The sequence below is a fragment of the Chamaea fasciata genome, unplaced genomic scaffold, assembly GCF_029207755.1.
Source record: "Chamaea fasciata isolate MVZ Bird 193981 ecotype frontalis unplaced genomic scaffold, bChaFas1.0.hap1 SCAF_1, whole genome shotgun sequence".
Lineage (NCBI taxonomy): Eukaryota > Metazoa > Chordata > Aves > Passeriformes > Sylviidae > Chamaea > Chamaea fasciata.
The window spans coordinates 10,592,251-10,664,339 of record NW_027094086.1 but is presented as its reverse complement, the minus strand read 5'-3'; the positions used below and the strand labels follow the sequence as shown (position 1 = coordinate 10,664,339).

Sequence of the window (72,089 nt, the reverse complement as noted above, 5' to 3'; positions counted from 1 at the left end):
TCCAAACAAAATTTGTTGGTAAGAATGCACTGTCTGTCAGTAAGATATTGCCCAATCAGTCGTGCAAACATCATATTGCCTCTACATGAAGCAGAGTGTCCCAGCCTTGGCCAGGGGTGCAGGAAAACACAGCAAGCTGAAATTTGCTGCCTGTCTTTGCCATGTCCCTGCTGCAAGCTCCCAGCCTGTCATGCAGGTTTCCCACACACCTTCCATTGCAGTCATCTGACTCTGCTGTCAGCTTCCTGCAGAGCACAGCGTGGGCGCATGCTCATGGGTGGGTCAGGAAGCTGCATGGAGAAGCACAGAGGCAAACCAGAGTGCAATTCAGCACTTCTGGCCTCTCCAAGAAAAGCAGCATCTTCCTACTGTGTCCTTATTTCCTGCATACATGTCCTGATTCTTCTGCATTCCTAAGGGGAAGGTTCTACACCTCAAATCATAGCACATCTTTCTGCGGCCTCCTAGTCTTCCACTGCAGCTACACCAGCCTGTCCCAGTAAAACCAAGGAATGCACCTCACAACACCTGCAGATGCACCAAGGGCAGTTTGAAGTGTCTTGCTGATCCTTGCATGGAACATCTTCCTTGTACTTCACCATGATGGATGATTCTGGCTATTAAATTAACAGGTGTGAATGAAAGAGCAAGACCTGGAAAAGGAAAAGCAGATCTATTGCTAGACTCAATTGCAAGTTAATATCATTGCAAAACATCTAATTGCTTCTCACTCTAATTTATCAGAAAAAAATTAAAGGAAAACTGAAAAAGATTCTAGCAACAGCAGAAAAGAAGGCATACAGGGAAGCAGGTTATATCTGAATTGTATAAATGTACTTGATCTTCAATAACTCATTAACAACAGGGTCATAGTGTTTATTTTTTACTGCAGCTGTGATTTTTAGGATTAGGCCTATCAATATTTATTCTTGTTTAACAGAAGGCAAACATCCGGTCAGCCCTGGCAAATGCTATCCAGTGAATGGCAATTTCATTACGCTTTAGTCACAGAACAAACGTTTGGTTTCTAACAGGAAGGTGAAAGTACAAAATGGGGAGAGTCAGTGACCACTGTGCCTAATGCCACAATAATTAATCTGTTACAAACCTATGAAGTTCTTAGAGATCCCAGCTATCTCCTGTCGATGTAAGGAACAATATTTCAGTTCCTTTCATGGAGGTAGACTGAGCTTTTACTGGAAAGAATGGCTGTATATGGGACTGTTTCATAGATCAGCAAAAGTATCTGTAGAAAGAGATTTTTCTGCAAACTGCAGTTTCCAGATGAGGTTCCTCTTTCAGGTGACTCATCTTGGTGTTGCTCAATGGGGTTGAAATGCTGAGAAGCAATTTTGATTTTTTCAGTGTTTCTCTGAAAGTCTCTGCAAGGAAAGACCCTGACAGTCTCATTCCTTTTTCTGTCATATTGCTACTCAGAACTGCCTGTAACTCTGTAGATTTTTATATCAAAAGCTAATATAAATTAGTTCTATATATCTAAAAACTATAAATTATAACAAAGCTAACCAACATATATATCAGATGGAGCCTAATGAATATGAGACACATTTGCCAGAGTAAACCGAAGAAGGGTTTAAGGGGTTCTCTGTGGACTTGGCTGTAGGCACAGCTCTTTGTTGTTGTGTATCTTCATAGCATTTGAGACACTCACAGTGGCTTTATCCTCAGGGTCTCTTGGGATTTAGCAAAGATCTACCAGTGCTGTGGGGGCTGGGAAAAGAGGAGATGCCAGACTACCTGGCCAGAGGACCTGTGGAGTTGCACACTCAGCATTGCTCGCTGCTCACGCCTCGCTGTGCTCCCCTCAGTGCTCCACCCACCTCGCCACTGGACTCACCAGTTTTTTAACTCATCCCCATCAAAACACAGTGTAAGTTCTCTTTCCGTGAAATATTTAGGGATGAGTAAATCATGTAGAATCTGAGAAGCAAGCAGTCATTAAGGGTGGAAAATATGCCCGAGATCCTTGAGTCCAACAATTAACCCAGCACTGCCACATCCACCGTTAAACCATGTCCCCAAGTGCTACACCTTTATGGTTTTTTGAACACTTCCAAGGATAGTGACTCAATCACTTCTGGGCAGCCTGCTGCAGTGCTCGATAACCCTTTCAGTAAAAATAAATTTTCCTAATATCCAACCCAAACCTCCCCAGAGGCAACTTGAGGCTATTTCCTCCTGTCCTATCATTTGTTGCGTAGGAGAAGAGGCTGATCCCCACCTGGCTACACCTTCCTTTCAGTTGTAGAGAGAAATGAGGTCCCCCCCTAAGCCTCCTTTTCTCCAGGCCGAACACCTCCAGCTCCCTCAGCCACTTCAGACTTGTGCTCTAGATCCTTCACAAACTTCATCATCCTTCTTTGGACACGCTCCATCATGTAAATGATGGCAAAAATAATAAGGAGCTTTCTAGGAAAGCCTTTCCAGACAGGAGACATAAGCATATGTTGAAGTGGGGCTAGTCTAACTTCAGGGATTTAGAGTGGCTTAATATAGTGGAATCATATAAAGAATGGTATCCAAGGTACAAATCATTAATAACATTTTTTAAAAGTCATTAATTTACTTTTGGGATTTGCCAATAGAATTTCTCTGTCTTATATAAACTTTATGCTACTCAGGGCACGGAATACTTATAGTCTCTAACATGGATTGTATTTAGTTGAAGAGCTAACCAAAAAGAATATTCAGGTCTTTGCTTCCTATTTTGAATATTTAAAAAATACTTAGATAGACACAATAATGTGAAAAATTATATTAAAGTGAGGAAAAGAAATCAGCATGTATATTCATCTCAGAATGATTTTGGCCACAGGAAAGTATTTGATTTTGATAGATGAACTGTATTGCCATTCATGTTAATATAGTAGCACCTAATGATTTTTTTTTTTTAAGTATTCATTTTAACACTGCCGATGTTTACTTAGCAGGACATTAATAACGCCAGGATATTTATCATATAGGAAATGGCTAATGAAATCTGCTTCAGCTGTCAGTGGATGTTTATGTTTCAAGGCTGCACTGGATTGTTTATGTAGGATTTAGGGGAGAATAGTAGGGTTTTGTTGGTGACTAATAATAAGAGGAAAGTTAAATGGCAATCGTTATTGCTTTTATTATTATTTATATTACATTAGAACTAATTTGGGCTTCAGATCAATGCTAGAAGAAGCTCAACTCTTTGTTGAAAGATTCAAGGATGAGACAAAATACATTTGGTAGTGATGGGAAAAGGACTGGGAGCAAAAGTTGTCCAGCTCTGCAAATAAACTGACTCACTGCCTACTTGCTCTTCCTGCAAGTAGTCCTTAGGATCTGACACACCTCTTTTTCATGCATGGAACTTATACAATTTCTGCATATTCTTAAATTCAACAGTTAAATCAGGGCCAAACAGGATCCCCTAGTTGATGGTTTTAGAAATATTCTACTCATTCTTAATGAGTTTTCTCCCAATGGCTACTTCAAATTGGATGCAAATGTCACAATTTTTAAGCATAACTTAGGCAGCTTCTGGGACCTTTTCCCCATAACAACTGGACCCCATGGTTTGAACAACAGGGATTTAAAGGATTTCCTTTTGAAAAGCACAAAAGCCTTTGCAATTTAGAAAACAGATCAGGCATTTGAAAATTATATTTTCCATCTTCCTTTGCAAGTCTGAGATCATCATTTGAGGTTTTCCTTCCTTTCTTGAAAAAAGATTAAAGTGGTACATCCTTGTAACAAGGACATGTGAGAGCTGCCAGATTGCATCACAACAGGGACAGGCATGAGTGCGGAAACAAGATGAGCTGGGGAGCCTCACCAATTTTTGGTTGTCCTTCACCTACCCTAGGCTTGCTCTTCACAAACAAGGGCAAATATTAATGCCTCCCACTGATAAAGTGCATAGTTTTTGGTCAGGATGCATGTATGCATGTGTGGAATTTGATCCAGCATGCCACTGACCAGTGTCCAGTGATCTACCCTTTCTTCTTTTTATATGGTAAAAAAATTTTGTAGATCAAAATCAATGGAAAGTCATGTCACTCTGGTTATCTTAACTTCATGAAAAGGAGGGTGTATCACCATAGCAAAATATTTCCCTTTGTTAGTTACTCCTACAGAATGAAATTAAAATTCCAAAGGCACATCTCTTCCTCATTTTTCCCTTGTCTGGAAATCCCTGGCAGTACAGAATACAATTCAGAAATGCTAAAACCAACTTCTGCTGTATCCCTGCAACTACCTCCAAAGTCAATAGGAGTCATGGGTGCACAAGGAACTGACTTCCCCATCAACATACTACAATTTTTAACCATTATTAAATTTAAATCTCTCTAGCATCAATATTTATTCCTGCTAAATATGAAGGATGTTTAGGCTTATGAGTCACCAATTCTTTTCCAGTTAGCACTTGCTCTACAACTTCCACCCTTGAATGGAACTAGAGATTTATACACGATATCAGCACACAAAGTCAACTGCTGGGAACAGGCAACAACAGAATAACAACTGCAGACATAAAAACGTGCATCAGTCAGAGCCTGCGCGCTCCACTGTTGTTTCTCGGCTGTTGGTTTTGTAGCAGGCGTGAGTGGTAAATCACACAGAGCATGAATGAGTACAGCAGGATTTGCTCACAATTTGTTCCATGCAAGCTCGAGGTTGCCATGGGAGACAGGAAGCATTTTTTGGGCACTCCCACAGCAATAAACTGTTGCCACTGTATTAATGAGAGGCAGCACGTTGTGTCTCCTTCAGCAGAAGCCTACAAGCTGACCGGCAGAACTGCCCAGGGTGGATGATGCTTTTCCCCCACTTTCACTTCTTACTTTGGATGCAGCTCAGGGTCCTGGTAAAGAGGACAGTCTGCCCTTTGCTGTAAGGCTGTAGGTTCAGCCTAGTTTCCAGTGAAAGCAAGGTCTGCATAATAAAAACCCACTTTACAAAGTGCCATGGTAGTCCAAAGGTTGGAAAGGAGTTACAGAGGCAGCTGAGAGACAGCTGGAATCCAACAGCCAGGTTGTATTCTTTGCGTATGTTATTTGGTGAGAGATGGCACACAGGGAAAAGACAGCTCTCAGTGTGACTGTAGCACAGACCACTGGCTGCCAGCCCAAAATGAGGGCCTTTGTCACTTCAGGAAGGGTGAAGTGACGCTGTGGAGAAGCTATGATAGCTTTCCTGTTTCTCAGGATGAATAATCCATCACAGCACTTCTGTAACTCTGGGTGGTGACTGCACCAATGTACTGAGAGCCTCTCTTTGATCAGTCAGATACCTCATTCCAAAAGGTACCTCCGTAATCCTGTTCTGGGACAGCAGAGTGAGAAGTGACTAATAGTTGCCTGAAAAGGTAGCAGGTGAAACAGGAGCAGGCAGCAGCAGATGTTGCCCATCTGCTGAAGGACTGAGAAACAGAGTTAAAGAATTGCACATAGGAAATAGAGAGGCACACTTGTAGATTGCTTAAGAAACCTTGCTTCTTATTTCAAACATCAAACCTTGTAAAGGCACTGTAAAATCTGTGTGGAAATGTATGGCTCCCCAAGCCAGACGGACAGAAATAGAAGCCCTACAAGCTGCCATAAATCTCTTGCTTCCTAAAGTGATCCCCAAAGGTAAAGATAAATGTTCACAAGCAGGAAATTTCATGTTGCAATTGTCTTTATATAGACAAAGGCATCACTTTCCCAGGTCAAGATAATATGCCTTGAAGAAATAAAACATTTTCTCCTACTTTATCTTTTCTACAGTCCTCTTCCTTTTCTATGCTCCTCCCTGAATTTCCATATATTTTTCTTGCCTGATAGTTTGGCTTGAGAGACAATGTATTCTCACATGTCTGCTACTGATAAAACAGGGTATACCCCTCCCCTAGGAATAGTCTTACCTGAGTATGGCAGTACATGGAAAATGTTGCTGCAGACAACTGACATCATTAATTGTTAACCTGACTAGGTTGTTTTATAACAAGTGCAGAATCCTGCTTTTAAGAGTGTATAGGTTTTCTGCAGAGTTGTAGATTAATATCGGAAAGGAGAGGAATACAAGGTATATATTATTTAGTATCTATCAATCCTAGAAATTAAGCAGAACAGACGTTGGTTTTCACCTGGGTACTTTAAATCAATTAAGTTTCTCATGGTAAAAAGACTTAATGAATGAAAACATCCTCAGTACTAATTAGCATGTCAAATACAAATCAGAACAACAGCAGAAACAGTCCCCTGGAGATAACACATCTACTCGGAGCACACAGATACAAAATTCAACGTTTTGTTTTCTCCATCCTATTCCTTATTTACACCTACAGGCCAACAGGCACTGCATTCTTTTCTTGTAGCTGATTCACTCTCAGAAGGTAATAGCACCAATATACCAGGTTCTCATTCTACTTATAATCTCAGTCACATTAGCCCTAGATGTCAGAGAGAACCCTGCTGATCAGCCACTGTGAACCACAGCTGATTTCTTTTTAGTAAATCCTTCATTATAAGTCAAAAAAAGATTTCAGGAAAGAAATATCAGGGAAGAAACTTACTTCTAGGTAGAATATTCTTTCTCTGATAAAAGTCTTATTTTTCTGAGTTATCCTTTATTTAGGCCATGGACACTGTCTAAAAAGCCCTTTCTCACTTTAAGGTGGAAAAATCATTCTGAAGTTGCACAAAAAGCCACACAAAGCGAAGAAAAAAAGCTGATGCTGGATCCCTTGCACTTAACAACCCACCTCATCCAGCAGCCACTGCACTTCCCTTGCTTTATCTGTGCACCTACTTCCCACTGAGATGTGTGAGTTCGTGTGAGTTCGAGATGCATCTGGGAAAAAACCAATCCTTCTTCTTTGTGCAACAGATTAGAAGCTTTTTGCTCATCAGCAAAGAGAGGATGTTTCTTCCACTTTACTAACAATAGACCTGGTGGGCTGAAGAGTGCAGTTAATCTGCTCTGACTGCTGCAGCTGCGTGGGAGCACACAGGGGCACAATGCCCTCCTGTAAGGAGATTTTGACTCAGTGAGGCCAGGACTAAATGTTTAGACAATGCTGACTTAGAAATTTTTTGGGGGGTTACTTTTTGGTTTGGGAAATAATCTAAACTGGCACTGTTAGTCAGTTAAAGGCATGGGGAGGAGAGTTTGCTTTTCCAGAATCCATTAGAAATCTTGTGCAGATGATAGTACAAGAAATGAAGAATCTTCAGAAAACATTTATTTAAATAATCGGTATGGTATGACTGAATTGAATGGAAGGACAGAGTGAACCCAGCTGAGCTCTAGTGCATTATTACCCATGAGGCTGCACAAGAACTACTGGCCAGGCACCTGGGTCACTCCAGAGAAACTCTTTCTTGTGTTCAGACAGGCGGTGAGAAGAAAGGGACAAACTGCCCTCTCAAGGTGCCCCTCTCTCTGTTTACTGGACAGGGACCCTGCAGAACCAGCTTAGATTAGTCCCTTTGGTTTAGCTTAAGTTTACATTTTTAGAGTTTATTATAAATAAGGTCTAACTGATATTTTCATCTCATTTTTTTCCCTTCTCTGTATCAGAGCCAAAATATTATTTTCTCTGTCAACAGGACATGCAGAAATTTCAGTGAATCCATTGCTGAGCTAATATATTTTTCAATCAAGAAATCTTTTAACCAACAGTGACTAGTCCTACTTCACAGTTTTCCACCAATTCCATAAATTGCATCAAAGTTTCATCATATCCTAATTCAGGTTTTCTCAGAAATATGACTCATCACTGAAGAATGTTTTGGTCATTAAAAAGATTAAGACATAATATTTTCTTACATTTTTGTGGCTGTTTTCTCTTTTGAAGAGAAAATATTATAGGAAAGGAAGCTTCCCTGCTGATTGCAGTTGCTCAGCTTTCCTGTATTTCTCCTTTTTTGCTTCTAAATTTACTCCAATTCAAAATTTAAACCAAGCTTCTTTACAGAAAACCTTGATGCTGCAAAAATATTTTGCTAAGAAACACCATTAGAAAACTGAAAGGATAAACTTCCTTTGTCCTTCTTCTACTCAAAGTCAAACAGAGGCAAGAGGATAATAGAAAGTTGTGAGTAATGCTCCCTGTTAGTTTTGAAACAAGAACATGCTCTCATCTGAGCCACTGCTGACCACAAAAAGAAGGAGAAGTGACAGCAGGGACTGTTCACACTCGCCTGCAGCAGCTGGGTGGCAGGCTCAAGCACTGTTACACAGCTTATTTTTCTGAGCACACTGTGGAGCTCACCATCAGACATTTCTGTCTTCTACAACTTGCGCTGCTAGTCTTTTCCTCAATAATTCTTTGCCTTTTTTTAAAAGGAATCTGATTTATTATCAGAGGATCCCTAACAGCACAAAAATCTCCCCTCAAGCTTTCCCTCCCTTCATGCCAAGTTCTTAACCTAGCTCCTTTTTCTCCCGCTTCTTTCACTGGCTCTCCTCCCATGCCTTGCAGCCACCACCTTTGAAGGAATACTCAGCCTCCTCCACCTCACTTCTTCCCTGGCTGTTCCTCCTGCCTCATAATGGTGCCCATGCACTGAGAGCTGCTCTCCTTCCGTGAACTCTGCTTGTCCCCACATATCCTCAGTGCCCTGGGCTGCCATTCAGTCATCTTTTTCCAGTTGCAACATTTTCTCTATGCAAGGAACATGGGTTCAGTTGGTGTATGCAGGTTCCACCAAATCTGGATGCAAGGCAGGGTGTGATGGAGTATGGACACTGACTGTGCAGCTTCCATGGACCTGAAGGAGCTTGTAACCCTTTCATCAGAATCACTGGTGTTCCATGTGTGACACTGTGGTTCTACAATGCTGTTGTCCAGGCTCACCACACTGCCTCCTGGGGCTCCTGCAAGCCCTTTCTTGCTTTATCAGAAATGCCTTTTCCAATCTCCAATGTACCATCCCTTGCCTCTACCCCACAGAGGATTCACTCACTCCCTCATTGTCACACAGGTTTCCCATGTGTTCTTACCTATTCCACTGTCTCCTGCTCTCCCTCATACCCATTTTCTCTCAAAATGACAGGGGTTTTTATGTGCTCCTCATGTTACACCTGCTCCAGCCAGACATGGTAGGGCTCCTGTCTCCTCTCACAGTTGTCTCCTATTTCCACTCTCATGTTTCTGCACAGTTACTATCCTGCATTCCACTTACAGTCACTTCTCCAGATGGACTTCACTTAATGCAGAACAATTCTGCCAACCCTCTGCTCCTCATTCCCTTCTGTGTCACTTCCCAATTCACCTTATATAATGTTCTCCTTTGTTTCTAAGAGCCTCCATCTCCAAATCCAACCTGCCAGCCCTCTCCAATACTGCTAAAATTTTGGTCATTTTCTGGGAGTCCAATTTTCATACACTGTTCCTGGGCAGTTTGTGACATGATTAGTGCTTACTTGTGCTTCAGAAAGAGAGAAAAAATCTTCATTCAACTAATGATGTAAGAAAAGCTGGGACCTTCATTTTTCTCTCTATCAGGCTTTTCCAGGGTTCTGATTTGTATCCATTTTGACATGGTTGTGCCTACTGATGCTAAAGAATCTCTTGACATTTTCAAATGGAAAATTACTGTGCTAAAGCCCAGTGAGTTATCTATTTTTATGCAGTGTCCTAGGCACCTGAGAAGCAAAAGAGCAGTTGGCACCTCAGTGGCTGTTTAGATGGAAAATATATGAATCCCCCCTTCAATTCCTAAAAGGCAAAGGAAGACACACTTTTACCCTCAAGTGCATTGGAGAGCAATAGTACCAGCTTTCTGACTGCATGATCAGAAGACACCCTCCCACCCTGGGGATCGTACCACTGCTAAAACATTTTAGCACCAGAAGTCTCAACAGCAGAGCTGAGCAGTTGCCATCACCTTCATTCAGAAACAAAGGAAGAAGAGGATGTGTTGCTCCCCAGTTGCACAATGGCTTCAGTGATCCTTGTGGGCCCCTTCCAACTCAGGATATTCTATGATCTATGATTCTTTTTTGCTTTCCAAAGGGAAGACCACTCGCACTCATCCCTCAGGGCCTTAGTCTGAGCTTCCATGGATCTCCCATACCCATTTTTCTCACGTGCCACAGCTCTATGCCAAGTTTTAAATCCTTAAGATTAGGGATATCAACAGTACTAGTGCCAAATGGTAAAAACTCAATATTAAGGGCTTGTTCAACAGTATAACTGAAAAATTCAAGCACTTCCAAGAACTCCAGGTGTGTTGGCTTCACATTTTCTACTGAGACTTTTTTTCCAAAAACGTTTTGTTCCTGGAGCTGAAAGTCTACAACATGCTTCTAACTTTATTTCTGGTGGGAGTTTTTACCCAAAAGTTTCCCTTTGAAAGGATAACATTAATTTGGAAAGGACCTCAAGTGTCAGACCAATCTTCTTTGTCTTAGTGCAAGGTCACCTTTAACCAGGTTGTAAGGGTGTATTTTTCACCCAGGCTAAGGTATGTACAACAAAGATGTCTACATCTAAGCTCATCCCTCATTGGTTTAGGAACTCTAATCTCTGTGGCAAATAAAATCTAGAGAAAAACTGGTATACCTCCACCCCATGTTTGTCTTAGGATGCAATGGATGCACTGCGAGGATCCACTGACTGTGCTTACTGAACTTCCACAGATCAGAGTGGAATTTGAAAACAAACAGAACACACAAACAAACAAAAAATTGGGTGCAGATACAACCTTGTAGTATTTAAAACCAGGGAAACCAAATCCCATTCCATCTGTTTGGGTGTATGTAAACTACTAATCTCATTCCAGTGCAGCTGGTGGAGCCTTGGCTGGCAGAGTTTAGGATGCAGTTTGTCTGGTCAGCTGTGGACACCTATGTGCTGGTGAGATGGACTACACCCTAATGTCAAATGATCAACCAGTTCTTCAAGGCTCTGTAGGGCACTTTCTCCAGTGTCAAAGCCAACACCATTCCCAAAATCTTTATTTGTTGGAAAGGGTCTTCACATTCACCCAATATAATTCATGTCACCGTGTTGTACCTTTTACCTCAGAGATCTGGTAGCTTTTTGCCACAGACTGCAATTCTCCAATGCAAGCCCATCAGTCCATTCCCAATCCATTATGGGTACAGGAAACAGAATATATCCTCCAATCATGTAGCAGTCTTTTTCATATTTGAAAACTGTGCAATCAAAATTATAATTTGACAGAAATTGGGCTATTTTAAAAATTTGTCACTTAAACACATGTATCTTCACATAATACAAACCTGCTAGTTCTGCCATGGAAATCTTTTTTTTTTTTTTTAATAGTTGGTCTGTGAATATTTTAATTTTAATATGATAAAAATAATTTTTTTTCAGCTGAAAATTGTGAGAAGCTATTTCCAGCTTCAAAGTATTATACAGCATCAGCTATAATGGAAAAAATATTTTTTAAAAATCCTATATTTCTGTCCTGAAAACATTTTATAAGAAAATTATGAACTACTTAAAAGTCTGTTCAATTACATTTCTAACAGAGAAGCCAGTACCACAAAGTTGTTGTCAGCAATAGCTTCTGTTCCTTTTAACTTCTTCCTGGCTGAGATGTTCTCAAGATTTGTACCTTGGACTAAGCTATAACTTCTTCCCTAACTATTGTGACTTTGTGTCTCTCACAAAAGTTATACGAGGTAAGGAAGTCTACATAAGACTTTGCCTGCTTCTTCAAACAGGCATTGCTTAGCCAAAGAAAATTTAAACTAGTGAAAGCAATGCATATATTATTTTTTTAAAACAATGTGGTTTTGTTTCTTTAAGGGTATGTGTATATAGACACATACAGAGTTTTTTATGCATATACAAATAATGCATTTTCTTTTAGAGCACTGTGTACTGTGAATATAAAACATGGCCTTAAAATCCTATAGAACTTTTTTGTTATTGACTATAATTTGCTACAATCAGACAGAAATCTTTTGTATATTTATTGATAATCAATTGGTTTGTCTTTGTCTATATTTTTGCTCTTCCCAATATTTATCTATGAATTTAGCCAGGAGTCAGTTTTATCCTGATCCTATTTAACTTCCAATAATTTTTCTTTAAACTTGCAATTTCTCAGGCCAACACTGTTTGAATTTATGTCCTATAGGAAGCTATTTAGCTGGATATATCCATTTTTTCATGAAAGCCACCTCTAGCAATACTAATACTGGCAAACTCCTGTATGCAAATATGTTTCTACCATCTCTGCGTTTGAGGTCATATTTACCCTGAGGTACTGATCCTTTAAATTCAGTCCAGTTTGTTTTGGTCACTTCATTTGCTTATTTTTTCAACTCTAAAATGAATGACATCTAGCATACAGACCAAAAAAAGATTTTTAAGAAGTACATCCCATGTGTGCCTTCTCCACTAATACTGCCAGTGGAAAGTCACATATAAAAATAAATGGTCTATTTCTAACTGCTAATAAATATTTGGTTCCATTTTGTGAGGAGGAAGCCTACACATTGCCTGTGAAAATCAACTATAGTTCTACAAACAGAAGGTTTCCAGAATCAGATACATATGCTCTAGACTGATACCTGGAACATTAAATAGAAATACTCCATAAATTTGACTTTTGTCTGAACAATCCAGTTGGATTATGCAGTAAAATTGTGACACCACTTAAAAAGCAGAATTGATCAGAATGCTGCTCTGTTTTTGCACTACTAAAACCATTCCACTTTTTTTTCCTCTGGCCTTTTATTCTGAGGCATGCTGGGCATTGTTTTTTATGGAACCTATTGGATTAGTTCTATGTTTAGGAAAGCATTAAACACATGGCTAAACGAAAAAAAAAAATGCAAGTATTCCCCTTGAAATCATTGGGCCTGCTTCTAAAATTAAAGTTAAGCATCTGCTTAAGTATTTCTTGGCCTGGGTCTGCAATCCATACACAGATGGACTAACAGTGGTAGTGAGTTTCAAGATGTCATAATGACAAAAAAGCCTCCATTAGATCATTAATCTATCTAGATATTTATATGGCATCCATCTTCATAAAAATTGCAGTACCTATCTTAGGGCAGCCAAGACTGAGGTCATATAATTCCCCTGAATCCAGCCTAATTACTGGCTCTTCATTGCTGGCCTTCCAGGGCAGGTAGCTGTGCCACCCTGAATAATTACATGCACACTCTGTATCCACTGCTCCTGGCTACTCAGAGCAACCTCACTGGCTTTGCACTGGAGGAAAAGGAGAATTCATCAAAGACAATTGTGCTGCTCGGTTAAGGACAGCTTCCAGACAAGGGACAACCAGAAAGAACTGGCCACAAGACCTTCCTAAACCACTCCATCCATAAAAGTCTGTGTCATTTGATCCTACATGCCCCCTCCCCCCAAAACTGTGAACATGTTTCCTGTAAAGCTCTCCCTCTTCCTACCCTCAAACTCTGTTGACTATAAATCATCCCAGAGTTCATGGGTTAGCTGGCTTCACACCCATAACACAACAAATATTTCCCCTCCAGCATCAAGTCATGCAGGCTCCATGGGTATAATTCCTGAAGTATAGCAATGATCTTCAAGACAGAAGTTGCTTTCCACTCCACAAAGGAAAAGGGTTTGTTAATCATGCAAGTATTTAAGTCACTCCCAAGATGTGCACCTGAGCTCAGTCTGTGATTTATAATCTACCCACCCACACACGTGCACTGCAATCAGATCACTGTTCCCACAGAAAATAAACATGCTGAAACACAAGACCCAGCACTGTTCCAAGCAGTGATAAAACATTTAGAAGATACGGGATGATTTCATAACATCTCTCAATAGCATAGGGCAGGAGCAAATGTACCCTCACCTGCTGTGGAGTGTAGGTTCAAATGTACAGACATAAGGAGAGAGTTTCCTTTGATCTCATCTCATCTTTACAAATCAGGCCTTGATATGATGGAAGTAAAGTTCCCAATGCCAAAAAAAAAAAAAATGCCCCCCAAAAAAACCACAACATGTAATTTTCCCATCATATAGTACCTCAACATCAAGTAAACCTGCTGTGGGGAGGAACTGACTGCAAACAAACCAGTAAACACAGATTTTGGTAGAACACTCTAACAAGAAACTCAAAATAACATAATGTCTTTTAAAACAATCTCAGTGCCTACATGCAGTTGAATGACTGAAGGGCTTTGTGGCAGCCATGGAACATGACCATTTATAATCACGTTATTCCACATAAACTTATTTGTCATAGAACCACACCTCCCAGGAGGCAGCAGTCACTTCCTTGGAAGACTGTGGTACATCATGTAACAGCCACTTACACAATGTGGATCTAGTTCAACTTTTTACCTTTGTTTAGGATGAAGACAAGTGCTGATATACATGCATTTTTCAAAAGGCAATTATTCCATTTTTTCAACTAATTTAGAAAAAGACAGTGCCAAACTCCTGTTGGCATTCTGATGTGTGTCCTCACCAAAATAACGGTGAACTTGAGGGTCCTTTAGTGGGGCAGAGGGCTCTAAAGGTTCCTGGCACTGGAGAACCTAAGCACATCATAAATATTAATGGAGTTATCCTTCCAACTTTTCTATGAGTCTTTATTACCCCCATTTTGCAAACTGAGAATTGAATTTCAAAGTTGCTTGCCCAAGGCAATGCAGGAATTTTGTACTGGTGCCAGGATGGAGCCCACATTTCTGAAGTCCTCATCCAAAGTGTCTTTTTCTACCCTCTCCTGATAGACACAAAAGAAATTTTGTACCTCAGTATTTTCTGCTTCTAAGTTGGTCTGCTTCTAAGTTATTGCCTCCTACTTGTGACCATAAAGCATGCCAAAGTGAGCTCTTATTTTTAGGTTAGAGATAGCACCTCCATACAAGGGGACCAGGATTTAATTTGCAGCCTTTCTTGCTCCTTGGCTGTCAGGAAGCACAACCCCTGAAGAAAAAAGGAGTGCACTGTGTTGCACAACCTGTAGTCATTGCTCTGGATGAGTAAGAAGTGGTATTAATACATTCCATGGATGAACTATCCAATCTTCCTTAGCCTGAGGTACAGAAACTAAAATCCTTGGTCTAGATGGAGAATTCAAGAGAGCTGAACAGAATCCCTGGAGAACAAAATAATTTGCTTTCCCTTACTTTGAGTACACTGGCCAAATACGCAAAGACATACCAAATGTCTTGTAAATAGGAAAAATAAGCAAGCCTCACCCAAAGAATCTTTCATACCTGATGTTTTCAGATTGTTTGGATTCACATCTCTGAAATTTTGCTCTGAATTTATTGCACTCAGAGATGCACATCCAGAGCCTACCCAGAACTGTTGTCCTTATTTCAAGACCAAATAGTCTGATTTTCCTACTGCACCATAACTATGGCTAGATTTGCTGAAAATTTACTCCAGAATTCAGGCGAGAACCTCAGCTTACCCAGGACAAGGTTGAGATTTGTCATTCTAGGCACAATCAGAAACATCAGCTAGAAGAACTTACAGATCTCCAAGGTGACATCTCCGTCCTCACATTCCTGAGGGGCTGTTAAGCATCTAATGCACAAAATAGTAAAATGTTTATGCCAATATTTTAAAACACAATGATAAATTATGTATTTAGGACCGCTTAAGCTGAATATGCACATCTTAATCATGAACTGGTGGTTTAGCAAATATTGCAGTGATTGATGCTGAGGTTTAAAAGCAACATTCCATAGTTCTCACTTTGGAAAGCAGGGGGCTCATGATGCAAATCAGATGCATTGGAGAGCAGAACCAGCCTAAAATAACTGCAGTGATGTCTAGTCTTCATCTTGTATATACTTATTCCCACTGTCCGCATCACATTTTTTAAAAATCTTCATAGTATTGTGACCTCCAAGTCCATGACTTCTCCTGTCTCATCAGCACTTGAAATACCTCCTAAATTGACTTTATTAAGTGCTTCTAGCCTAATGAAATAGAAATTTCTTTTCCCCCATGGCTATGAAGCTGTTGAGAGGTAAGAAATTCTTTAGCATTTCATGGCTTTTTCCACCAGTACATCCAGGTATTCAGACACAAATATCTTGATACCACTTGGCTGATGTCCAGAGAAAATGTTCTGCTCTAGGTTTCAGTGTGGCCCTTTACAGTGATGGAAACTATCTGTTAAGCTAGGGTGTAGAATGAATAATCTTCAGAATTTGGGGATACTTTTGTCCTTGAACACTCTTTGGCTTCAGGTCCTCAGTCTAGTGGTTTCAAATCACCCTTAGGAAAAAATAATCACTGTCAGAATTAAAGTTCATAGACACTTTGAACTCCTATAGTAACTGGAAATGTTCCTTCACACCAACATTAGACAGAGTCTGCAGGGCACAATCTCCTCCATAATGTTTAGGTCATGTGGGGATATTTCTTTGTATTCCCATTAATTAAGGTGTCATGAATTAATTAGGCACAATGCCACTAAAAAAGCTACGATAAGCAGTGCATCTTATATGCTAATAGTATGGGCGTCTCTTACATAAGTGAATCATTCCTATTTCCCAAATCAGCAATTTCACTGTGCCCTGTGGGTGAATGTCTTTCATAGAAATTATTCCCAGAACTTCTTTAAAGAACATCTGAGACAGCACTGTAACACCATTAATTTATCTTTCCACACCTATGTTGGAGCCCGTTTGGCCAAGAGGTCTTTTACTCACGTCTCCACCCCAGGTGTGAGGTCCTACTCCTACCTTCCAATTGTCTTTGGGATCATGGTCCTGTAATAGCTCCCTCCCTCTCTGTAGACTGAAACCACTGCTCCTGAGGGAGGCTTTGTACTTGGCCCAAAGGGCAGTGCTCTGCTCTCAGAGCAACCTCCCTGTTTTCTGAAAGACTACCCAGAGACAAGCACAACTTGAAATAAACTGGAGTACCCATTCTTTTCAAAGCTGAGTTTTCTGAGGAGATGAAATTGCAAGCTCTGATGATAAAAAAAACCAATTCAACTTCTAAGAAAGTTACATACTAAAGAAAACCACACACTGAAAATGTGATAAGGTTAAATAAAAAATGTTAAACTGTCAAGTCATGCCAGATATTTCAAGGAGTACGAAAACGGCACCTGTAACTATAACATCTTGGCAGGTCAAAGCATCCTCCAGTTCCAGGATATAGGTACCACCTGGGTGGCAAGTGCTCAGCACCTCTGAAAATTAAGGCAGTTATTGATGCAAACAAAGAAGGCTGCCTCAGTGCTGAAAGGTTTGCCTTGTTTGGGATTTTGTTTGTTTGTTTGTTTTCTTATCCTTTTTTTCCCCTGAGGATTTAATGATAATAAGTTTAAAAAGTTACCGTGTCTCATCTGCTGTCCTACTATTCTGTACTGTCTCCAGGTTCAGATGAGTTGACTTACTCCTCTCTCAGGGAGAGGCAGGTTCCTTTGTGTTACCTGATGTTATGTATTATCAGCACTTCCTTTCATTGCAAGGCACCTGTGGACATCTACAGTATGAGCACATGTGACCTGAGGCATTTTGGCAACTCTATATGGAAAAAAGTAGGCATCTCTGTATTATGAAGTACCATAGCAGTTTAAAAAAAAAATCTGTGTATCACTCTGGGGTTCTGCCTCAAGTGGAACTTAAGCAAGTAAGTAGCTTTTCAGGTCCCATCCAAAACGTTTTGCCTGAGATTGCACAGGAGAGCTGCCAAGATGTACTCTAAGCAGCTCAAAACACAGATAAAACCTCTGCCACTAACGCATCCTTTCCTCATTTATAGCTAATTTAATCTCCCTATCTGGACTCTGCTCAGCTAGGATTGACAGCAGTGTAAATCACTGCAATAATGCCACTCTAGAAGCTGCACACAGTACATTTTTACTTTGCCTAGTAATACATCAAAGAAGAGAGAAAGAGGAGACCAAAGACATTATTAGGATTGACCTCACCTGCTTTGCTTAAAAAGCATCTACAGCAAAGCAAGATGGGCTAAAATGTTGAAGAGCCACATACATTGCAGTCCTCTAAACCCAGAATCAGAGGGGTCTGCAGGCATCTCTACTGATTTAAATGAGTTTTGTATCAGATCCCTATACTGTATGGTTAAGAGATTCTGGGCAAGGTGAGCTCTCAAGGAAAGGATGTAGTTAAAATTACTTTTTAACAAAAAAGGGAAAACAAGATTTCCAAAGTACTGAGTGTTTTAGCTGTTACTGGGATGCTTTCTGAGCCCCACTGTTCCTGCTGTGCTTTAATTCTTTTGTTACTACAACCACAAACACCTTCCAGGCCAAAAAATCCAATGTCTCTGGAAGTTATTATCTTTACACACAATAGACACAGAAAGCATTGTCACCACCTGAGAAGCTCATATGTCTAAAAGGTTTGTGTGTAGATATTCCTGGGTCAACAATGGAGGGTGAAGTAGGCTAACAAAAGAGTTAAAAGAGTGAATGAAGTAGATGCTTTTATAAACAACATTTTTTCTTACTTGGGGGGTTTTCATTAAATTATAATTCTAGTATTCTAACTAAGTTAAAAATCAGCTGGATCCATCCAAGTTCACACGTGACAGCAAGGCAGGGCAAGGGCAGAATCCAGGAATCCTGCCTGCTCTGTTCCAGAGTGATTAGTCAGACCCTCAGTTCTTCCACAACATTTTCCACACCCTAGCTCTCAAAACACCATTTCAACAAAAGCCATGGAACACTTTTATAGGAGAAGAAATTAGCTAAGTCATGTCAAAGATCAGTGTCAGAGTAAAATATAATCCTAAATCATCGTGTCCTTTATTGCTTCTGACTGTGCCATTTTATAGTAGCAAGAAAACAAAGTAGCAAAAAAGATGTATTTAAGTTCTAAGATCATAAAATTAAGGAAAACACAAACATGCTAATTAGTAAATGACCAAAATCCAGTCTCTGCTTCTCAGACTACTGCTAGCCATTACCTTAAAGCTTGAAATGAGAGATCTGTCTGATAGCAAATTGACATTCAATGGGAGCAAGTATTTTGCATCTCTGTTCAGACTGTTCTTTAACAGCATGTACATTCCTCAAATCTGAATGGCCTTTTGGTCTTTTGCTGTCCTGGTCTTGTCTTCTGAAACATCAGCTGTGTCTTCCATGGATGATTACAAGGACATAAACTTGTCTCCATATCCCCTTCTGCTAGGAGCATGCAGCAGACAAACCTACAACCAGACATACATGTCTGAATGTGGGTGTGCTGTGATCCACACAACCAGAGGTTCAAATTTAGTCCTCTTTAGTAATGGAGTCCTCTCAAGGGAGAGGGCTGAGATTTGGCCAAAGAAAATCATTGTTGATATAAAGATAGCAGAACTTAAATATTAGTCAAAAACCAACTGGTTAAAACACAGTTTGTCTGAAAGTGTGCCCTCTTAGAGAGCTGAACTCTTAAGGTGCACATGGGGAGAAAGCTTCGGTGGATGCTGTCCTTGGCTTTGGGATCTTTAAGTTCTCAGACTGCCACCAGCCTGGCAGTTTTGGGGGACCACAATCTCCTGGGACATATGAGGGTTTGGGTGTCAGCACTACTGAAGCAAAGCAGAGGTCCTTAAAAGTAAACTGTTCAAAGATCTTGATGGCAACTTGACAGAGGAGACCACTCTCCAGGGCTAATAGGAAACTGGAAGCATAGAAACCCTGAAAGCATGATGGAAGTGCAGCTTATATATACTTTTCTTTTTCTACCAAAATATTTCTATTCTTTAAAATATGGAAAATGTTGTTTTGTTTTTTAACTTCATAGTCCATAAGAAATATAATAATTTTTGTTTGGAAATAGCAATAGTTTTCCTCCTCCTCAGCTCTAATTCATGCCCAGGACTGTGTTAATCATAGAATCAGGGAATCATAGAATAGTTTGGGTTGAAAGGGGCTTTAAATATCATCAAGTCCCAAACCTCCTGTCATGTCCAGAGACACCTTCCAATAGACCAAGTTGCTCAAAACCTCATCCAGCCTGGCCTTCACATGTTCAGGAATGAGGCATCCACAACTGGTCTGGGCAACCTGTTCAGTGTCTCAACACCCTCACAGTGAAGAATTTCTTCTTTATATCCGACCTAAAACTACCCTCTTCTAGTTTAACCCATTTTGTTCTATTGCTGCCTGCCCCTGTAAAACAATTTCTCCTCCAAGCTTTGTTGTATTCCTCTTTAGGTACTGGTAGGCTGGTCTAAGGGCTCTCCAGAGCCTTTCCTTCCACAGGCTGAAAAGCCCCAACTCTTTCAGCCTGTCTTCATAGGAAAGGTGTTCCAGCTCACTGATCATCTTCATGACCATTCTCTGCACTTGTTCCAGCAGGTCCAGCATGTCCAATGTTCTTATGCTGGGGACCCCAGAGCTGGCACAGCACTCCCAGAGGAGTCTCAGTAGAGCACAGGAGAAGTGAGAATCATCTACCTTGACCTGTTGCTCACACTGGTTTTGATGCAGCCCAGGACAGCGTTGGCTTTCTGGGCTGTCAGAGCGCATTGCCAGGTCATGCTGGACTTCTCATCAGCCAAAACCCTCAATCCCTTCTCCTCAGGGCTACTCTCAGTCTGTTTTCCACCCAGCCCGTATTTGTGCTTGGGATTGCCCTGACCCAGGGGCAGAACCTTGCACTTGGCCTTGCTGAACTTCACAGGTCCCACCTCTCAAGCCTATCCAGGACCCTCTGGATGGTGCCCCTTCCTTCTGACCTCTTGACTGCACCACACAGCTGGGTGACATCAACAGACTTGCTAAGGGTGCACTTGATCTCAGTCCATGTCACCAACAAAGATGTTAAATAGTGCTGGTCCCAAACTGACCCAAGGAATGTCACCTTTCTCCTCTTGGACATCAAGCCATTGGCTTGGAGTTTGAGTGCGACCACCCAGCCAAATCCTTATCTACCGAGTGATCCACCTATCAAATCCATGTCTTTCCAGTCTAGAGACAAGAATGTTTTGTGAGACAGTATCAAAAGCTTTGCACAATGTTATGCTAAGAAACTATTAATTTAGTGGATTGACGCTGTAACATCTTTCTCTTTTTTTCCCTGATAAACTAAGCAAACATGAGGTCACTGCAAGGGCTTAGAAACTGCAGCATGACAATGGAGTGGCAAAGTGACTGAAGTACAGAGAAACTTTTAGAAAATCAGGCCAAGATAGTTGGCTTCAGTGCTAGTACCAGCTTTCATCTTTGAACAATACTCGTTACCGAGATCTACTACTAGATCAAAGAAACTCAAAGAAAGCCTGAGACAAAAATCCCTGAAAGCAGAAATGATGGAGGAATCTCTGCATACTTACCCTGTGAACTTGTACTCTCGTTTCTAGCTTATACTCTTCCTTTTTTTTTCCTATCCGACCTCAGAGACAGAATGCTGAGCTGTAGAGCCCTTTGGGCTGACCCTGTACAGCCTCTCTGATGCCCTTTTATTCATGTTATGTTTCAGAGGAAGTGATTTTCTCTTATTCCAAATCATTGACAACAAACAGCAAACCCTTCCAAAGCCATTTTCAACAGAGTCAACCTTAGCACTTGCATTCAAAGATTAGTCACAGGCTGCTGGAGTGAAAACAAAGCAAATGTAAACAGATAATGCTTTTGCCAGAAGTATGCAAGAGCTTGTGTGGGAAAGAATATGATATAAGAGCTTGTGTGATCATACATTCTTTATTAAAATAAAACCTTTCATAACAATTCCTAACATGATTTTTTTCCCCCAAGTATCACCATTCATTAAACAAAGCTTGCCTGTGCAATTATCAAATATGTAAGACTTGTGATATCTAGTAGATCCCTCTATGGGTGTATTTCAAATTGCTGTTGTTTAATTATTAACTGACTCCATCATGTTTTCTTTCAATACATGTTCTGTATTTCAGAAATACATCCTGCAGTATTAAATGGAAAGATAAGCTCAGTCAAGAGTCTGAGGAGTAATACAAAAATCAGTTTATGTAGGTTTTTTCACTTTCTGTTTTTTAGTTTTCCCAAATTATCACCAATGCCAAGACAGAGAAAGGAATGAAAATTCACTTTGGAAAGTTACACTGGGCTTTGTGGCTGAAGGGAGCTCTTCACCTACTTCCTTTTCATCCCTGGCTTAGTGAGATTGCAACTATGCAACAGAAAGTGCTGTGGCATGAAGGTTAAAAGAAAACACCACGCTGGAACTGACTGCTACCATAGATATGGGCAAAGTTTATTCTAATTTACAGGATGTCTTTTGTTGTACATCGGGTGACATAAAATGCACAAGTCTGATAAATAGGAATGTCAAGGAACTGTTTCATTAGGCGTCAAAAGGGTTTGTCCTGTCATTGCTAAATCAGGCTGTTTTGGCTCAGATTAGGATGAAGAAACAAAGAGACATGGGCACTGTTCACAAAACCATCCCTGTGGTGAGGGATTCTGTTTTGGCATCTCCACAGTAGGGCAGCCCACTGCAATGCACAAGGGACCTGTTCACTCTGTTCAGTTTACCTGCGTCAAAGGCTTCTTCTTTCTCAGAAGAGGTGCTGACTGAGAAGTTCACCACTTTTTCTGAAGTGGTGCTTTTTTGTGGTTAAAAAGTCACAAGAAGAACTGCTGAAACTCACCAGTGCTCTTTTCCAGGCAAGAGTCCTTATGGCAGGCTGTGATTCTGTCTTGAATGTAACTGTAAATGCACATAACTGTAAATGAATACTTAAATATTGAAATAAAGCTGAAAGCCCTTCAGTGGAGGTGGAAGATAAAGCATTAGCCCAAAATACCTATGGTCCACCACTGTTCATCCACAAAATGAGGCATCAGGTTTAAAATCTCTGCCTTATTTGAGGTTAAAATATCTAAACCTCTTCAAAATATCTTAAGTGAGGGCTTTACAGAAAAGAAGTAGAGATACTTTGTGTGAGTTTTTTATTAGATTCCTTCACAGAATAATCCTTCCAGAAAAGCAAAGTATTTCTACCGTCCCTGCTTGTTTTACCAAAAATATTTTAAAAATCACAGGTTTAGGTAAACCTAGAATTTTGGCATATTCCTGGTGTGAAGTTTCTTGGGAGAGGACTATACCACAAAAAAACAATGAGGAGTAAAATTTTCTCTTTCTCTATATCTTCTGTCCCAGCAATCCATCATGCACAGGGATTCCCATGTAGCCCACATGGCTGCTACAGCAGAAAACTTGCAAATCAAGCACTTGGACTCCAGAGTTAAAAGATACCTCAAGATGAACAAGGAATGGCTCTATCCCACCTTGAGGAAACTTTCTAGGTGAGGGAGACTTTCAGCCCAAAGAAAGAAAATTTGTGCATATCTGTGCATAAAACCTTCACTTACCTATCTTAGCACATGAGTTTTCTAGATGTGGAAGAAAGGCAGCTGAGAAATTTCAGTTCCACAGACCAATACCTCCTCATCATTGAGATATAATGTTTTTTCTTTAGTCTTGGAAATACTTTTTCCAGACTATCTCCCTCCTTTCTGAAAAAATTCAAATAATTTCTCACACGCTGGAAGCTGCAATGTTCCCCCATTCCTTTTGCCTTATCAAGTTTCTAATTCCTAATTAAATATATATAAACTCCAAAAGTACATTTAACCATTGGCTTACCCTCAGAACAAAAAGGCCTCCCTCTAAAGCAAGTTGCTGGAAATCTCTTGACTCAACAAGTTAGCTAACTTTCTTTTGCCTAACCTAACATTTTAGTGTTTGGCAATGATCCAGGGCTTCTGACTAAGGAAAAAGATGCTGAGGGGACAGATTTTTGAAGGTGCTGAGCACCCACAGAACTTGCTGATTTAAGCTGAATTTGCATATTCTGGGCCCCTGGATCATCCTGCCCCATGAGTCTTCAATTCACTTTCTCTTGGTGTAACAGAGTATCACTTTCACTTGTTTTTGTTCTATTTTCTTGAACAATTCAATTCCACAGAACAATGATGTTTATCTCTTTCTGAGCTGAGCTGCAGAATAGAATTTTCATTTGAAAAGTCAAGTATTTCTACAACTACTTCTCCAAACAGAGCCAATACAGGCTTTTGAGATCAGGCCTGTGCTTTGATTTATTCTAACTAAAAGGAAAAATGGAAACCGGAAGTTTTTATTTCAACTGCTGGACTGGTCCTCCAAATGGGTGATTCAGACCTTGTACCATTCATTCCTTGTGCATTTCTCACATATGAGCAATGTATCTATACAATGGAGATGATGTGATTTCCTTTCTTCTGTTCTTTCACCCTTTCTCTTAACTAGTTGGGCAATAACACCTGCAGGAATCCCCAGCTGAAGGCTCCAGGATCTAATGCTATAAGACTATGGCTGTATTTTCAAAAGCATGTTTAGGGAATTTAATGTTCAAAATGTTGTGTGTAATATCTGTGGGGACTTGTTACAGCAATACCAACCTAAAGGCCCTGGCAGTGTAAAAGTGCCACAGGGCACTTGGTCTCAGACTTCTCAAGCAGACCTCCTCTACCAGGAGAAAAAAGAGCATGTGCAGAAGAAGGGCTAGACAGAAAAAATCTGATTATTAATGGCCAAAGAGATGAATTGACTAAGAAAGACTTGCTGCTTACTGCTGGCTAAATCATCGGCCCTTGTTTGGAGAAGCAGAAGCTCTCAGGACTAAAACAGTAAAAGGATTTATTGTAATCCACCCTTCTCTTGTTTGTTTTATAGAAAGTCCATGACAGGACTTAGTTTTCACATTACAAATGGGATGGAAAAAAAAAATCAATGAAGAAGCTAAAAAGGCAAAAGATAATCATTGGGAGTGTCTCACTGAAAGCCACAGGGGCGGAAGGAAATACTGAATGTTCATGTCTTCCTGTGCTTCAAAGCCGTCTTCTTTCCATTTGGCTTTCAAGAATGTCATTTGGGCTGGTTTCATGGCTTTTACATCAGGAGAAACAGTGAGCCTTTTGCAATGATTCTGTGCTGAGACACACCTGAAAGCTAGAGGGGAGCAAAGAGAGAGGAAATAAAGCTTTAACTCAGAAGAAAATCAAACCAGGAATTTTTTATGATGCTATTTTTTTTCTTTTATTATTGATGGCAGGGTATGGTGGGAAAAAAGTGGTTGAAGTAACTGATCTTTTGGAGTTAAAAAACAAATGAGCAGATGAGCTTAGCAGTCCTAGCCATGGAAACACAAATACCTGAGAAAAAAAAAATTCAACTTCATTGTTGCATACTCCTGCAACATAATCTCTTCCTATGGCATAATAAGAAGTCACAGACAGTAATTTTCAGATAATGGTTAACAAATAGAAACATTTTCAATATTGCTGCAACATTTGACACTCTCAGTACCATAAAATCTGTGTAAGAAGTGCTGGTGTGTTCACTTAAAAGTGACAATTTAAAATATCTATAATTTATAGTTTAATTAAAATGAATGTCTTAAGTGCAGGATCATAAGAATCTGGAGATATACATTCAAAGTCCCCCTGGAATCCACAAAGACATATCCATGGCTTTATCAGACTAACTACACATTTCTCTTGTCCAGTGTAAATATGTGTTTTTCATATAAGAGAGATTTGGCAGAAGTTTTCTAACTCAAACCTCTGTCCCTCTGGCTTACAGTTTGCAAGTTCATTAAGTCCTTACTCACACATTGCTGAGAGATTTCCACTTGTCTACCCACAATAAATGGGATCTCCAAACAAATAATAAAACTTTTAAAAATTAAAAATTGCCAACCCAAGACAAGTTAGTTGGTAATCAGATGCAAACTATTTCAGAATTTAAAAAAAACCCAAACAAACAGGTAATATTAAGGGATTTGGTGCTGGAAATAATCAGAAAACTGTGGTGTGAATCTGTCAAATGCTCATCCTCAGATTGCCTGTGCCCTTTCTGGTCAGAGCATTTGCAGCTGAAGTTGCTGCATTCAAGTTTCATTGCTACAACCAAAGAAAACCTACTTCACTGCAAACTAGCAAGTGTGGGAAGATGGATGCACTTCCTCATGGTCTGGGACTCTTCCCCAGGGGTGACTTTCTTGGAGGCAAGGGCGAAAGAACACATGTCAAGTTGCTACCTGAGAAAACTGAGAAACATTTAAACTGCTTAGATTGACAGAGAGGAAAAGGCTAAAATTGGACATTACCACTTCTTTATTAATTTTGTGTGTGTGTGTGTGTGTGTGTGTATGTGTGTGTGTGTAGTACCATCTTTCAGGAGCTCCTTGAGGACTGGATGCTCTGCATCCAACCTTGTAAAAGAGAGAGTTAGGGGGAAATCAGGCCACATCCCATCTCTCCCTACCCAAATATGAGATTACAATGGTGGCTCTAAGTCTCAAACTAACATTTCATCTGCCTTGATGGCGTTTTTTAAGACTGTAGGAAGAATTTAGGCAATTGACACCTAATTCTGTATCATTAGAGAGGTCTGGATCCAGGCTTGTCATTAATCTCTCTTCAGAAAGATCCTCCTGAGCACATGTAAGAGTTCCAAGCGGGAGTTTGGGAACTCTCAGGTTAAGCAGACAGATTTCTACAGGGCTAGGTAGCCCCATTGCAGTTTACAACTTGACAGGTTTCATATAGCGAATCTGGGCTGGGTTTAAGCTGGCTTAGTGGTCATAAGGGACTGGGGGGATTTAGAAGATACTGTACTCCTGAGCACACAGAGAGTGTTTGGGACAGGCACAACCAATGCATGCACAGACTCCCAGACATTCATGAATGTCATTGCATGAACCAAATACTGGCTAGCACATACCAGTTTACACTATGATTTGCATAAGATTTTGTGCTGAGATTATGGGATTGTTCAAACTTCAGACTCAAAGTGAAACCTGGGAGTGAACCACTCTGGTTCATAACTAACTGAAGAGAAAGTTCAAGCAGCATTCTGAGAGGGAGAACTAACAGGTTTCACACATTCCTGTCTCTAGCACAAAAAAAAAGGAACACAATGAAAAGCTTATAAAAGGGAAATTATCAGATTACAGGACAAAAAAGTGTTCTTCAAACCCTAGTTCATGAACCTTTTGATGAACATGCTCAAAGGTATGTCTGAAGTGCAAGCACAAATTGGTACATTTTTCATTACTTCTGTCATCATCATGCCAAATTTCCTGACAGCTTGGAAGAGCCTTCCACTTTCATCTGGCCCAAGGATTCTCACCCTGAGGTTTCCAAGAAGTTGGCAGATGACTCTCATCACCCTGCCCTGCTCTCAGGATTCATCTCCAGGGATAAATCCTGTAGTAACAGGTGGGATCCATTTCGATTAGGTCATTCACCAGAGAAATCACATGCTTAGACCCTGAAGGTCTGTCTTAGAAATAGAAGGTTCCGTGCAGCCAGCAACAGGATACAGGGAGGGAGTACCAAACTGACTGAAGCCAGTAGTGGGGTGAAGGCATCCATACCTATTCCTTCCCACCCTGGGTCCCTGTAGGAACGTGACCCTTCTCCAACTCTCCATCTTTTACAGAATAACCTGAGAGATCTGCCATGCCCAGGCTCTTCCTTGAAGAGTGACTGTCTCTGGAGCAGAAGCACATTAACATGAGTTGGAATGTTTTCCTCAGACTTGTCCATTTCAGTGGTCTGAGTGTGCATGTCCAGCAGAGGAGCAAAGGAGTAGTCTGATACTAAAACCATTTACTTGTCCCATGTAAATATGCTGCTCTTGGGAGTCAAAGCCTTTAGCCAGCTAAACCTAATTTTCAAGACCACCAGGGTGCCTTTAAGGTTGTCTGCATCTGATAAGTATTTTAACATTTTTATGATTCTCTGTTCCCTGTTTCTGTTAGGAGATAATAACATTCCTCTCATTTACTGGGATGCTGGGGGAATAAATATTTATGAAAAAAAAATTTAATGGTGAAATTCCATAGGATGCAGCATCCTTGTAAGTACCATAAATAGATTGCTAATATATTGTGCAAAACAAAGGAGATTTTAGCTTCTACTGCCTCCATCCTAACACAAGGAAACAAAGTTTGTTTAGCTCTGTGCTCTACAGCATCTTGTGAGATGAGGCAATTTTTAATTTTGTGTGTGCACATGAGGTTTCTACAAATACCACAGAGCCAAATCTTGTCATGATCTTTCATTCTGTCCTACTTCCAGTCCCAGGCAAAAGCAGGAAGTGTAGAGGAGTGGAAAAGCATACAAATCAAAAGTAACTGAGCATTTGTGTGTCTATTCAAAGACTTTTTTAGGCACTGGCATGGAGGATATGGTTGAGACAAGGATTTGATTTCACCCTTGCCGGCTCCCACGCCCCTAATTAGAACTGAGCTCTTTATAGGTAAATAACATTTAAGTGGAACTATTTCTGACCACTGGGGTCCTGCACTCTGCTGTGCAGTGCCCTTTCATTAGGAATTAGCCGACACGATGCTGAATAAACACATTGTATGTTTTGCAAGAGCTCTGATGTGGTCTCTGTTAATTACTCTCTTTAACCTATTACAATCATGTGCTGCTTTGCCACACACACCACAGGACTGCTTGGGAAGGGGAAGATTATGGGGTATGCACCGAGAATTCTTAAAGGGACAGACAGCATATAGAGATGCCACAATGTCTGTTTGAACTGGTGTCAGCTACAATAATGAGCGGGTAGGAATAAAAATAAATACACAGCACTTCAGGGACACTTCACATTCTCTAGCTACTATTGGATCAAGCAATATGAACAGGACTTTCTTTCTCACCAACACCCTCTTGGCTCGGCTGAAGAGACCAGCCTGCTTTGCTTATTTGAGGGTTTTCTGCAATGCCCTTGGCAGCGGTTTGTACTTGCAACCTCACCCTCTCCCCCTCAAATTACACTTCTATTCATGCTGCCTATTCAAAGGGTGCTTAGATGCATGCTTAATGCTTTGTTGCTAAGCTTTCCTCACAGGTGCCTAAGGGCTTTTATCCTTGGAACAATAAACTGAAAGTCCACCTTTCCCCTCGTCCTCAGGTCCCTGTGCTGGAACTCCTAGCAGATTTGCAGGGAGGCAGACAGAAGTCACCACTGCAGGGGATCCTCACTGATCCAAGGACAATTGTATGTCAGTAATCGGTGCTTTGCTATCATTAGCAGCCACTTTAATACAGTCTTCGCTTAGCCCCAAGTTAGGCGTATGACTATGGAATTTGCTCTGTCTTATCAGCTTCACTGGAGCATGTGAATGATCTCAACCTCTGACTATTTAGGCACATACTCAGATGGGAAAAGTAGGCAGAAACCTGTGGTTTTTTGGCATTAGTTGTATTAGTCCAGTAAAACAACTCCTTTGTTTAGTCCCGGCGATGTCTGTCTTCACTGGGTGTCTCCAGCAACACAATTATCCACTAATTACCCCACAACTGATTCCCTACATCTAAATAGGACCCAACTTTAGATATCCTTGGTTAAAAACTCAATAGCCTTTCTGAATCTCAATTCCCACATTGATAAATGAAGAGGCATTACTATTACCACAATTAATTATTAATATAATATTAATATGTGCAAAGCCCTAAGACTTCCAGATGAAAGGTGCTGGATAATTGTAAGGTGTTCTCCACACAGCCATGGGCTGTTAGCAACCAACTCAAATCAAAAAAGATTATCAAACACACACACTTAAAGAGATTGGGCCGATCAAGTAAAGAATTGCCATGGGATATTGGTTTCCCACCACTGCAGAAATTCCAAAGTATTAATCTCCAAAAAGTATCACAAAGGATCTGAGGCTTTTCTCTTCAAAGTGGGAGGTATTACCTTGTCACAATGTCTGAGGACTGTGATGCTGTCGTGCCAAATCTCTTGCTGAAATTGTAAAGTTTCATGCAATGAATGTCTGCAATACAGAGTTGCTATTGGAGAGCACCTTCCCATCAGCCAGAAAGAAACTCTGTGGAAATGCTGACACTTTCAAACTCTTTTGTTTTGTTTTGTTTTGTTTTGTTTTGTTTTGTTTTGTTTTGTTTTGTTTTGTTTCAGTCTTCATACTGTCAGTCCTTTATCTGCTGGGGTCAAGTTGTTATGAATCAGTCAAGGCTATAAAGAGATGGACATAGGGTCCCCTTTGTTGGAAGCAAGTCCCAAATGGTCTTCCATTCCTGTTTTCAAGAGGCAGCCCAGATTCAGCCCTATCTAGATTGTAGGTCCTCTATAGTCAGTGGAGACAGACAGGCAGTTCCAAAGGGCAGGATAGCTCACATCTGTGATGATTTGCCATCTGTAGGTATCTAAATTCCCTGAACATACATGCTGAGATCGCCAAGCCCCAAATGAAGTCAGTCTAGGTGCTTAAACAAAGTGTTTCTGCTATGTGATCATGATGAGGTGGGATAAATTTAGCACCCACTCCCCAACATGTCATGTGTACAGCCAGACTGCAGCAAAGAAAACTTGCAGGAGATTCCACCAGGGTTTCCTTGTCAGGAAGAGCAATGTCAGGACCTGTTATGACTGCCCTGCAGCTGAAGCAAGCCTGTTGTGATGTAGTGACACAATTGGTATTTGGTATAAGTCTGCTCTCCAGACTTTCCACCACTTTCCTTCTGCAGTGGATTAACCTTGGCTAAAGGTGTCCCTGCCCTGGCATGGGCCCTTCCCCAGGCTGCAGCTCTTCAGGAACAGCTGCTCCCACTGGACTCTCCACAGCCTCAGCTCCTGCAGGGAATATCCCCTAGGCTGTAGGGGGGCATCTCTGCTCCCGTCTGCAGCCCCTCCAGCCCTGCTCCTCCTCCAGCCCTGCTCAAGGTCATTGTGTTGCTGCTCCTCCCTCCTCATCTCCCTCCCTCTCTCCCACTGCCACCTATGGCCCTTTCTGGAAGCTGTTTTCCCCCAGTGCTCCCAGCCTGGCCAAGGGGCTCAGCTGTGCTCTGTGGAGGGGCTGCTGGAGCTGGCTGGACCCAGCTGTGTCCAACTTTTACGGCATCCCCAGCCCCTCCCCACAGAGGGCCCTGCAGCCCCACTGCAGACCCTCAGCATGGACTCAACACCCTCACTCTGCATTGTTGGCACACAAGTGAACTTTCATGGTCATCTTCAATCCAGAGCTCTGGAGTAGCCTTAGAAATAGAGAACCGGTTAACTATGGTTCTTTAGCTTGCGACGAGCTTTTTCTCAACATCTCCAGAAAGTTTTGCCATAGCTCTCAGAAAAAGTTTCCACTTTCTTTTATTCAGGAGTGGCAAACTTCTACCTCATCCCAGGTCACTCTAAGCACAGGTCCTGGTGCAGTCAGACTTGGCTAGGTAATGTGACTCAGGGGATGGGAACTCTTCAGGGATCACTCCAGTGCAATTTAGCTGCTCTTGCTCCTCCAAGAAGAGACTGAGAGGACACTTTATTGTGGTCCACACCTTCCTCATAAGGCGCAGCAGAGGGACAGGCACTGATCTCTGGTGACCAATGACAGGAGCCAAGGGGGTGGTCTCAAGCTGTGTCAGAAGAGGTTTAGATTGGATATTAGGAAAAGGTTTTTAACCGACAGGGTCATTGGGAGCTGGAACAGGCTCCCCTGGGAACTAGTCAGAGCACCAAATCTGACAGAGCTCAGGAAGCATTTGAACAACGGCCTCAGGCACATGTTGTGCTTCTTGGGATTGCCTTTTGCAGTATGAGTTGGACTTGGTGATCTTTGTGGGTCCCTTCCAACTCGGGATATTCTATGGCTCACCGTAAACGTGATGATGCTCCCATAGACAGCCACCTCATCTAAGCTGCTGCACACACTTTTGCATGGCACATTTAAGTCGTTTCACCTTGGTCTCTGTACACCCTCTGCTCTTATTACAGATAAGAGAAACAACTCTCAGACTCCTGGAAGGAAATATGGAAAGAGATCAGAATGGTCTAGCTGGAGTTGTATTCTATAGCAAATGGCTTGCACTACCCTTATAAGTAGGGTTGGAAGGCTGCATGGATGCATCTCTGCTTTTTGGACTGGTGGAGCTAATTGATTGCCCACAGCTCTAGCCTAGAAAGCCAGACAGCTGGAATCATCAAGGACTCTTCTGCCTAAATGAATTAAGTAAATGAATTAAGCAATCAGACACAAAGGAGTGGGTGTGCAACAATTGCCTATCATTTGAAACGCAAGGAACAAGTAATTGATTGTGCAGTTATTGTGCTACACAATGTACATGCACATTCCTTGCTCTTGTTTGCAATGTGGAAAAAATAACTGCAAGACACAAATAACAATTTGTCTTCCCCCCCTGTGTGGTAGCATCAATAGTCATTATCCTAAACTCTTCCTTCAAAATATGCTGGACACTTCAAAAAAAAAAGGAATCCCTTGCCTGAAGGACTGGGAGTCTATGCTGGATTCTGCTTCAGTCGAATAACACCTAGCTTCTAATACTGGCTGGATGGGCAATTGCTCAAGAGCAGCCCTGAGGGGAAGGAATTGGGGATGCTGGTTGACAAGAAATGAAAGGTGATCTGGTAATGTGCACTTGCAGCCCAGAAAGCAGATAATATCCTGGGCTGAATCAAAAGACGTGTGGCCAGCAGGTCAAGAGAGGTCTCATGAGAATTCACGTGAAGTACTGCATCCACCTCTGGAGCGCCCAACACAAAAAGGATGTTGGACCTGCTGGAGCTAGTCAAGAGGAGGGTCACAAAGATGGTCAGAGGGCTGGAGCACCTCTCCTGTATAGACAAGAAAGTGCTGAGGGTGTTGGGGCTTTTCAGCCTGGAGAAGAGAAAGCACCAGAGAGCAGCATTCAAGTACCTAAAAGGGGTCTTACAAGAGATCTGGAGTGGGACTTGTTATAGAAGGGCATCCAGTGATAGAACAAGAGGTAATGGCTTTAAACTTAGAGAGGGTAGGGTTAGATACAAGGAGGAAATCCTTCACTATTGGGGTTGTGAGACATTGGCACAGATTCCCCCAAAAAGTTGTGGATGCCCCATTTCCAGGAGTGTTCAAGGGCAGGTTGGATGGGTCTTTAAGCAACCTGATCTAGTGAAAACTGTCCTTGCCCATGGCTGGGGTTTGAAATGAGATGTTTTGAGGCTCCTCCCAATCCAATTCCAAATTCTATAATTCATCACTGGAATTTTATGTAGCAAAGTGAGATAAAAAAGAGAGAGCAGAAGTGAAAACAGGAGAAGCAGAAGGAGTACTTGGTTATTCTCTGCATGCTACCTGGTTATTTTTATAGGCAATGTCTTAAATATATTGATACTGGCAAGGTGAGGAAGCACAGCAAAGCAAAAAGAAGGTGACAATTATGGTTGTGGCAATTTGGCCATTGGGATTTGATGGCTGGCATTATTGACAGAGGAGATTGCAAGGGTCCCTGTGGAAAGAGACAATGGAATTCACTGAATAAATAAGACATGCTGAGAAAAAGTTATGAGGCCATATATCTTGGTTTACACACAAGAGCATCCAACTCAGCTCTCCTTAGAAGCTTTCCACTAGCTTTATCGAAGCTAGATGGAGACAAGGATATTTGTACAGAGGTCAAGTTCTTTCTCATATATCTTTTTTGTTTAAAAGTGGTTTCTTTCTGGAAAACAGTACCTTAGGCTTCCAATAAGCAGAAAATTTTTTAATATGCAGAAATGGTATTTCAATATCTAGTTTGAGAGAAAAACAGAGATAAGTAGGCACTGAAATTATGTCAATTTGCACATAAAGCAATCATAGTTTAAGGACACCAGACCCTTATTCAGATGCCATAGAATTGCATCCTCTTACTCTTGTATTACTTCAGAAGAAAATAATTCAGAAGGACTGAGCAAACATCCGAACAGCTCTGACAGATCATTTTTCTGTCACTGAAATGTTTAGATTGTGGTTTCTCTTATACAAATGCCATTTTACCAAGTCAATCTTCAACCCTCAAAACATGAACAGAAATGTTGGACAAAGGATAAGAAGACTATTGTTATTCCCTAAGTATTGGACTCCAAGACCCAGACACTGATACTTAGTCATGACCAGTAGATCAATTTATGAAAAAGGTTGGGACTGAACCCTGCTCAGGAGAAGTCCATTTCAGTCACATTATTTTCTTTCTTTTACCCACCTGCATCATGAGTCCCTCCATGTACTGACACACATGCATTGAAAATAGCAAGGGGAAATGACCTGGCTATGATGTTAGAGAATTTAGATGCAAGTTGGTGTGTGTATGGAAAAGAACTGAACAGTCATTTTGTGTAGGACAGAATGAATTTCTGCTCTGTGGACCTTGTCTAGACAGGTGGGATGGGAGGGATTTGATAGAAGCAATTTGATTTTAGATAGGAAATATCCAAGTCCTTAAGTGAAGATTGAGAACTTAATCTCAAAGATTTCAGGAGCCTGGGGCTTAGGTTTGGTTATGGATTTCCTTCATTTGCATTTTCTTAAACGCTTTGATACTGGGCCAAACTTAAACAAGAACTCAAACATCCTTTGCCTTGCTAAGATTTCTTATGTATATATGTGTTTTTCTTATGTTCTTATGTATGTTCACATATAGCTGTGGGACTTGTAATCTCAAAGATGTAAATGCCTGCAGGATGGGGAGGTCTCTGCCACAGCTGATGATCCAACATGCTTTGTCATCCACCACTGGGAGACAGACTGGGATGAGACTGGAGCTGTGCTTGTTTTCCATAGTGTGAGAAGAAACTGCCCTGACCTCAAGTAAACAGAAAGGAAAATCACCTATTTCTTAAGACAAGGAGAGAAACTGAGTTTTCAAGGCCAGTTTTGGAGTAAAAATGTGCCCACTTTGCCAGAAACCAGAAGTAAATCATTGCAATATCCTGACTCCCAGAAACGCACACATGCTGATAACTCAGGGTGTCCTCTGGCCAGTTCAGCCTGCACAGTTGGGACCTTTGTTTTTAGTTTTCAGTCAAAAGTGGAGTAAATATTTGCAAGAGTATTTTCCTAACAGGGACACTCTCAAAAGTACATTTTCTGGAAAAGAGCTCTGCCATCATCCTCTTTTATTGTACAGTCCTGCAAGCCCAGGGCAGTCAGGGACAGAGAAATAAATCAAGTGCTCTGAACCTGCATGTCCAGCCTTTACAGTAAACCATGTAAGAGTGGTTCAAACAGGAGAGTGCCGATAAGGTGACCTGGCTTCACAGAATTTTGAAGAGCAGTTCTTTGAAGTTTGAAAACCTCATTTGTAAAAGATAACATTTATGGCCCCAAAAAGGGCAGGAAAGAGTTGACAAACTGTTGTCACCTGGTGAAGCCTTCCCAATAATTTTCCTTTCTGGTTCCAAGAACAGAGCATTTTAGAAACACAAGTGGACAATAACCTTTTGGCTGAGTCTATTTGACTTTGATTCCAGTCAAATTGACATTTTAGGCTTTACTTAGTAACTTTGATGTGCTTTAAAGATTAGGTCCTGATAGTAAAAGAACCTGTACTGTTGTCTTTGTTCAGATGCTACCAAAAAAGGGAAAAACATCTAAGCACTTTTGTCACCTGCTTTGTCATTTGCTGAATAAAGCATTACTACTGTTTTGTCAATATTCATATTTTATTTGCAGCCCCTGTATCAGAAACCTCTGTGATAAGTAGTGTTTATTAATGAAAGACAGTCCAGCCTGGATTCAGCTGGCCTAACTTGAGACATTTACCTGAGAAATATAATTTAGGACCAAAATCACTTGATGCTTCTCCTATAAACAATGTAGGATGCTCAGCCATTTGTCAGCCACTTGCCCTCTGAAGGTGATTCTCCGCCTTGGCTGTACATAAATAGTGCAGACACCTGAATTGCTGAAAGATAGGTAAGATAAATCTGAGCTTTCCTTCTCATGCAGGGAGTAGAGTAAAATAACAAAAGAGAAAAAGAGTAGAAGATGGAAATTTTTTAACCCACTGTCTACACAAAGAGTGTGAGCAACACAGCTTAGGTGATCTGCCCAGGGCCAGGCAGCAGGAGGCAGGCCCAGGTGTTGATCGTGATATTTTGAAAGCAGCATTTTACCTATTAAAAAAAGCTGACACTCTGGCAGTGGCCTTAAGATTTTCCCTAATATAAACAAAGACATGAGAACTGGAAAATGCTTTAAAAAAAGTATTCATTCAATTTTTTCATTTCCACTTTCAGAAAAACATTGAAAATTACTAAATCTTAATACTTTTCACTTTTTCCATGAAAGTTCTCAGGAATATTTTCTTACATCCATAGGATATGAAGATTAGTATCCCATGAAAGCTAGTGCTGAATTTGTTTTTCATCTACTGCATGTAATAGTTTTGGCCATACAAACAAAGCACCAAGACTCCGTAAACAAGTCACGTCTCTGGAATGGAGCTGGAGTAGTGTGGTATATACCTGCCCTCAAACATGATAAAGACCAAAAATCTCCATAATTTTTGTAATTATTGATTTCCCTTAAAAATCAGTTAATTTTCATTTACTGAAGCTTTGAAGTGAAAAAATGTGTTGCAAAGAACAGAAAGAAATGTTCCATTCAGACACTGAAAATTTGGGGTGTATCAGCATTTTTTTCTTTAACTATTGTAGATTCCGTAGAACAACCCAATTACACAAGTTTTACTTCTGAGTTTTTCCCCTTTTTCTGGGGTTTCAACATGCACAAATAAAAGAATTATTAGAGTAGATCAGAGCAAAAGTCTGTCTGATTCAGTACGCAGTCCCATGTCAAGGTCTATTTCTCATTTAAAAATGCCAAGTAGATTGAACAAGAGAACTGAACAGCCAGAAACACAGTTGGCACAAGTAGCCTGTGCACAGCAAATGGATTGAAATATTCATGCATAATATATGCAACAAACAGTTCCAAAGTTGCAAGCAACTGCACAGCACATAGAGATAGAATGAAACTAATGTAATTAATTATTTGCTATAAATACTTTGGCTGGTTCTTATGGATAAAATTTCTGCTGCAATGAAGAGAAAGAAAATTTCTGAATTATGGAAAACAGAATACAATTCAGCATCTGACAGTAAGAGTTTGAAACTGTATCATAATAAGAAGGGAGAAGTTCACAGACTAGCAAAAAAAAAAAAAAAAGAAGAAAATGTATTAATGCATGAGCAGTGGAGTATGAAAAGGATTTTGCCAGGGTACCCTATCTATCTTTGATGTCCACTTTAAAAAACATATTTAAAAAAAGCTTATGGAGATTAAAGAGAAGAACTAGAAAATCATGTGAAAATTACATAAAATGTACTGTGAGGCACTGAAAGAGCTGCACTTGCTTAGCTGGGTCCTCAAACAGAACACAAGCAGTGAAAGGCCTGACAGTGAAAAGCTTAACCAACGGGACGCACTCTTAAGAGAAAAGGCAGGTCATTTATTTCTTGATTTCTTACATTCAATGTGTGCATTACTGAAGCATTAATTAATTAACAGTGCAGAGTTGTGTGAGAAGCCATGCCAGATTTGCAGATATTTGTGAGGAAGACTGTGTTTGTTTGCTTAATAAAAATAAAACCTAAATAATCTTCTCCTTGATCAAGGAAATTGGGGATCCAGCACTCAGGGTGCCTAGGAGCCTGGCAGAAAGAGAATTTTATGTGGGCAAACCCTTTGTTTCTGCCTGGGTGAAGGCTCCTTATAGACTTTTGCTCTACAGGGTTCACTGTCCTGCTGTACTGGAGTTTCTTCTACTTCTAAACAGGCTTTAGTCATAGGTGAGTTTGCAGTAAACAGGCAGCTGATCACAGGGAACTTTGTTCTATGTTGACATCAAAAATACTCTTTGCGCCAGTGACCTAGAGAGCAAAGCACCCTCAAAGTGGCAAAACTGCCAGATCACTCCACCACAGTCCATTAGAAAAGGCCATGTGCACACAGAGTGTTCACTGTCTCCAATGGTCTGTTTGTCCTTGGAAGGCCAAACACATGTATTGCCCAAAGAAACGCATTTCTTTAAAAACAAAAACAGTCAAATCAGGCTACTCAGTACGCCATTAAGCTACTCAGGAAAAGCATTCAGTTCCCTAGAAGCTGTGATGCTTTTTACCCATCCCACCTTCCCACCATTGCACCTCTCTGATAGGACTTGCCTTTGCCTTTCCCACATCACATAAAATATCCTCAGGAAAGACTGACAGGGATTTTAACATGGTTATTCCACACACACCTGGAAAGGAAAGTAACTAAAATCATTATTTCATTGGAAGAAGGAAAGAGAAAGGAGGTAAAATAGATGAGAGAAGGGATGGCTCTCTCAGATTAGTTTAGGTCAATGAATTAGGGAAAGGGAAATGAGAATTCACTTTCCAGATCCCATTCACATTCAGGTATTTAGTACAAAGAAGGACACAAGCAACTAAAGCCACTCTAAGGCCACATTTGATGAGGTATCACCATGTCCTGAGAATGATCACCAGTTTGTAAATTGTGACCATCAAGAGAGACCTGCAGGAAACACTTTGTGAGTTTTCTGGGGATAAGGCAAAGAAATCGTAGGGTTATGAGGTTCTTAGGATGCCCTTCTTCAAATCTCTAGTCAAACAGCTCCTTGGGTTTTCACAGCAAAGCCTCAGATTAAGTACCTGGAGGCTGTAGGCATTTCCAGGTTTGGTTGGTAACAGTGCAGCTGCCCTGAGGATCTGAATTTTAGATTTGGGTATCAAAAATGGGAGGTAGGAGGCATCTTTGATGAGTTTGATCTTTGTAAAGCTACAACACTATCTAAAGCCTCGTTAAAGTATTGCATTAAAGAGTTTCAACCTTTCATTCTTATCATCTCATTGAATTGTCCTTCCATTCCATCACTTCATGGTTGGAGCTAACAGTCTGTTCTCTTATATTCCCTAATCCCTTTCATTGTCTATTTTGCTCAACTACAATTGTTCACAGTGCTTCGCCTCCAAAACAAAACCACATGGATATATTTCTTCTTCCTCTTTGTTTTCAGTATCATTTTATTGCCCCCTTTCTTACTGTTTTTTGTAAAATCTCCTTCTACACTGACCTTCTAGATGACAAAAGCAATTTAAGAAGCAACTACAGCTGAAGCTAATATGTTCAAATTGTTTTGCTTGCAGTAGGAGTACAGCAATAACATTCTCTTCCTACACATGTTCATCTACACAAGTAAGTAGCTGTTCCTCAGCTGTGACATATCTGAAATCATAATGAAGTCACCTTGTACAAGACAAATGGAGCTGAACAGAAACTTTTCCATCTTTTGTGAAACCTCAAAGGTCTGACACTCGTGGCTATACAAAATAAAGATTAAAATTTTAAAATTTAAAATTGACTCCATGTGGCTCAGAAAAAGCCAGGCAGGCAGAAGAAAAGATCCCAGTATATCATGGAATACTTAAATTTCCCTGCTTCTTTGTTCCTTTCTTTCATCTTCTCTACATGCTCAACCCAAAGGTTCTTCTCTATTATCTCCAGATGCTATCATGTTAAGGAGAAATAGCTGTCTTATTCTTCTCTCCAGTAGGCAAGGAAAAGAGCAGAACTGGTTTCTTCTGAAAAGAAATGTAACTTCTCTCCTGAAGGGACCCATCCATAATGTGGATGTCTACATCTGAGTTCCGTGAGATCCTTTTATAAACATTGGGAAAAAACTGGCATTTACAGAGTGTGAGGTTCTTCCTTTTTAGACATTTATCTGATTCACCCACTAATATCTGTATTTTCCTGCTGGTTGTGAAGGGGATTAATAATGGTAGTTCAGATGGACTCCATATTGGAAATATTTACAGAGACAACATGAAATTGAACAGTACAATAAGGCTTTCCTTCTTTAACAAGAAAATATTAAGTGAAAAATAGCAAAAATTAAATTCTGAATCCATGTTAGATTCAGAACCTGCATACCTGCCTTTTACTGCTAGGACTGTAGGTTTCAGTTTTGTTCTTTCTGAGTTATAGATCCACAAAATTGGAGACAAGTTTTAGATCCCCTTACTGTATGCAATAGCTATTGAACGTTTTCATCAGTTTGGCCACTCTGAAGGGATTAAAGTTGACTGCAGAAGCCAAATCCTAGCAGGGTTGGCTGAGAATTCACTAGTAGATTTAGAATAAAATAAAAGTACACTTCAAGTGAGGACGAACTTCTCAGGGTGATTTGGATAAGTGAAATACCTGTAGCTCTCAGTCTCCTTAGTGATTTGCAAATGAAACCACTCTGATTGTGGCTCTGAAAATAAATCAAACTTGAATTTTACATCTTGAAAAATGGCATATTAAAATTATTCTAAAATAATTTCATTTCTCTTGAGCTTCATTTAAGACAAATAAGTTAAAAATTAGGGGGTGTAATATTGGTTGGCACAGCCTGAAGGATTACTGTGTTTCTATCTAGGGAAAATACATATTAAAATCTAGAACAAAATATTCATGAAACATGCTAAGTACTCAGTCAGTTGTTACTGCCGTGATCTTGAAAAATCTTGGGGACCTTCCTTGCCACTTCAAAAAGAAGCAAAGTACAGGAGATAACTATTAACCTGATCATTCTCATAGTAAGAATATTGGCTAACCTCAGTCAGTTTCTTCCAAGATGATGAATATATTGTCTATTTTCATCTTAAAGTCACCCTGAACTCCCACTTTTTCAGGATGAGGCCTGCAAGTCTCTCTTGAGGAACAAACCAATTGAGAATCAAGTTTAGTTAAGAAGCCTCAGGCTTGTTGCAAAATTTCCTCTCCAAAATCCAGAATTGTTTAGAGTTCAGTGGTCATTAACACCATATCTAAAGGAAATAATTATGTACATGCATTGCAGTTCCTTACCAGTGGCATACCTGTACTGCAGGCTTCAGGATTTACAGTCAACAGGTACAATTAAAGCCATCACTGAGAGGGAGTATAGATTACCAGAGACCTGAGCTTAAACCCAGACTGATCTGCTGTCCTGGCTGAGTCACCTCATCCCTCTTATGTCCCCCTTTTCATGTCTTCAGATTGTGAATGCTAAGGCAGAAAAGGGCCTGGACGAATCCACACACATTTTGGGATGCTGATTAACATATACTTTTCTTGGGAATGGGCCAGAAGCAGTCTATAAGATGAAACAATTTTTCTGGTAGTAGCAGTCTTCTCTCTGGCCACTCCAGGATGCTGTGGCTTCTAGCTGACATGCCAGGGACACCTCTGGACATGGGAGGGATACAGGGCTATGGGATGTGTCTACAAAACCCACTAAACTTCTCATTTATAATGTGTAAGGATAATATATTATATGTACATATACATATACATATACATATACATATACATATACATATACATGTACATGTACATATATATATATGGAGCATAATAAATGGTTCTATGGACTTATTTGTTTATGTTACCAAAAATGTGTAAACATAATTAAATAAATTATAACCTCTTAAGTTTAATATTCTGACATTGAAGGAACTGTGGAACTGTTTTGGAGGTACTGAAGTAAAATGTAAAAGTAGAAATTACTCTTTTCACTTGTGTAGCATTTTGCTTTTATCAAAATCAACAGATTCCCATGACTTTTTATTTTTTGAAGAGTTAAGAACATTTTATTCAATTCTGGCCTTGAAACCTTCTTTTCTTCTCAGGCAATTTTTTCCTAGAAGCATGAGGTCCCTTTTGTCTGGCTTCTCTGTGCAGATAAGCCCCTAGACAAATATTAGCTAATTATTTTTGCCTAAGTCCTGTTCCATCACAAGTGTTGGAAGGGCAAAGGACACCTTTTTCTCCAGCACAATGGATCTGGCAGGACATCCTTATCCTGGGTAGAAATATCAAGTGAACTTGTAGCATTACAAAGCAAATTCACCGTCAACACATTCTGTTAAGCTGACAAGAGTAATTCTGTGCAGCTACACTGCTCTGACGGTATTAGTCTGTTTAATCTTTTTTGATAGTTGCCTGCAAACATCAACAGAAACGGAGAGAGGTCAGCTTGGACCTACAGGAAGAAAGAGAGCTCAAATGCAATCTGTGGCTGTTGAAATGGGTTGTTCTTTGGTTACTTGAAACAAACATTTAAACCTCTGGATAACGAGATTTAAACTGTTTGATAAACACGGGCAGCAGCTTCACCAGAGGTGTGTTTAATACTTATTTAATACTCAGTAAAAATGTTGTACACACACACGTGTATATGAACATGCTCAATTTTGTGCATTTTGAAAGCATGTTGGTGTATGGCTTACAGGTCACACAAGCTTCTGAGGGAGTTGTTTCTTCTTAACTCTCTTTTTTTTTTCATTTCCTTCCGTTTTTGATCATGGCTACAAGAGCAGATGGTGACAAATGATACATAAAAGGACAAAGCTGGAGAATTTTTGTTTATTGTCCAGAAGAAGTTAACTTTCTTCCTAAGCTCAGCTGACTTAATCTGAATTTAAAATGCTCCCCTTAGAAAGGTTTTCCCAGAAAAATCAGGCAGGATGATTTTAAAATAAGGCTAAGTTGGTCCAAGTGATGATCTGTGGTTGGTCTCCTGCCCATGAACTGGGGTATTGCCCTGGTGCCCCCCAGCACAGACTGGATCAGTGCATCACTTCTGGCTGTTTCTATAACCAACACAATGTGTCCACAAAGTGCAAAAACTGGCCATCTCTGAGATGAACAGATGCAGTTTGGCAAGTCAGGAAAATGAAGTGAGGAGCCCTCACAAGAAAGAAAGGCACTGGTTTTTGTGAAAACATGATCAAGCCTTAAAGAGGTCCAGTGCATGAACCATAAACTACTGTTAAATATTATGGAATAACTGGAATCTCCTTTACTGGAAAGGTTTAGGGTTAGGTCTGGTAATGGAACTATTTTCTCATCGTTACAGAGGCTTATAATGCTCTTAGAGTGTTCCCAACCCTGAAAAAGATCAGTTGCTGTGCCTTTCACACAGTCCTATTTCATTAATAAGTACAGATGCTGCAAACTTGGCTCAGGTAATTAACCGAAGTACTGCCACACCTCCTGCAGCTTTAGGACCCAGTGGGAATTGCATTTTGGAGCTGATCTGAGCAGACTGTTTAGCCTTCTGTATCACAAGAAGCACTAGAGAAGGCCAGATTTAACACGATAAATGGAGAGAGCAAAAAAAGCATTTTGCTATGTGCAATGGCTTTCCTCATCACAGCATTAAAAAAAAAAAATTGGAAGACAATTTACTGGCTAAATTAAAAGTCTTTATGCCTCCTTGGTAGGTAAACCTTAAAGGATGAAATCCATTCTCCTCATCCAGTGCAGACTGGGAAAATGAGGCAAAGTTGTCACTTACTCAATAGAGATTTTTTTTAGATCCATTTTATTATCCACTCCATGTCTGGAGCCTGACTTGAAAGACAAAACTTTCTGTAGCATGAAGAGTCACAAATAATTTTGACACCCTTTAGAAAGGAATTTCTTGAGAAAAAAAGCTGGAATTTATGAATTAGAAATTGTGGAGACTGTATGGCTGTAAAACCTAAAGCACTGGAGATTCCATTTAGCCACATGTGTTAACATTCTTCTTGGAAAAACAAGAGAAAAAGAATTTCAGGGCACAGAGATGTATTGTTATTATTATGTATAACACAGGAATATCTATGAATTCAAGACCGATGTCTACTTAAATCTAATAATCCTGTAGGACATACACTGAGAGTCAGTTTGATTTTGTTGAGTTTGAAAGAAATGTGCAGTCTTTCCAGTGTAGAATGTTCTAGTAGATCCTAATGGCGGAAGAAGACAGAGACCTTGCCTGTGGTTCATGACTTGCTCAGCTGGGAATCTAAGATTAAGCACTGTTAAACTTCTGACCTGCCAGGACAGAGACAAATTGCACCCAAAACAAGCTCCACAGCTGTTTCCCTGGTGGGCTTAGGCTTCCAAACCTCATCTGGAAGTACACCTGGCAAGGACTTGTGAGAAATGTCAACTTCATTTGCCCTCTGTGGGTGCAATTATGCAGGCACTGTAGTCTGGATTTGCATCTAATCTCAGATTTTAACTCTTCTCCTGATCTGTTTGGATACATAAGCACACACTCCATGTGGATATAAGCCAAGGTCAAGAGTGCAGTAGAGCAAAAGTCAAGAGGAGAAAGCTGGCAGGACTAAGCATAGAGGACGAAGTGCAGCAGGAGACCTTGTCCTTGGCTCTTCTGAGGAGCCAGAGTGAAGACTCTGAGCTGGGCTGTAGGGTCAGAATCCATTGCTAGGAAGACTGGCCAACAGCAGTTTCACCTATCTAGTGGACACACTGTTTTCTCTTATACAGCAAAATAAGTGTGGTCTTGTTGATACAAGTCCTCAGTGCAATATTTAGTGTGGGTTTACCAAGGCCAAATCAAGCCTGGTTGACTTGATTGGCTCCAGGGATGAAATGTCTTCTTGTTTTGATGACGGGCATGTATTGGATAAAGTATACTTGATTTCACTAAGACTTCTGGCTCATCTCCACAGTCCTCTCATCTAGAAGCTGAGGATATACAGTCCACCAGATGTCATGAGAGCTGCCTGCACTGTTGATCTCAAAGGCTATCAACCAATGTCTCAATTGGTAACCACTAACCAGTAACAAACAGTGTCAATGATCTGAATAATAAAATAGAATAAATCCTCAGCAATATTGAAGATGCTGGGAATTTAGGAGTGGTTGACACATGGAAAAGCAGAGCTTCACACAAGCCGGTCCTTGATAAAGCTGGAGACAGGGATAACAAAAAATGTTATGGATCAATGAAGTGTGATGTTCTGCACTTGGCTGGGCCCATCCCAGGCATCCAAACACTGGTGGCTGGGAAGAAGCCTGGTGAAAAGGAAAAGTAGACACCAGGCTGAATAGGAGCCAACAGGAAGCTCTCCCTGTAAATAAGGCAAACCACATCCTGAGTAGCAGTAGGAGGAGTGTGTCCAGCAGATCAAATTGCAAGCCACCTCTGCACACCTGGAATACTGTGTCTCACTGTGGATGCTCCCACTCCCAAGTTAAGAGGGATATGTGGACTCAGCAGAGAGATACCAAAATGGTCCAGAAGATAGATGACATAACATGCAAGAAGATTTTTATCTGATGAAGGGGAGACAATGGAGTGAATAATGAGCAACGGTCACAAGATATGGCTGGGGGTGTTCAGTTTGGACACAGGGAAAAGCTTTACTAGGAGGGTAACAATGGAGGAGGTGCCCAGAGATGCTGCAAAATCACCATCCATGGGGATTTTCACAACTTGCCTAGACAAAGCCACAGCTGACAGCAGGTGTTGGCAGAAGTCTTGCATAAGAGGGAGGCTGATCCCAATTAGCTCCAATGAGTTTCTCTGTAATTCTGTAAAACATATCATAATTTCTCATTTGTTTTATTCTGCAATAATTGCTAATAAAGAAAATCCACTGATTGGTGAGCTTATTTTGCTATTTATAGAAAATATAATTACCATATTTGTTTAGCTTTCTATTGTCTAATGGTAGTTTAAGCCATTTATTTTGCTGTTCTGCATACTTCCAGTTCAACTCATAAGTGTATCTGGCTATATATAGCAAAAACTGTGGCTCTATTACAGCCTCATGCACTTGACACGGTTATGTTTCACATGGGCAGCCCATCTTGGTCCTGATGACTCATTGTCACTGAAGATATTTCTGTTCAAACTACTTAAGCCATTTCACATGGTTACTTTATGAGCTTTCATGTCATCTCATAAACCATCATGCACAGCTTTTGTTTTCATATGTATTACAAGTCATACATGGAGTCCCCCTTTGAACAGAAATCTCATTAGCAGGGAGAAAAACAGGCTACGGAAATATAAAACAGAAGGAATAGAAAGGCAAAGAAATAAAGCCACGCATATGGCAGTCTGCTGCTATTTCATGGTGTGTGAGCTCTCTCTCCACAAGGCCTTGGAACCACTGATGATGCTGATGGGAAGTAACTGCTACACTTCTTCCCTGTGCTGGCTTTCCCTCAGCATAGGATGAGATTTCATGTAGAGTCTGTTACAAGAGTTGGAATTCTCTGGGAGGCAAAGAGTAAAACTCATTATAAAATGTGAAGCATTGACTTGAGTGCTGTAGCACTTATTAATGACCTGATTCAGATCTAAAGAATCTCTCCAACAAAGGAGGCTCTTCTGCCAGTGAAGCACAATTTGAGACGCATAGCTTGTATACACAGGGAAAATTACCAGCATAATTATGCCAGTATAATTATAGTAGTTTAGCTATGCCAATAAAATTCTCCCTCTGTGGACACTGCTGTGCCTGTAAAAAAATACTTCTTTTCTTTGGAGCTCATCTCAACATAATTTAAATCAGGACATTTTTCTTGAGATAAGAAGAGAATGGGAAGTTTGACTGGCAGAATATACTGGGGCAGCTATACCAGTATAGTTAGCCATTTCCATATAGGCAGCTTTCAGTTGTTCACAGGAGTGTGAGATTGTGTCTTCTTGATGAAAGCCTTGGGTTTAAGTGTTTCACATTGCTTCATCTACTGAAGTCAGAATAAATAATTATAAAAGAGAATCAGCTCAGTAATAGGATCTGATAAGCATATATCTCTGCTCAGCAAATTGCTGTGCTTGCCTCATTAGGATTAACCACCCTGCAGACAAAGAAGCCAAGTCACAGCTTCTAAGGATGCAGTGCCAGATGGAAGTTCCTATTCAAAAAATATCTCAGGAGATGTCTTGGCATCTGTTACTGAAGAATGTTACTGGTAAAACCTTAAGAACCAGCCCAGAAAAGGGGCAAACAGATGCTGGTGAAGCTTTTGTGAGGGTCTCACAAAGAAATTGTGGAAATTCATGGTTTTTAGCTGAGCTGTTGCATCTCAAAACTGTGCATTATACAGACCCTTAAACTGATGAACATCCTTTTACCTGGTTCTTCATGAGAAAAGCCTTCAAAGTATTGCCATTAAAGCTTTGGTTCAACTCTTCCCTGTGGTTTGTCACAGATACTCACTGCTCTTTAAAATCAATCACGTTAAGAATTTTATTAGGAACTGGGGATCACTCTTGCAATGCATGAAAGAAACAAGCAGGAAGGACAGTTACCACTGGGCTTTCCCTTGCTGCTTTTGCAAAAACCACACCAATACAAGCCTGAAGGTCTCAGAACCTCCACCATTCCCTGTTTTCATCATGACCCGAGCTGGAACAATTTTGGGCAGGGACTTGTGAGAAATGTCAACTCTATTTGCCATTTGTGTGCACTTGTGCAGGCACCATAGTGTAGATTTGAGGCTAATCTCAAGTTCTCTCTTTGCTGGACAGCACATACTCAGGTGTGGACTTCAGCCAAGGTCTAGAGTGCAGTAGTGCAGGAGCCACGAGGAAGAGCCTGGCAGGACTGAGCACAGCAGGCAGCAGAGCATTAGGAGACACATTTCCTCAGGACTTCTCAAGGGCTCCAATGAAGGCTCTGAGCCTGGGATGCAACAGGGATAACGTCCATCAAAACAGCAGGGAAAGGAGCAGCCCATGGGATAGAACATGCCTGAAGTCACTCTTAGATTAGTCCTTTGTGTAAGAGAAAACCTGCCAGAAATGAAATAATGAAATCCAAGTCAGTGAAAGTGCTACCAAAATCTATCTCCAGCTTTTGTGAAGTGATACACTTGGTCTACAGATAAGAGGTTTGGTGGACCTTGCTCAAAGGCCTGGCTGACTAAGAAGGAAACACTCAGATTAAACTGGTCTGAATTCAATAAAATATCATATTTTCTTCAGCATTGACAATTTCAGGCCTGACCCACAGCAGTGACTGTCTGTTTTCCCAGAAGATGTCCATGAATGTGAACTTTCAGGACATGCTAAATTCATCATGACATGAGGCATCCCTACTTCCTTGTGGAATTCATGATCCAAAACTATGTTCTGGATTGCTCAGCCACTAGATGTCCCTGCATACTACAGGGCAAAGCAGAGAGGATGAGCTCCTGGCCACATCCAAAGAAAAAGTCGGAGAGCAAGCAGCATGGAAGCCTCCCTATTTGAGTGCAAATTCTCTGCCTAGGTGGAGGTAGCAATGCAACGATTTTCACTTGCTGATAGACTGCATAGTTGTGAGCATACCTCAAGGAACATGCTCCTTGCATGTCCTGGCTTGAATTATTGAGCTCCAACTTGGGAATATTCACAGAAAAATGGGAAGAGAAATGCTTTTCTCTTAAATCTCTGAAGAGGCAAATCTGACTCCAGTTTCTCCAAAAGAAGCTTTTCTAAACTAACCAGCTTTGCCGTCCTAGCAGACTGACCCAGAGTGGAAGGAAATTCAACAGCCAGAGCTCTTCTCTACTCTTTCTGTTGGATAGGTCATAAAAGGACAGCAAGTGTTCCATCAAACCCTTTCCTTTTGTTATTTCTGCCATGTGTACTCACATGCACTCTTCTAACAATATTTTTGTGTTCAGGACGTGTATTTAGCTCATCAGCACTTTGGAGCATGTAAGGTCAAGAGCCATAAAAATAGGTTGTGCAAATCTGATGGGGTCTGCAACAAATGCCAGGTTCTGATCTGACTGCAGAGGTAGAAATCAATAGATGAGGAATGTGTTTGAGTGGCTGCAGAAATCTTTTATCTTTTATCATTTGACTGGCAAACAACCACTTTGGCTTGTGAATACAGGACCTGTACCATCATACAAGTGCTGGGGACACACAAACACACAAACTTAAAGGGAAAAATATTAAAAGTCTTCCTTTTTTTTCCTGTGAAACACAAACACAGGCACAACTATGGATGTCAGCTTGGAAGTGCTCTTTCAAAGACCTTAACTTTTAGAAGACGAAAACCAGATGTGTCAAACTGGGCAACCATGGAAGGAAAGCTACATAAATCACAATTTTGACAAACATACCGATGAGATCTCTACCTCTTTCCCATTTTACTTTCCTAATCCCAGCTTGCTTTTAAGCAAGTAAGGCAGCAGCCAATGGTTCTGATCTGAAAACAATGATGCACTGCTTCTGCAAACAAGAGTTCTCTGGTGGTATCAGGACCACCACAATATTTCATAGAAAGCCTTACATTTTTATATGAAGAGCTGGTAAAAAAAGAGCTGGTACATTAAAGGATACTTCCAATAGTATATCTTATTACTCATCACTGACTCAGTTTGATAATGTAAAGTCAGTGAGAGAAGTTGCCAGCATTCCTTTTTGTTATAATCATTAAAGAGCAACCGCCAGCGTTCCCACACTTTCAACTTCTGCAAAATTATTGCTCTTTGCCCTTTACCACATCTGTGTTTGCATAACCAAGTGGTGTTCAGCTTGTCAACACCTCTTTATGTTTTACCTTCCTCCCCTCAGGGCTTTGTTTATGTGTCATCAGAGCAAATCCACTTCTGAGGATTAGAACCTCCTTTTCCATAGCATACAAAAGGGATCAATAATTGCCACATTAATTCTCAAGCATGAGCTCTGAAGGAATGAAAAAGACCTGTACAATGAAATCCAATTTTAGAAGAAACAGTTTGGCTAATTGCCTCACACCCTGCACTGCGGGGTTTCCTTTTTGGTAATGTTCAATGTCAGGTGAAACCACCCAGTATGTAGGCAGGCAGGAAGAAGGTACCAGTGCTTGACCTCTGGCCAAGGTCGCTGCAAGTCCAACACCATTTCCCTTACCTCTGATAGCACACGTGTTGCAGTACACATGGGCTCAGGTCACGGGGTATAGGAATGGGCCACCACTCCTTGCCAGAAAATTTGGGCCGCATGTGTCTTTGGTGGAATTTGGGTGCTTAGAGCCATGTTCATCACCTCCTTTGCACCCACGTCCTTTTATTTTCTTTTCCCACTGACATCTGTCAACAACTCCCTGCTCTCTGCCTTGCTTACATCCTCTGAATCACTTCACTTCTCACAGAGTAGGTGCAGAGATTACAATGAATTTAGGACATCTATGAAAACAGCCTCTAGGTCCAAAATGATGGCCTGCTTCAGTATTCAGGACTGTGTGATATTGAAGGTAGTGAAAAACCTATTCAGCTTCTTGTGCTCAGAGTTGTGCTCAACCTTTTCTCCTATGAGGACCAGTCAGTTTTGCTTTACTAAGCATCTAAATTGTTGCAGCTCCAAGGCAGACACTGAGGCTCTAGCACGCTACCTCAGAGAAGCTGGATTTATTAAATGTGCTCACACTCTGCCTAATACTGACAGCATCAAAAAAACATTTGCTATTCTGACTCCTGCATACATCAGGATGTTAAAGACCAGACTCCAGAGCCTGTCCAGGCATATAGCTTTGCCTGCTGTTTCCCAGAACCTAGCCAGATGTCCACTCAGTGTCTTTCAGAAATGAATCACACCTATAAATGTTCAGTAAGCTCCCTGTACTGGCAATGAAGAGCAGTAGGCTCCTCTGTTGAGCACCTATATTGCCCACTGTCCATTTGAGGAATCCTAGGTGCCCAGCTTAGGTGGCATGAGTCACCCTGGTGGGTCCGGTAAGTGCTGCCATCATCATACTTACATTTGATGTCCAGAGTAGAGCAGTTTGAACAAGGATTTTATCCCTTATTCAAATTGTAGCAGCTTGTTCAAGCACTGAAACTTCTGCATTCAGATCTTCGTGAGTAAATACAGGAAAATTGGGCTGTTTTCCTTGAACATCAGACTCTGAAATACCTTTTAGGGAAAAGCTCCCTCGACAGCTAAACTACAGCTGCTGTAGTTTGCCTGTTTTGACAGCAGGCAGACATTTTCTGGTCCTGATTTCTAAATGCTATTCCACCTCCTCTCTAAATTTCCTTTTTTGATCTTACATAGGATATTTGCATAAAACTGAGGAACTTGGCCAAATACTTCTCTTACCACTTCAAAGCTGCTGACCTCCAAGAAGCTGGACTGGTGTAAATGAGGGAAGAATCTGATGCAATAGGTTCAGTGTAATTATATATCCACTGTCCAAAATCACCAGGTAGCTGCAGTTGTGTCTGGCCAAGGCCAAGGTAAGTTTGGACTCAGCTTCATGCTAACACTGTCAGACATCTTCTGGATCACAGCTGATTCATGCCCTGCTGGTTAGAAACATAGCCAGGACTTGCTTTCGTTGCTCTACAACAGACTCCAGTAGATATTTCCTAAAGATGGAGTTTAGACAATATTTTAATACAAAGGAAGTCATGCTATGTTTCTTACACTTTTGCAACCAAGCTGTGGGGAATCCTATCTACTGTTTGATTTATGATATTACCAAAGGTTGTAGTCAGTCTGGGAGGTGGAGTAAATGCAGAAAACATGGGATTTACAGAACAAAACTACCCAAAAGCAGTGGTTATATTCTGTCAATTAGGAAAACTCCTCTGTTCAGTATTCAGGATAATAGGCAAGTGACTGAAGCAATTGTGTTTCTCCATATTCTGGTCTGGTCATCCTGGTTAATGTCTCAAAATTGTCACACAAGTGACAAAATATCTCTCTTTTTAGTAAATTCCCAGATCACTGCACCATCGGTAAGCTGTGACATGTGGATTGAGTCTGAAATGCTGAGTACTTCAGGTATTTTGTAGAAGAAAGTAAATTGAATACAAAATTCCTTTAGCTGGGCAACAATAACAGGATTTCACAGGACTGTACCATTTAGGTATCCAAGGATCTATATATGCTGTATAGATCCTTGGGCTCTATTACTCTGTGCTCCCAACAATCAGCCCTTAATTCTCATCTGTGAGCATACTCAGATTGATCTTAATTAATGTGATTCATACTTTATTAATGCTCAATTCATCAGGCATTTCAATATGCATAATAATTCTAATAATAGATCTGGACTTAAATTTGAAATAGATCTTAGTTTATGATACAAACTGCATGGCAGAGAGCCAAATGTGAAAACAGGGATGAATAAGCCAGCCTTGACAAAAATTAAAATCCAAATTTTGAAAACATATGTTCAGGAATGGTGGGTTCAGGGATAGGGATATTACTGACTCACATTCTGATACAGAACAGACATTCTGATCTACATTCATTTTAAATTAAATTGAGATAAAATTCTGTGCATGAGGAAATGGATCAAGCCCATAAGGCTTCTTCTATGTGATGTTTTTTGGGCCATGATAAACCTTGTTGACTCCAAAATCTTCTCATGGACTGTGAGCCTGGAAACTCAGAACTGTGGCCAGTTGTTCACTTTGCCTGAAATTGCTTGGATTGATCTCTGAAGCTTTGGGTCAGAGATCTTTTTGGCCAATAGCTCTTCACCACAGCTGCAGATCTGACGATACAGTATATCTGTGCTTGAATGTGTTTGAATTTCATAAATACACTGCAGTAAGGACAAACCTGTATTCTTTGGCAGTTAATAGATGTTAAATTACTGCAACCTGCTTTTCTTTTGCTGTTAGTTTAATGGTTGATTCCGACAAATAGATGAATCTATTAATTAACTGCAAGGAAATTATTTCACTATGCCATAGCTTCTTTGTATTCTACCAGGCTCCCTATATCCTATTATTTCAGGATGTGGCTGTGATGTGCCATAGCGTATATAATTCATAGAGACACTATCAGATGTACTACACCAAAATAAGGATCTGGGGAAAGGAGAGCTCACACTTTGATGGCATGTAATTATTTCAGATAGCAAACTGCTGCAGGCAAAGTCTGATATACTTCCATTAACCATGGTCAGGCATACCCATTTCTGAGAGAAGACATGCAATCTAGTGGCTGGAGGAGTGGACTAACTTTGATTTTGAGCTCTCTATTGACAGTGACCTCATGCAACCCTTTTGAATTTACTCTGATAACTGTGAGCAAAAGGCAGAGAATTACTAAGCCATCTTTCAGGGACCATTAGTAGGCTTCACTCGTTGACATCTATATTGCCTGTAAAGTTTTGGAATATCACAAAGGAACACATAGCAGCAATAGGGATTTGAGGTAGCAGAAAGAGTAGCATTGCTCCTCAAAGAAGGATGAGATAGGAGCTGGCATTAGCACAGGTTGTGCTCTCATCCACAGCTCTTGCTGCTTCTAATGACACACTGTCTTGAAGTCTCAAAGTTAGGTTTGTTCTTTGTCAATCTGAATTTCTACTGTTGGCAGCTGATGGCCATTTGTTGTCATGACAAAAATTGCCTTTTCTTGAAAAGTTTTGTTTTGTGGTTTTGTTGTTCTCAGCTCTGGTTTGTGTTTTGCTGTTTGCTTTGGTTATGGGGCAGGATTTGTGTTTGTGCATTTGTAAGTTTTTAAATTAAGAACAATGGTATCATTTCCTCCTTATCACTACTCAAAATACCTTATCTGCCATGTGGCATTTGCTCATTTTACAGCCACATCACAACAGTTACACCTAATTAGCCCATGATTGACTCGTGCACACTATTTTGTTCTCTGTCCTTTTCAATAGATGCAAACACAGTTTGTAATGGAAATTGTTGTGATTATTCACTAAGCACATGACCTTGCACCTCATGTAGTTACACACATCCATTTCTATTAGCTCACTCATCAAAATTCTTCCTTGCCTTCCATATTCTGATTCTCTGCTGTATTGATGATACCTCTCAGCTTTGTGTCAACAGCTAATTTAATTTACACGTTCTTCCTGTTTATGTAAAGGTCACTAATGAAAAATTTGGCACCGTGTGTCAAGAGCAATCTCTGATGTTTTGTATTAGTACCCTCTTCTCACAGGGTCAGTTGATAAATTCATAGAAAATTGAGGTTAGGAGAGACTTTAGAGGTTCATTAGTCCCTTGTCCAAAGCAGCACTGATAGCAAATCTGGATGAGGTTGGTCAACCCATCAAATCCCTTTTCAAGGTATCAGCAGTTGTTTCATTTCTGTTTAATTTCTTGGGGAAACCTGAATCTTTTAAAGTTCCCATTTTTTGGTCATCTTTTCTATATTAAAACCAGTTCTCATTTGGCAATATATTTAGGTGCTTACCAATATATAGCAATCATAGGTCTGTGCTGCTTCATTTCTCTGGAGGTGAAGTATTTTTATTGACTTCCCTTTTGCTACTAATTCTGAATATCTAAAATGGGGCTTTGGCCTATCCACTGGTATGGAGGTCTCTTTCATATTTCTATTTTCTCTAGAGATAATAAGAATTCAAGAAATGGAAAAGATGGGCTTCTGAGATCTCAAACTACTCTAATTTCTTCCCTCAATCAAATCATGTGACATAAAATTGTGATTTTAATTTCTATATTAATTATTATTCTCTCTTCTTCCTACAATTCTACAGTCATATGATTTGTCCTTAAATAAAATTTCTTGTTGCCACACAGGAGACCAGGTTTCCCATTCCTGAGATTCTTTGTAAGTCAGCTGGAACCTACTAGGAACTTAACACCCACATACAGCAGTGTTATCTAAACAGATAATTTCTCAAACTTCCCTGAAGTTCAATGTTTTGGCAGAATCTCAGTTACTGATTTTGGCAATACAGGATCATTTCAGAGAAAATATCAATGCTGAAAGAAAGAAAAAGAGCACTGTCCAACAGAGTCAATGGATAATGAAGTTTCTAGTTTGGACTGTGCTTCCTGCTGACCACTGGAGCATTTGCCACTGCATCAGGCCAGTTCTTCCACTAGTGTAAACCTCCACAGCAGATAAAGTTTATGCCTATCAGCAGCCAAACAAAGGTGCCACTAAGTGAAGGCCAAACTATAATTGCTGTGCACAGCTAGTGAGAGTTCAGACAGTTTGAAAGAACAGCAATGAGACCAGAAGACTTTCATCTCTATGTCACTGATGCAACTAAATGTAGAATAGATCAGTGATGATCAAAGTCTTCTGAAAATGCCTCATCAGAAACTGGTGGTGCAAGCTGCACTGTTTTACTTGAAGATACAAGGGCGAAGTTACAGTGCCAGAACTTGGTCAGATTTAATCCTATTTGGTGACATCAGGAGTAGGGTTTTTTAAGATAAAGATCATAAACTATGTGAAAGTAAGAATAATAATGTATATTAAATGGAATGAGAACATGGCTTACTCCTCTTAGATGTGGAGCCCAAATTTTTAAGAAATGTAGTTTGAACTTGACATCAAACGTAGATTTTATGGGTCATGCATGAAACTCACATTTACTTGTATTAGCCTTATTGATGTTAGAGTTCCGCTTTTGGGAGTTCAATGACAGCCTTTTGGATTTCCATTTTTCTACAAGCTGCACAGTGGATCACAATTCCTTGGAGTCACCAGAGCCAGCGGAGGTGGTTAATGCCCAGATTCCACTGCAGTACAAATTTAGAAGGAGCTGAGAACTGAGAGAAACAGGAATTTTGACTGTGCCATAGGGCTGGGGCAGAGCCGAAATATTTCCCAGCACGGCAGTAGGAGGTAAGCTCGTTCCTACTTGCTAAGTCATCTGCTTGCTTAATGCCAAAACCAGGCAGGCAGACAAAACACTACAAAAAATGATAGAAAGTAATATGGAAAAAACTGCTACAAATGTGATAAAAATTACCTGTAACTGGGTGCAATCACAGACTTGGAGGCAATGGAGCGTTTGATCAGACAGTATTCTTGCCTAAATAGCAAGCATCCAGGAAACAGAATTAGGTTACTGTTTTCTACACAGCTAGAGGTTCACATGCACCAGCAGGCATAAAATGGGATCCAAGAATCTCTTTAGTCATCAGGCAGGAGTGAAAGATCATTCGAACACAGGGACTTGGGGTAAGCAAACAGGTACAACGTCAAACTATGTCAAACATTTCTTCAATGGATATTTTGTTCTAAATCAAAGCATACTGCCAGCTAATAAGGTAAACACAATATAGTTCAGTTAGGAAGTAGGTTAAAGCAGCTGTTCATTTACTTTCTCAGTGTCAGGAACAGGAACTCAGCAAGTTCCTTGAACTCGGCATTCTTTTTTCTTTCAGCTTTATATACATGCCTTCACAATCTCCTTCTACTTTTTTTTCCCCTGCATACTGCAGGCAATAACTATGAAACTCTTTAATTTAACAGTATGTTCTTTGTCCTGCAATTGTTCCTGTTTTGCAACCACATAGATTATATGTACGGGCCTGTAGGAATAGTCAAACAGTTAATAAGGGTAGGGTTTGGCACACTTCACTATGTACAAATTCTACAATCAAGTCCTGACAGGAAAGCTCTGTATCGTCTGTGGTTCCCAGTCCTGACTAAAATATGCAAAATATCACTACTGGGAATGATACCTATTTCCCAGAAAGCTGCAATACCAGTTTTTTCTTATCAATGCATCATTGAAACATGTTTTGTTTACAGTTTACACCATTTATTTTCCCAGGCATATTAGGTTTTCAGAAGGGATCCATGGCTCATTGCGCCTGTCAAAGGTACAGAGGTGCTATTTTAAATTTCATTACAACCTTAATGCAGTATAAATCAAAGAACTAAAGAGAGACATGTACCAGATAACTGTACTAACCCCTGAGATTAAACTTCCATCCACATGATTCTTTGCATCTTCTGGTTTTGTCTTCAACCCCTTTACCTGGGGGTAGTGTATATCCTTCAGGCAGGCAGAAATGCACTGTGCAACAGGCACCACAGTCAGGATGAGGTGTGCTCTGCAGGACAAATGTACAAACTCAGTTGCAGATCCTGCTGATGAGATGAAACAGGAGTGAAATCCAGAATGTTCCTCTAGAGGTGTGTCAAGAGCAGCAGGATACAAGAAGGGAAACACAGTAAACAAAAACCACTTTATTTGTATCTAATGAACTAAACAGTCATCAGTGTGAACACCTACAGAGCCCAGATCTGGAAGGTAAGGAAGTAATATCTTTGCATAATTCCTTTTTAGTCAAGAAAGGTATTTAAAACCCTTAATGTGGGCCTGGGCCTTGAACTTGGAAACTTACTGAAGCAGAATCTGAGGACAAAATTCAAATACAAATTTTCTTCTCTTTAAAAATTGCCTTTTAGAGGTAGAACCTCAAAAGACTTGGAATTCTTCCTCTGACCTCAGAAGACTTTAAAAAAAATAGTTGCTTACTTAAACCACTGGAATGCACAGGAGCAAGTTTTCTCATGAGGTTCATGGTCAGCATAAAACCAGAAGGGAAGAAAAAACAGTCAAACATTTTAGATGTCTACAAGGCAGAGATTTAAGTTCTAAAGAAATGTGAGAAATTGATTGTTTGGCTATGCTGTTGCTCATATATCAGATGGGAACCCAGTTCCAAATTCAACAAGAGTAGGTCCCATCATACTCTCAAGGTCCGTCCAACCTGCTAACCAGGATGAACATGACCTTTCAATAGAGGAAAGTTTCCTATTCCTGCTTTCCTATGATGCAGGAGCCTCTAATTCTGGCCGAACTTGGAGAATCACCCTCACTGATTTTCTCTACTACATGTAGTTAGCTTTGGAGCTCATTATATTTCCTGGCCAGTTTTCCATGTATATGGGGCCATCTGCCCTGAAAATCATAAGCACCAAGGAGCAAATTTCATTCTGCTATCAAAATAAACACTCTAAGGAGAAGCAGTGAGAAAAGTGGAGCAGCCTAGAGAAAACAGTAAAAGAGCCTTACACAGAGGTTAAAATAAATGGGAACAAGAGAGAGACACCTCACCACAGAGTTCATGAGCCATGAGAAATGATGGTGCAATGCTGTTCTGCAGTCCAGCCAAGGAGAAGGATCAAAGTTCTCTTCTTTATAGCAGCAGTTGGAGAGCCAAGCTCTCCCAGCTTCCTTTTGCTTTAGGAACAGTCCTGATCACCATGAAAGTCTTCTCCAGGAGCTTACCAAGTCATCACACTCTTGGCAGTTTTTCTGTTGGAGGAATAAAAAGGACAATTCAAGGTGTTCTGTATGTTGTATTCAGCAAGTCCTCTGCCCCCTGAAATGCAAGAAAGTGGACAGGAATAACCAGCTCACCTCTCTCCCTGTGAATTGAGTGTGTGTGTCTGATATGGGATTTACACAGGTGCCATGTGCTTCTGAACCTTTGCCACCTGTGGGGAGACCAAGTCTCCACCCCTGTGCTAAGCCCTCTCCCCTTTGGGCTTGGCAAAGGACATGTATTTTTCTCATAACAGGTCTCCAAGAACTCAGAATGGCAGCATCTATGTGTAGTGCCATATCTCCCAACTTCCCTAGACATGCTGCCTAATTAAGCCTTCTTCACTCCTATGCCCCAGGTAGTCTAGGGTCATTAAGCCAGAGCTAGCTGCTGTTCTTGCCAAAAATGCATTCCTTTGTGCCAGGGGCCATAAACAGTAGTAGAAAGTTACACCTCCTGGCTAATACAGTGTTTTATTCAGTATGGACTATTGTTCTAGCTCAGGGGTGTTTAAAAAGTTCGTTTTCTTCTCACCAATTTTGGTTTTTTCTAGATAGATCTGTTACATAAATGAGAAAATTTTCCCATAGCACCACAAGAAACAGATATTTTTACTTTTCTCTTCATTCAAAATCCCATCATCACTAGAGTTAAGCACTTTTCCCACTGGTACTTTTCTCATTGTGCACAAGGATTGTAGTGATACTCAGAATCAGGCTAACACAAAATCATCCATGATTGCTTTAAAAACATTGTCTCTATGGTATTCATATGCATTTACTTTGATAACTCAAAGATCCGAGAAATAGGAAGTAAGCAAGCACTGCCTTTAGTGTTTTCCATCTAGAAGGCAAATCAAAAGAACTCACCAAATTACAGATATAAACAGTAGACCTTATCTGCTTATATAATTTGGCTGTCTTCCAAGTACTTAGACCTAATATTCTCAACAGTTAGAAATATTGTTATCTGTAAAGTGCCATGGACATTTATGGTGCTGTATAAATGCATATTATGAATTAGTAACTACAATATTTAATGCCAACATTTTAAACATTTACATGCTCAGCCTCATGAACAGCTGCACTTTTCCCTCAGCTCATTGTACAATCAGCAACAGCAGTGAACCACAGCCAAAGACCTCTCTGGACATGACACAGTCTGTGGGATGGCCTTCCCTCTTCCCACATCCCTCCATCCATCAGTCTTCGAGTTGTTGCTGCTCCTATTGCTCAGAAGCTGAGCCCCAGTCACAGGCCACAGGAGCCAGGTTACCTGGTGTGCTTAGCCCCAAGATATGACTCAGTTCCAGCACCCACAGTTTCTCCCTGAAGCAACTTGTGATCAATGGTGTAGGCAGTGATCAGAAACCTATTTATGCAACTATTGTTTATTTAGTACTAAGAACAAAGCGTTCAGAGACAAAAGGATTTCAGAACAAGTAGGCTTAAAAATCTTTCTGTCTCCCAAGGCTATGTGCAAAGTAGACCTCTCATTTCTTGAAACTTGCTCTTCCTCCAGCGAATTCTTCTGCAGCAGTCAGTCACCTAAGACAGCGTTTACTCTGAGTGATATACTTAGAGTCTCATCCTTAAGATTCAGCGTGAAGCATTTCCGTCTGAGGGTGCATCAGTGACAATCAACAATCCATTGTATTAACAAGCTAATGAGTTAGTGGGATTTGATTCTACTTGGTGAAGTCAATTGTGAAATGTTGAATTCATGAGAATACATTATTGACTGGCTACAAATTTGCAGTGTGAAAAATGTTGCATGCAGCTACAGAGCACAAATTCATCTACTAGATCGCGGACCATTTACTTCTTCTACCATTTGCCCTCACTTGAGCTGTAGTGTCCAACTGCCTCTATATTGTCATCTATTTTATAAACTGAGCAGTATCAAATTGTCTGCCAAATTCTTACCCAACACCAAGTTCTGGGTAGGAGATCCTACACTAAGCAGGACAAAGAGGAAGACCATGCTGAGATGTCTTCCTTACAAACTGAGGTTCAAAATTATCTCTTTTAGCCAAGTGATTCCCTTTTGCCTAGAGGCACAGGATATAGATGTTTCCTAACTACTGACTCTCCATTTTTCCAGGGTCTTCATCCTATTCACACCTCAGCTTTCCTTATAACACACACGAAATCCAGCCCCTCAGTGAACAGAGCCTTTTCACAAAGAGCCCTTTCAAACTCTGCAGCAACTCACTAGGGAGCCCTCCATGGTAAAGCAGGTGGTCTAGCAAAGCCTCAGAGACGATTGCTAACTGTTATCAAGGAACTTGGCCACAGGATGAATAAATGGTAGAAGAGGAAAAGGGAAACTTGAAAAGATCAGAGGCATGTAATGAAGAAAGAAGAGTCCTGAGAGGAGCGGAGGGCTCCGACCTGGGACTAGGCTCAGAGGTCTTTTCCAGGCTAGTTAATTCTGTGATTCTGTGATTCTGTGTGATTTTGGCATAGCCCTTGGCTGCTGAGTGTACCAACTCTGACGCACCTCTGTGCAGTACAGGGGGCTTTTTCCTTCTGTTCCCACCAAGCTTTTTGGACTTTTTGATCTCCTTGCTTCTTCTCCACCACCTTCTCCTTGACACCATTACTCTTGGGCTGTTTGTTTCACCCTGGTGCCTGAGGCCTCAAATTCTCCACATCATTCACAGCCTTTGTATTGGGCCCTCAACAGGCACTACCTGTTTAAGCGGAGAAGAAATGGGAGGGAAAGTAAGAGATGTATAATAAATCACAATGAACTCATAGGATTTTAATTGTGCAAGTGAGAGGAGTCTTCAGTCAACTGAGCCTGTAAAGTCATGATACCATGGCAAATTGAAGAGAGTGGATATATCTTTTCCTAATCCTAGTGTAACCTAGATTTATCCTAGAACAAAATGTCTCCCTAGCATTCTCAGCTCAAGGTAATATTTGAGGAGTCATGAAGTGTCATGCAGATTGCATGATGGAATTGCATAAGATTACTTCAATGGAGTCAGCTTTTTCTGAAGTGTAATACATATATGTCAGATTAATTTTAGCTAGATGAAAGGTATATTTTTAAGAGCTCCATCCTCCTGGGATGGTAAATGTTAACACTTAGCGGACTAACTATTAATAATATATAATTATAATGGGATATATATTATAATGGGATTTTTAAAATACTGCAAATAAAAAGCTGGAGGAACCCAGGGCAATAGCAACCAAGAGTCCTAGAGATGTAGGCTAGTGTAGACAAGGACATGGTGATAAGCAAAGGGCAGTGTACAGAGATGACTTTGGGGAAGAAGGACATTTGTCTAATTTCAGGGATTCCCTGCAGATTTTATTGTGCTTTTTTCCAACCAAAAGATTTACTTTGTTCTGCATAACAGGATTTGCAAGAAAACAGTAGGCAAAATTTTGTCAGTAAATCTTGAGGAGAACCGTGAGAAAATAAATTTTTCCAGGAGGAAACAAATGAAAATACAATGCTCAAAGAGTCAGAAAATTTACTAAATTCTGGACAACTTGTGTCTGTGAGCTGCATGGGGCCACCACAAGACAGAATGGCTCAAGGAGTGGTTTTGCCAGGATCTCTTAGGGTGTGTTTAGATGGCATAATGTGATTCCAATGCATTTCTCAGATGCCTGAGAAATTTATCCTGGTTACTGTATGCTAATCACCAACATATTTACTATAGGCCCTCAGCCCAAACTATAGATACAACTATTCCAGTCGACACTTCTCCTGAAAGCAGACAAGGTCCTTTTAAAATAATGTTGACACACATGGTACCTAAGTCCAACTGTAGTCAGCAAAATGTTCTAGAGACTAGTCAGCAAGTATTCTGGAGACAGTATTTAGAAAATAAAAAAAAATCCCTTTGGGTTAGTATTGAAAATTCAGCCTGAACTTTGGAAAGAAGGCAAAGAAAACAAAGGAAACAAAGGAAACAAAGGAATTAAGGAAGCAACAAGGAAAGAAGACAAGAAAGGAAAAAAAAAAAAACAAAAAAGGAAATAGAAAGAAGAGGAAAAAAAGTACTTCAGGTGGAGAAAATAAAGTGTTCTAGTCCTTTTCTATCTCAAGGATTACTAATTTCAAAATCAGTCTCAAATTTGTAGAATCTTTGAAAACTCATTACTATTTTTGTCGCCAATGGCTTCCAGTTTTGACTGTGCTGATCTGACAAGGGTGTAAAATTCTCTCTCGGAAGTCCTCCACATTCATGACTTTCAGGGTCATTATGGCAATAACTCAGGGCTGCATCCTTTTTAATCCCCAGTACAGTTTCATCTCTTGTGCCATTTACCCATATACTTCAGAGATATTGTACCTCAAAAATAAATCTTGGAGGATTTGTACCCAGAGATATCTGGCATAAAATTAGATGTGGAGCATCACAGGAGAAGAGTTTGAGAGGAGCAAAAACAAACTGAGTGAGGGAAGCGGGTCAGAGGTAGGACACCAGCATGGAGGCAGGAGGAGGGAGATTATCTGGTACAGAGCCTGTTCTAGGTAAACTTGTTTTGTTACACACCTATTATGTATGTTGCTGCGGACCTAAAGAAGATCTTTTGGTTTGAATGTTTTTATTTATATTTACAGGTAGACCAAAATTCTTCATGTGGAAATTTCTCCTGTGGCCAAAGCTGTAGTAAGGACTCTCAGGTTGATGGTTTGAGGAGAGTAGGTGCATCTATAGATAGGTGTAAAGCTCTATATAGCCTTTCTACACCTTCTTCACTGGGACAGTTGTGTTGGTAGTAGTCTGATTGGCTATACCCTATAACCTACCCCTCAATTTCTTCCAAGGAAGTGTTACTCCTACTGTGTAGTACACTTATTTTTTGTTAGCTTACTCAGCTCCAGAATTTCTTCCTTGCCTAGAGCCTCTGCCTGTGAACTCTCACTCCTTTGCCTCCAATCAAAATGTCATCTCAAGAAATGTTTACACTCCGTATACAGAGAAAATTGCGTGTTGGTTACTGGTGAAACATTTCAGTATGTAAACAGTATTCTCAAAATGTGTTGTATTCCAAAAGTATAAACATGCGCTCTTTTCTTCCAACTCTGTCTTCTGGAATATCTGCCCATAAAAAATACCTTGCTATTGTGTAAAAAATTATTTTACAAATAAACACATTTATCTTTGTTGGCAATAGCAAATGTTCCTATCTTACGTGTCTTCCTTACACATGGAGGGGATTTTAGCTTTCATTTCTACCGTTTATGTTCTTTTACTCTTTCTACTGCTTAATAGACTGATCTACCTACCTACCTACCTACCTACCTACCTACCTACCTACCTACCTATCTATACATCTATCTGTGTCCTCTTTTAGCTCTAGAAGAAGCCAGATTTATGGTAAATTCCCTGACACCTGTATCCTATAGGGAGCTTCTGCATCCCCTGAAATATGTCTTTAGGTGTGTCCTAAAGGATTTTAGTCCCTGCTTCTTCCAACGAAACACCTTCTTGGGAAAATTAAGTGTTTGACATACTTCTAACCCAGTGCTTGTTTTCACACCATTGCTAAAAGTGTTGCAATTTAGAGATTATTATTTTTCATACACATGAAATGCAAATAAGTACTGCAATAAAGATAAACACTTACTTTCCACCACAGCACCTCGTGTTTTAGATCTGCCAGTCTTTTCAGCAGTGCCAAAACTCATGTACTGGTGCCTAGTGTAAATTTAGTTAATGAATGGACTGCGTTAGGTAGACACCCCTGGAGTGTTCTGCTGCATTGAAATCCATGAGGAATGCCTGGGTATAGTCTGTCCTGAGTCAAATTCACATGTTTTCCTGCCTCTGAACTATTTACAGACATACTGCCCTCTCCATCAGATTCAGGCTACCAGATCACCGTCTGCTCACTATAAAAGTCATGGTGGACGCAATTTCATTTGGCAAATTCAAAACAGCCTTGTTGGATTAATTCTGGATCTCTTATTATTCTCTATCTAAGTTTTATTATGACTTCAGTGTATCACTAAGAGTTCCACTGAAGCTTCCTCCCAAACTGTTCTTCAGCATTAAAGTCACAATCTGTCCTACAACTGAATATTCCTTTGTCAGTGAAATGCTAAAAATTCTTTTTCTCTGAATTTGATTTTGGAGTTTGAATTCTATAAAGTTAAAATTTTTATGGTACAATTTCATACCTATACTCCTCCACTTAAATTAACTGAAAGCATTTAAATGTAGCAGGGATACCCTGGTTCCTTTTCATGGATTTCATTTTCTGTGAGCCTTTGCCTGCAGATAGAAAGTTAAGTATTGTGTAAACCTAATTATGTTCTGTCTTTCTGAAGTGTTTCCATTTCAGTTTCAAAATACTTGGTTTTGCCATTAGAATTATTTTTCTCACTTTTCTTGTCCTTGTAACATTTGATGTCCAGCCATCTTTGCTTCTTCCTCTGGCCCAATTCAAATTGCTCCTCAAAAGAGGTGATTTATTTCTACAGGGTTTCTCCCCATGACTGCCCAGTATGGGATCACATGGCACTTTGAAGATGAAATTCCCAATATAGCAATGGTCACTTAAACCTGACATACATGGTTTTGAAGTTTGGTCATTAATGTTCACTAGTCCTACACTAGCTCATGTCTAGAGAGTATCTAGAGAACAAAGGTTAAATTCTGCAGTATCACATTGAGATTATTTCATTTCTGTCTTAAATGGGGTTTTTTAACACCTGAATTGCAACATGGTGAAAGAGGCTTCTTTGGGTAGCAGCTTTAGGATGTAATTATGAGGTTGGCTGTCAATGAGATAAAAATAGTTGCAAACAGTTATTTTATATGCAGGCAAAAGTCCATTTATGTGAACAAACAGATTAACCTTCATAATCTTCTTGCACAGGCCATGAGCAGGAGCACTGCTGTTTTATCACAACAGAGACAGGGAAGAAGATGTCTTAGGAGTCAACTGATCCAAAACCACTTTGGGTAATGCATTTGAAGCCAAAATTACATGATGTCCCATTCCTGAAAGGTGGTATTTTTCTGTGTTTGTTTATTTAAACAAATAATTGCCAAATTTGAGCATTGCCAGAGAACAGTATGCAAAATACCTCCCAAACCCGGCTCCACAGGGCAGGCTAAATTTTGATCTATCACCATATCCCAACAGTCAGTGATGTTCTTGTAACACACTCCCTTCCTTCTAGTCTCTGTTTGATGTTTTCCAAGGTGCTCATAGCATTTAGATCCTTTTTGGAACCACAGGGTGTTTATTGTAACAACCACAGGGATACGTTTTGTTATGAATTTCCCTGCCCATTTATAGAAAATATATACTGTCTCTTTTTGTAGTGTTAACAGGCTTCCTCAATAAATTAAAAAATAAATGTAGAAAAACAAAATGTTATCATTCAATGACTTAATAAGATTTTGCATCATCATCACCATTATTACTATTATTATTAAAGTATCCAGGCAACAGCATAATAAAATTACACTGATGTGAGCAATTCACACAGCTTTGATTAAGGATGTGTCAGCACTTTCCTACATGAATCCTTCTTTTTGGTGGAATGAGAAGGAGTGGGAAAGAGATAAAAATCACCTGCTGTAATTCTTTGTGGGCTGCTCCATAGCAGATGATGTTTTAACAGAGGAGCAGCTTTTTATTAACCTAGCTTTACAGAATAAATTAGCCTGAAACGTTTATGATCCTTATTTTTAGGACTGTCTTTACATTTAATTTGCAGGCCCCAGTGACTGCCTGCCAGGTCAGATAGTTTGGGGGCTGCAGGTCAGAGGGCATGTTTACTGATGGCCTGTATGAAGTCATGGAAATCAGCATGATTTAAAGATGATACCAGGGTTTGCCCACAGCCATGTTCACTCATATCCATCTGAATCCAGGACAGAATAAATCCATCAGAGGAGAGTTTGTCAGTTTAAAACACTGGTGCTCTAATGCAGGTATAACAAAAACCTGTATAGGTGGAAGGTAAAGTCTGAAGTGGGTTCTGAGTTACACCATCCATCTTCAGGTGCCTGACTTATCTCCCCCGATGTCTAAGAAGTAGGTAATTGCCTCTAGTAGAATAGCTCAGACACCTAGACTTCCCAATACAAGCAAGAACGAGATCAGACACCTCCTGAGGGCAATTCAGGGCTCATACATGCTAAGCCAGGAGTTTGCTTGAGCTCCTGGGTAGGAAATGGTTCCAGTGTGGGGAGGAGGAGGCCTTAATCCAGGCCAAAAAAAAAAAAAAAAAATAAAAAAGGCAGTAAAAGCTCTAGAGCATCAACACCTCTTCTAAGAGTAGTGAAGATAAAACCCAAACTATTAAAAACACCAAAAAAACCCCACAACCCCCCAAACAATAACAAAACATCCAGAAGAAAAGACTGCATCCACTTTTTGTATGGTAGTCAAATGGTTAAAGTACACTCCTAGGAACAGAGGGTCCCAATTTGTGGGTCTCTTCAATTTGAGAGGCAATTTCAGGCCTTCTTCTCCCACCTCTCCAGGGCATTATCTGATCACCAGCCTCCAAAGCAAGCTGATGGCTTCCACATCTCCTATCCACATGGCCCAGATGGCTTATCCAAAATGGCAGCATGAAATGAGCAAACAAGAAAGATTGTGACTTTGCAACCATGTGGGTGAGTTGTGGAATCCCTGGAAGTGTTAAAGCTGAGGCTGGATGGGGTTTTGAGCAACCTGGTTTAGTGGAAGATGTCCCTGCCCATGGCAGTGGGATGTAGATGATGTTTATGGTTCCTTCCAACCCAAACCATCCTATGATTCTCTGAAGTGTGCTTCTGGGAGAAGAAAAACCTGATTTGGGCTCATTATGTTCTGACTCTACTTTTTACTGGGTAGTCTGTCAATAAAACTCATGAACAATCTGTGCTGTGAGTTGATCTTATTGATTGACAAGTCCAGTTTAATGTTCATGGAGTAAAACACATTGCAAGACAAGTAAGGGTACCACTGGTCTGTCTGTTTGCATTTAGCATTTATATTAACTCCTAGTGGTAACAGACAAAAAGCCTGTGTCCGTGTCAGTAAATTAAACAGTCCCATGGAGCATTGCTAGGCACCAGAAGCCATCATCTCTACCATTTGATTATAGAACAACTCCTGGCACATTTCTGGCCTGTGACAAGTAAAACATTCTGTGATTTAATAGAGCCCACTGCCTACTTCCAGCAGGCAGCCTGGATGCAGCCACCTCATTTCTTTTAGAATGGAAAAGAGTTTAATAACAGGGGATCCATGCCAGAGAATGGTTGTAGGCAGGATTTTAGTGCTAGAGATGTTTCCAGCAGGAGTTTCAGTGTGCAAGGCACTGTACAAACAATTAGTGGGTTGTCTCTGAAGAGACAGAGACTCTGCTCTTAAACAGGCTCCAGCTCAGCTGTGTTCTAATACTTCTTAATTTACAGGTGACTCTTCAAAATAAATTTCATGTGCTGAATAGCAACAATTTTCTGTGCCTATGAAACAGTCACACAGTAAAGAGAGCTGATGAAAAAGAGATCATTGCAACGTGTTCTTTTGAAAGGAAAAGGGTGGGAATTCAAGATGATCAGAAATTGCCTTGGAAGGACACAATTGCAGAGGCTTCCCCACATGTAATGCTGCCAGTAAGGATGGACAGCTTAAAACCACAGTCTGAATTACTCTTCTGTACTGAGCAGTGTGTTATTACATATGCAGCAGAGCTTGTGGGCAACACTGAGGAATCATGGAAGTATTTTAAGGAGTGGTTTTCACAATTTATGGCTGTGACAGATACAAAGCTAATGAATGACAAAAGGAAAGTCACCTTGTTAACGCTTCCATAGATACTTATCCAAGACCTTTTCAGCAGAGAGAGGAGACTTTTCCCTAAAGCCCCTCTGAAAATTTGGGGTGAAAAATTTCTTAGGGGTGACAACAAAAAAGTACTTATTTCTACCTTGCATGTAAGAAGGAAAATATTAACACATATATTAAGTCCAGGAGTGGAGTCTCAGTAAGGAACAGAAGGCAGTAGTTTCGAAAATCCAGGTACTTACACTAAATTTGGCAGGTAACTACATATCCTGATTTTCAAGTGGGTTTTCTCTGGCCTACAGAGCCAAAATCTGATTTATAGAGCAGATGATTTGGTCCATCACAACTTCTCAGATGACTCTGGGGATCTCAAGGAAACCCATGGCTCAGAGACTACAGGCAGAATCACACTGCTTAGCAGTGAAAAAACATGGTACGGCTCCTTCTGCAGAGGGCCATTGAAGACATAAATAACTGGATATACAACTGGAAGGAGGGGATGACAAGGAGCATAGTGCTTGCGAGCTGGCAAGGCTTTGTGAGCCATGCAGGGACTGCCACAGTGTGGGGTTATCTGACACAGACATCAGAGATGTCTCAAATCCAGTTTCTTGTATGAACCCAACCACATGTTGCATTTCAAGAGAGTAAAATACACAACTGATGTATTCCTCCAAGCTGCGTAAAATGTGAAACAGAAAACACACAACAATACAGAAGTTTTTTCCATTGTCTTGTGGTATTAGTCTACGTAAGTAGTATTAGACCTGAGTAAATAGCAGGTCACCTTCTCACTTTTAGCACCCATTAGTAGCTTCATTATGGTATTTTCATCTCAAATGCAATTGTTTTCAGCAACAGACATTGGTCTGGTCTCTTTGTTTCCAGTAGCAGGCATAGAAAGAGTTCATGGATTTAAAACTGCCTCTCTGAATGTAGCAAACTGTGCCCAGGATACCTCCATAAATGAAAAAGATGAATGTCCTGAAGCATATGATAGACTCATTTCCCATGCCGGGAAGATGCAATCTTCTCTCAGAGAGGAAGAGGATTTTGTTTTCTTTGTTATTGTTCCAAGTGACATAGTAACATCTACCTAAAAGCAGACAGTAATTGCGACTGATACGTATCAGGGTAAGTAACATTATACAACAGGATTTGACACAGCACATAGGGAACTCAGTCATTTTGTTAAAAGCTGGGTGGTTACCAAAAATGCATACAATAATTTAGGGGCAGAATTCTTGTCTGGGTCTATGTCCTTCCAGATAACTGTGTTACAGAACAGTTAGTTGCACTCAGAACAATGCAGACTGTGGACTTTTTAGTTCTTTTTCATTCAAAGGCTAAACTTTAAAGTTTTTTGCACACTTGTCTCACATCAACTCCAAATATATTTGCCTGCGTAATTGCCTAATGAAATCAAATAACTAAGTATCACTGGGAGGAGGGGTGTTGTACAACTAAGACATCTTGTTCTACTTGAAACAAAACTTTTTACTTAATTTTACTAATATTTTACTTACATTTCATTTTATGTTCTTTGTCTTACTTTTTTTTTGAAGTTTCTAATTTTCACTTGTTTTAAATTGAAAAATTCAAATGTGCCAATCTTGTCTAAATCTCTTTGTTTTCTGTTCAGCTGAAACTTATCCACAGATTTAATTTTAATTTTCAAATAATTTCTGTGACTCTGCAGCAAGGTATATTTTTGGGGGATGAGATCCACAAGCCATCCTATGCAGTCCCATCCATATCCCTGAGGACTTTGGGGACAGCACAGCCTTACAGGGTGTGAGGAGACAGCTGAGGGGTGGGAAGGGCTTGGGGCAGCTGGTGGCTCCCTGTTGGTGCCTAGTCCATGAAGCAGAACCCCCAGGTCCCATCATGGTGTGCTGCAGCTCTGAGGATTCCTCTCCCCACAGCGAGAGCAGCTGGCCAGACTCATCCCTGGTGCAGTGTTTGGGCAGATTCCTGTTCTGAGGAAAGAGCATGATGGTACAAGTCTCTTCCCTCTCCTGACCATTGCTTTTATAAATGCCTACATTTCGCAATGAGTTCTGAATTATCTTCTAAAATTATACATGGCATCTCTCACCTCACACTGATGTCAGCATGGCACATGTTTACCACGGGAACCTGAAGAACACTCTGAACTTCGGCAAGGAGAAAATCACCTAATTTCACTGTTAATGTAAAACCTGCAGCAGCAGCGTGGTTTCTGCAGGTGGCAGCCAGATGAAACAGCTGCCTCCCTGTCTCCTGCAAGCTTGGATGCAGCTCTCCAAGATTCACCAGGACTTAGTCACGTGGGGCAATCCAAGGAGGATCCAAATATCCCAAGGCTTTCTTTGCAGTCCATCACTCAGCCCACCTACTGCCTGAAACTCCCTGGGGACAGAGGAGACAAGCCCAGACCTTCCTGTGCTTCTTCCTCCCATCACTCTTCCTGAACCTGCAGGAAAATACTGTTTAAAAACTCAAATATGTTTCAATGCTCAACTACAACAAAATTATGTCTGTTGTCACAAGCCTGGAGCAGGCTTCAGAGAGGAATAGTCTCAGTAGTCTCCACACAGAAATTACATCCTTTGAAATAAAAACATAAAAAACACCTTAGGTAGTAATTTTGATATTTTACAGCCATTTCAGTCATCTGTTCTGCATTATTTTTTTATGCCAAGTAGCTAGAAGTAGGTAGTCCTGACAGACAGCGATGGTTCCTAGGACAAACTGGTCCCTCGAGTATTTCATGCATTGGTCTGTGATTCTGTCTGTCTTCTGGAACATTCAAAAGACTTAAATGAATGGGAAAAATGCTGTTTTGACATTTGCTTCTAACTTATTTCCTTAAAACAATAAATTTTTTTAAGGGTGGGGACAGACCCCTTTTTTCTCTGTTTATGGAGCACCTGTTTCAGGGCTGCTACATACATGAGGTGGCTCCACTTATTACTGGTCTCATTTACTATTTAAGTTTGTGTTTGATGACAATTTTCAGTGCATTTAACATGCCTTGATATGGACTACACTGTTCTATTATCATTTACTACTCCACCCATGCAGTAATAGCATATCATATCATCTCAATCAAATAGGACTTTCTCAACAAAAAGGTGCCAAAATTTTAATGCAGGAATAGGAGATTAACCACATGAGGGAGAAAACAAGGTTTAAAACACCAAAAGATCATTATAAATAATTTTAGGACTGCCAGAACTGAAAGAACTTCATAATAATAGTAGGTAGAGACACTTAGACTTTCATGTTGTGCTGTCATTCATGTAGAAACAAAGAATATGTAACTAAATATAGTAAATAAACCTTGAATAAGTTCCCAGTCCTGACAGCTGACAAACACCTCCAGCTCCTTACACAAGTTACATGTCTTTGTTCTTTACCAGAACAGACATGTTATGGTCAAAATCATGAAAAAAAAAGGAAGAAAACAATGTAACAAAATTCTAGGTGTCATGCTCTGACAAATTTGTAAATTCTAGTTTTTAAAGACACAAGAGTCTATCTGCAATCACATAAACAGACCCTTTACACACCACAGGACTTCTCTAGACTAATTTCTGCTTGATGTCCAGTTGTGGAAGTAGAGCTGTTCACAACTGTCTTAAATTTGCTTTATCATTATTTGCAAATGACTTAAAAGTTCCCAGGAGTATTCCTCTAAATAGAAGAAAATCAGAGCTACTGCTAGATCAGCATTTTTTGTCATGTTGTTGAAGCAGCCCATTTACCTGCAACAGTCCTTCAAATAGAGGAGGACAAAACCAATAAGATAAGCTGTGTCAACAGGGTTCTACAGGCATATGGAAGAGGGACTTTTCACAAGGGCTTGCAGTGATAGGACAAGGGGCACTGTCCTCAAGCTGAAGAAGGGCAGGTTTATATGAGATGTTAAGAGGAAATGCTTACCATGTGGATGGTGAGGGACTGGAAGAGGTTGCCCAGAGAAGTTGTGTACTCCCCATTCTTGGAAGTGTTCAGGACCAGACTGCATTGGGCTCTGAATAATCTGGTCTAGCGGCAGATTCCCTGCCCTTGACAGTGGGGTTAGAACTAGATGATTTCTAAGGTTTCTTCCAACCCAAACCATTCAATGATTCTATGGTTCTATATCTCCTATTAAAAGCTTCCTAATGATGGACTATCCGCAACAATCTTAGTAAGCTTTTTCTCTTATTGAATTACCATCACTGTTAGAAATGTGGCCATTTTCAATTTTAAATTTGTCTAGCTTCAGCATTCAGGCTTCAAATCCCATCAAATAATTGAATGCTGGATTGAAAAGCCCTTTGTCTTCAAATAACTGTTCCCCATGTTCATCACCACCAGTATGTATGTGATCGATCCATAATGTAACCTTCCATGTATAAACAGATGAAATGTGCAAGACATAAAATGTGCTCAATATCTACTGATCACCCATTGTTAAAAGGGGTAAAAAAAACCAACCCAAACAAAACAAACAAACAAACAAACAAAAAAACACAAAAAAAAAATGAACACAAATCCACCCATAACTCCACTGAGTCCTGTGCTCCATTGCTTGGTAGTTTGCCAAGAATGTGTTAACATACCTGTTTCCATATGAGCAATAGCTCCTGTGATGGGAGTGTTTGAAATGTCCTGACAGGAAAGCTTGAACTGCAGCCAAAGGAAGCTTTCACTTCGAAAAGGCTGGGATTTGTGAGCTCCTGTGGTGGATTTAGTTACACACGGTGAAATGTTCAGGCTTGTCAACCCATCAGATAATGAAAGCAAATGAGGAGTCCAATCAGCACTGGGGCCAACCTCCAACATTTGGAAAAGTATCTAAACTC

At 40.4% G+C, this 72,089-nt stretch overlaps 1 long non-coding RNA gene across 5 annotated transcripts; it reads right to left on the bottom strand.

Moving 5' to 3' along the window:
- Positions 1 to 46,575: 46,575 nt before the first annotated feature.
- LOC136301316 (uncharacterized) lies at positions 46,576 to 57,631 on the bottom strand. 5 transcript variants are annotated; one of them, XR_010723847.1, is made up of 5 exons: positions 57,580 to 57,631; positions 57,274 to 57,474; positions 56,122 to 56,263; positions 55,171 to 55,233; positions 46,576 to 47,270 (listed from the first exon to the last, which is right to left on the bottom strand). It is a non-coding gene; the product is annotated as an uncharacterized lncRNA (long non-coding RNA). The 5 variants fall into 5 exon arrangements; XR_010723842.1 differs by lacking the exon at positions 57,580 to 57,631 and adding an exon at positions 50,553 to 50,821 and having other exon boundaries at positions 57,274 to 57,569; XR_010723841.1 differs by lacking the exon at positions 57,580 to 57,631 and having other exon boundaries at positions 57,274 to 57,569.
- Positions 57,632 to 72,089: the final 14,458 nt, after the last annotated feature.